This window comes from Oncorhynchus gorbuscha, linkage group LG19 (genome assembly GCF_021184085.1).
Source record: "Oncorhynchus gorbuscha isolate QuinsamMale2020 ecotype Even-year linkage group LG19, OgorEven_v1.0, whole genome shotgun sequence".
NCBI lineage: Eukaryota > Metazoa > Chordata > Actinopteri > Salmoniformes > Salmonidae > Oncorhynchus > Oncorhynchus gorbuscha.
Genome location: NC_060191.1, coordinates 30183878 through 30253990, shown reverse-complemented (window position 1 = coordinate 30253990; position 70113 = coordinate 30183878). Strand labels below are relative to the sequence as shown.

Here is a 70113-nt window from a genome sequence, read left to right as displayed (position 1 = left end):
AGCCGGTTCTAAGCACAACCTACACCGGTATATGTGAACTGTGCACCCAACTGTGAAGCTAGTTGTAGCGGAGCTTCGAGAAACTAGCGGGCCTGCTTGTGATAGTGGTGGAGCCAGCATCTCCGTACCCACTCAGTCACGTAGGCCTACTCCGCGACCCACAGCAACGCAGTCTTATATGAACCAGTTTATGCCAAACGTCTATGTCTGTAGCAAAACAAGGCCAAAGTGATATTGCATTGGCTAAAATGATTGTCACCGATTTCGAGCCATTTTCGTGAGTGGAGGACAGATGTTTTAGAAATTATAGCAATAGTCTAAATCCAATGTACACAATTCCAAGCAGGAAATCCTTTCAAAATCACTTATTCCACAACTGTACAAGAGCACACAGACTTCAGTGCGGGAAAGAGTCCAAAAAGTTACTGCAGTTTGCCTTACCACTGAATGCTGTACATCAAGGGTAACCACATCTTATACATGTATATACATGTATATACATCATTGAAGATTTTTCGATGTCTATCTGTCTTTTGGACTGCTTTGAGTTCAGCGACAGACACACCTCAGAGAACTTGGCAGAGGAACTGTTGAGAATGGCAAGTAGATGGAAAAGTGATCTGTTGTGTTAGCGACAATGCAGCTAACATAACCAAAGCCATGAAAGCAGCTGTGGAATACTACCACAGGTGCACAGGTAGGTGCTGAAAAACTTAAGTCTACACAACGCCAAATGGGGATGCCTGGGCTGAGGCCTAAACAAGACTGCACTACAAGGTGGAATTATCATGTTTATTGAGTCAAAGGATGCCATCATCTCTACCCTGGCCATTGTCAATGCACCTGTTGATGCTCTGACCCAAGAGGAATGGGAGGTGTGCAGAGTCCTGGAACCCTTTTGAGCAGGTCACTGTTGAGATCAGTGGAGAGGTACAGAAAGCAGCTATTACTACATTATTGAATCCATTATTATATATGGTATATGACCAGTAGATGAGAATGTAGTAACAGCAGACCAAACATGAACCTGAACTAATAAGTTACAGTTCTCTCTTTTCAGCTATGTGACAGCTTCAAAAATGATACTCCTGTGTAAGGGTCTGCAGCGAGGAGCCCCTCCAAAGATCTGCAGATCCTCTGAGCTGGTGGAAGAACAAGGGCTCGGTCTACCCATGGCTTACTAAAGTCATGACATGGAGACTCTGCATAGTGGCCACATCCTTTCCCTCTGAGAGGGTCTTCTCAAAAACGGGATAAAAAAATGACATCAGGCCCTTGAAAGTGAGGCAGCTCACATTTCTGAATGCAAATCTCTCATAAAAGCAAAATATGGTCAGCATTGCTGTGTGCTGCTGGTTATAATATGGCAATAAAGGAGAGAAAAGAGGGTCCATCTGTGACAGAACTGCACATTCAAGAGTGGCCTTTTACAGTACCCAGCACAAGGTGCACCTGTGTAATGCTCATGCTGTTTAATCAGCTTCTAGATATGCAACACCTGTCAGGTGGATGAATTATCTTGGCCAAGGAGAAATGCTCACTAACAAAGATGAGAGAAACTTATTTCAACTCATGAACCATGGGACTAACACTTCATATGTTGCATTTTTTATTTTGTTCAGTATGGATGAATTTGTAGTGTTCATATAGCAAAATGTTCCTCTTTGCCATTAGAATTAAACACAATTAATAATGGCATGTTATCAATTGCACTTAATCCAAATTACTGCAGGTTTAATGATAACAACCCCCCCCCCCAAAAATAAAGAAAATACTCAGAACAAGGGATCATTTCAGTTTTATTCAACAATTTACATTAATATGTTTATCCTGTTAAGCTTTTTAAAATGACACATCTTTCCAAGATTCTACTGACTACAAAGCCTCCGAGCTTTGCATGATAGAAGGCAAAAACCTAGCATTCAAAATGTCCTGTTTGCCGACTTGCCCTTAAAAATAACATATTTACAAAGATAGGTGGGGGGGAGTGGAGAGTTCACCTACACCATTGCCTCTATAATGAGACAAGACTGTTAAACTCATAGAATTTAAAAGTGCACAAATCAGGGAGCCCTGCGCTCCTCAACGCCTACGCCTGGCGGGAGACGTGGACCTGAAACAGACGCAAAGGGGAACATTAATGGTGATGCACCATTCACACACACACGCAAAATGACACACAGGCTAAATAGTCACACCCTCACTGGGGCCCTGTTAACATCAGCTCATCACGAGGACAATAGATTGCATTGATTTCTGAATGAACTTGGTCACTCTCCTTTGGGAAGAACAGTTACTACATTCACACAAGGCACTAAAATAGATTGATATGCTGCACATGCCCAACAGGGGGCACTATGGAGACAGAGGAACAGAAACTTGGCTAAAATTGGTTCCTTTTTTCTCTCCTTACACATCATGAAAAGATTAATGATTTATCTTTGTAAGGTAGCCTTGAGCCCTGACAGAGAACAAGGAAAGTTGTACAAAATAAATATTACTGGGCAGTCCACCTCCAATATGACAACAGAAACATGATACAACAGAAAAATAAATGGTAAAAAATGGAATACTACCTTGATCGTGACTTAGACTTGTTTTTGCGGCTTGCCTTCTTACCAGACTTGTGAGATTTTTCCGTTGATCTTGAGCGACTACGTTTGGATTTCTTAGACTTCTTTTCCTTGCTAAGCTCGGGGGTTTGGGACCTGCTCGACTCCGAGTCGGAGTACCTCTTGCTAGATTTGGCGGAGACCTTCTTGCTAGCCTTGCTACCCTGATGGGAGTGCTTGTCACCTTGAGGGTCTGTGTGATCGCTGCTTTCTTTCCTTTTCTTGGATTTTCCATTGCTTTCCTCCGCCACCACAGAGCTCACCTCCCTATCCCTCTCTTTCTCCTTCCCCCTCTCCTTTTCCTTCCCCCTCTCCTTTTCCTTCACTTTCTCCCTTTCCCGCTCTTTCTCTTTGACTTTCTGCCTCTCCTTCTTCCTATCTGACTCTTTCTCCTTCTCCTTCTTCTCTTTCTCCTTCTTGTCATGGCTGCCGCTACGGTCTTTCTTCCGGTCCCTATCCTTGCTGGAGGCTTTCTGCTTGTGCTTGCTGCTGTGACTGTCCCTGCGGTCCCTGCTCCTCTTCCTGTCTCTCTCTCTCTCCTTGTCCCTGCTCTTGCTGCGGCTGTGACTGTCCCTGCGCTCCCTACTCCTCTTCCTGTCTCTGTCCCTCTCCTTGTCCCTGCTCTTGCTGCGGCTGGCCCTGTCCTTGGACCTGCTCTTGCCTCCCCTGCTGACCCTTCGCTCTCGAGAGTGGCTGCGGTTCCGGTGGCGGGCAGAGCGCTCTGCGCTGTGGTTCCGACTGCCCTTCCTCCTCTCCCGGGCCTTGTCGCCGCTGCGCTCCCCGTGACGTCTGTGGGAGCCGCGACTGTGGCTGCGCCGGCCACTGCGGGCCCTGTGCGAGGAGGAGCGGCTGCGCCTCCTCTTCCTCCGGGGTGAGGAGGAGGGCGAAGAGGAGCGTGAGGAGGCTGAGGATGATGAGGAGAAGGAAGACGATTGGCTGCTGGCACTGCTGGAGCTGGAGTGGGAGCTGCTGCTGCGTCCGTTGCTGGGGGAACCGCTGGTGCCCCGCACTATGCCACGCTCCTTACCCCGACCCACCTGCCTGACCTCGTTGCTAACCTCAGGCTCACTGCGGGACCTGCGTCTCTCTGCTGTGGGTTCCGCCTCCCTCTCTCTCACTTCCTGTTTGTGGAGGCTCTCTAACTGGCCCTCATCATAATCCCCCCTCTCTCTGCTCACTCTGTCCAGTGCCATCTCTTCTGGAAGACAGAAAACAAAACATACATGTTAAAACTCAAAGACAACGTCACCGCTGCTTATTGATATTGCCTTTAGTTCCCTCACCACGTGCGTGCTGCGCCTCCTGCGCTTGTCTCTCCTGCAGCTCCCTCTCCTTACGTCGGAAGGCGTCTATCTTCTCCCGGATACGGTGGTGCAGCTCCTCCTCGTCCGTGTCGGAGGACTCTGACACCTGGGCGCTGTGCTCCTCCTCGTCCTCACTCAAGTCCGAGCCATAGTCGCCAAGTCCACCTGCCACAACAGAGCCCCCAGCTTTTTGAGCAAGACCGCTGCAACTAGCCATACACCCAACCAAGCTTCCCATCAAAGACGAGCCTACTGTCTGTTTATTTTCAACTAAACTTCATACTAGAAACCCACTGACACCCCACTTACTGTGAGATGGCATGCTCTTTAGTGTTCTGATAAGAAAAAAAATGTTGTAAATCTAAGGCTAAGACACTCAAACTGTGCTGTGAAGGATTGCAACATTTCAGAAACATTCCCCAAATTCCCAGTTTTATCAGAAATCCCGGGAGAAGAATTCCAGGTTGGAGGATTCCATGACAGCTAATTCCCTTCCAACCAGAATAAAAAAAATAACAAATACTTCTGGTAATGTTTGGGGAATTTTGCAACCCCAGCTGTGAGGTGGACCCTTCCCTTCGGCTGCCTCAGTCACTCTTCTGAGCTACTAAAGCAGTGAGGGGATAGGGGTTTGAGCTCTGATTATTACCCAGCAACACCCCCCCCCCCAAACCCCCCCGCCTGGAGGAAAAGAAGGGGAACTCACCAATGCCGATCAGAGAAGTCAGTGCACTTGACTGTGCCAGCTGTTTGGCAGGCGCTTTGATTCACATCAACAACAGGAACAACATGTTAAAACACATAGAGCCACCATAGAGACAGCCACCATAGAGAAGTCTCTAGAGAAGGGGGGCACAGATAATGCACTATTCACAAGAGCGGTCTTTGGCAACAACAACAAAAAATTAAAAATAATGAGAAAACGGAGAGAAGAGAAGGGGTTAACAAACAACATCTGTCACACACATTCAAAGTCAAGACAGTTTGGAATAGGGGAGAATAACCACTCTGTACTAATGCACTAGTGTCAGATAAACGGGGACAAGTCACTTGAATCTGATCTATAGGTGAGTGTATGTTATAAAGTCAATGGGTTCAGAAACAGTCATTCAGGAGGACCTTCAGGAGCAGCAACCAGGGAAAACAGCTTAGGTTACTGTTGTTTTGTTTTAAATACACCAGCTGCTTGGCTGTCTTTACCAGGGCCATTTTATTTTTCTTCCGTTGCATTAGCAGAGAATGGTTGAAGATGCATATGATCACATTTGGAAAATACTCCCAAGTTTGCCACTCAATTACCCTGACTTACGGAGATGAATTGAGTGACGTTTTCAGACTATATAAAACAGGCTTAAACATTATGTCTTTGTGACAGGCACAGATGATGCGTGGGCTCGAGGAGACGGGGGTAAGCAGACCTTTGGTGGCTTTGCGGTGAGTCTCTTTGGCCACAGTTTGGATCTCTTCGTTGGTGACCTCCAGCAGGATTTCCGTCAGCAGAGTTTTAGTCACAATCATCTTTGGAGAGAAATGTGAGAAAAGGCTCTGACATGAGTTAATGATAATAATTTGTTTGTTAAGAGGGCAATTTTCTTGCAATCTTGGATAGGATGTTTTTGTTATATTTTGACATTTGTGAAAACAGGGACCACTAATTTCAGAGCTGCAATTAGAGCACCAGGGCTCTATAACATAACACAAACACATGTATAACAAAAGACATCCTAATAGGGCTGGACGACGTGGCCGAAAAATTACATATAGATTTGTTTCAAACTTATAGGCGATTCACGATATATACATTGTTGTTTGTTGTTCATGGGTTCTCCAAATAAGCGTTGTTGTACAATTAAAAAGGTCCAATACATTGATCTAATCAATTCAGGGCTTGTGAAATTATACAGAAGCTAAATGTAAGCCTTCCACAACCCACTAATAATTTAAATATTTTATCAAGAGTTTATTAACCTGCTTTTTTGCAATAATAACTGATCTGGACTTCAAGTCTGTCTATTAAAACTTCCTTTTTGTTACAAATTTAACCACAACCATGGACAATGCACTTCTTGTAGCAGGCATAGAAAACTAACGCAGGTCAAACAATCTCTCAAGCACAAGCCCACGTGCTAGTGAATAGCTAGCTCATCTTTATATTTCAAGTTTACTTGGATCTATTTGCTAGCTAACAAGACAGAACAGTTGAATTGCTATGAACACACTTCTGTCCGTCTCCAACTGTTTGAACAGCGTGCTAGCCTGTCCATTTTGTTCAGAATGGCATACCTTATTTCTCAGAATGAGAACAAATTGCCAACTCCTTTATAACAGGTGCTTTATGCTTATTGCAAATGTATAAAACAAACTAGACAGCTAGTATAACGGTCTTTGGCTGAAATGCTGCTAGTGGTACCGCAATGCCACGCCTACAAACTGAGCATAAATTTTCCTGTTTTTTATTACAGTAAAAAGTATATAAATGTGTTTCGGTGTCCATATGACCGATTCTGTTAGACCAAACCTCAAATCCAAATAGTAAGTTGAAACTGCTTGTCAGATAGGAAGTGATCTCTCATCTTTGTTGTTGTGATTGGCTTGGTGTGTGTGTGTAAACACAGAAGAAGATGCGAAGTGAGAAGTTTCGCTCTCGCCAAAATCTATCCAAATTTAGCCCAGTGCATTTCTATGGTCATAAGTTTGTCGCCTGTCTTCTCGCCTTTGGGACGATTCCCATTGTTAGGGAGGAGACATGAGCATCTCATCATTATATACAGATCCCTGGTATAAATGGGAAGGTACACACAGAACAGAAGGAGCAAGAGACTAAACAAAAAGAGACGGGACAAAAAAAAAAGACAAGTAGCCTACAAGCCAACAAACGCTCATTTAAAAAAAAAAGTTGACTCTTGTGATACAGGCATTTAGAATATCGTGCAAGAATTCGATATATCGCCCAACCCTACACCCACCCCAACGTGTCAGAATGGTAGCTGTAAGCAAAAACTGACCAGCTGGAACTCTCTCTCCTCCTCAGTCATCTCTGGTTCGCTCTGGTCCTCAGGGGGGAGGTGACGGGCTCCTGCTGGCCAGCTCCTGCTTCCTGGTCAGGACCCGGTCCTCATCTTCCCTCTCCTCTTCATCATCCTCTTCATCATCACTGTCCTGTTACAGGGGAGGGAAAGGGGTGGTAGGTCAGATATACAAAGATACGACAACAGGACCTCCCGAAAGCTCACTAGTGTCACAGTTTTACAGGAATATAATGAAATTATTTGGGGGATATTTCAACCCACTGTTCATAAGGTTAATGGGATTCATGACGCCATGGAAACAAAAAGTGATTGATGCTTACAAATTTACTCTTGCGGGGTAAACGAGGCCCATCGCCTCCCTCGTCTACCGCATCGCTCTCTTTGTCTTCATCTTTAGCCATTTCGGCACGCTGTTTCTCCATGCGCTCCTTCTCCAGCTTCTTCTGTTTCTCCCTGTCCATCTTCTCCAGGCCCTCTCGGATCCAGGCCGGCAGGGTACGCCTCTTCAAAGCATCTGAGAGGAGAGCCAGGTCATTGGATGCTGTGTGTGCGTGTCTGTTTTCCTGCGTGCCTGGGAAAGCTAATTGAGAAAAGTAGAGATCAACAGACACAAAACATGGTGAGATACAACATTTAGGATGTTGTGGGTATTTCAAGGCAAGAGAGTTGAAGCAAGTATCTGCGTCTCTGACAGCAGAAAGTGTCCAGGGATGAAATCCTGATCAGCGGCCATTTAATGAGGACGTTTTTGTACCAAGGTGTTGGTGAAGATGCTCACCGAGGGCGGCAGCAGGAGCATCTTGTTTGGGGATCTGGATGGGGGACCTCTGGCGATCCCTAAAGCCAGGGGGCCTGTCCCGTCTGTTCTGTGGGGGACCCTGTTGCCAGTATGGAGGGTGGAACCCTGTGGATGTGGGGCCGTAGGTGGCAACCGCCCCATGCTACAGAGAGAGAAAATGAGAAATGAGGACCATCCAAACTAGTTGAATGACGGAGAGACCCTATACAACAGCAGCCATGAAACTCTAATGTAACTGTTTGGTGTGTACCTGATAATCAAACTGGTTTATGGCCATTGGGTTCATGGTGTAGTTGTCCGGCTGACCCCCGAAGCCGTGGCTGTTCTGGGGGTAGACCCTGTGGTGGCCTTCAGAGAACTCCAGACTGTCCTGGCTGTTGCTGTCCTCAGAGGGAGCCACCACATCCATAGGTCCAGTCCCCATAGGTCCTGTTCCTGGGGGGATCCACACCTGGTCTATGGGAGGAGGAGGAGGGGGCTGACCGTGCATCCCCCATTCTGTAAACAACAAATGTACATTGTTATTGTTTATTAGGATCTCTTTAAGCCCACCAAAAGGCTTGTCTTACAAGAGACCATTCAAAAATAAAAAACATACACTTGCAGTCATGATATTCTAACATTAAACTACTGGACTGCAGGGGAACTAAGTTGATTGGGGCACAGCTCTGTTAAGGTGGTGGATGTGAAATTCTCCCATAACATGTTCGCTGGAGTACATCGGTGACATCACATCATCCCTGAGATATAATGACAAATTATGTACAGACTGAGTATAGCAAGCATGATTGTCTTGCAACGTGAGAAAACAGATCACCGATATAAGCCTTCTATATTCTCCATCCCCAGAAAATGATGCTTAGAGTTTACCAGGTTGCCACAATCTGCCAAAATTGGCGTCGCCCTGGAAGGAGCCATGGTTATTGGGCATCACAGGATCCATGCCAGGGATGTCCTGTCCATTAGGATGAATGTTCTGTTGGTCTACTGTAGGGCCTGTAGACTCTTTCTGAGCAATCCAGGCCTGGGCCAGTGCTGCCCAGTCCACTTGGCCTGCACCACACAGAGAGAGAGACAAGAGAAGCGTTGTTTGGGGTGTCATTTTGTAAAATTGTAAATAATGCAATGATTGAGCTGTCATTCTGCATGGTCAAAGCAATGTTACACCAATCCAATCTTGGATAATTTCCATTTGTACAGTGCTCCATGCATACAGGTCACCCACTTGGATCTTGCTGGTGCTGGAAGGACTGCATCCACTGCTGCTGGTTCATAGGCCATTGCGGCCAAGGCTGTCCACCCTGGTCCCACATTTCTCACCCTGTAGTTCCTACGCCTGTAGTCTGCCTATGTGAGACAGAAGCATGATATGACATTACTGTAATTGAATAGTGATATTCTCAATGTGAACCGTCCATGCGAACTGGACATATGATGACTGGCCGGGGTAGGACGTCATTGCGAAATAAGATTATTTTCTTGAGTGACTTGCCTAATTAAATAAAAGGTTCAATAAATACAAATAAATGTGTTAGCAAGCTAGTTATGTAGCCTCAGTTATGTAAAGTTAGCTACATGAGGCGGTTCACCCAAATGGCTTGGATCAAACAAGTAGCGTTAGCATCGATGCAGATGATTTTTTGACAGTGCTGAAGCCAACGAATTAAATAAAGGCAAAGCTAAATTGCTAACCTTGATAGCTAATTGAGATCTGCGTAATTGTGGCTAGCTAGTTACCTAGCTAACATTCACGCCCCTAAGTTAACTGAGGCGGACATGGATGTTTGCTGGGTGGCGCCAGCTAGCGAACGTTTGCACTTCACGCTACAAGTGGATTTAATTTACATTGCATGCACTTAATTTGTGATATCTAGGTAGGTAAACACTCGTGTTATATAAACTACTGTGCATTACTCGTCTGCTCCTTCAGCCAATTTTTTTTCAGAATTCCCCAGGCTCGGTGCGAAATGCAGCTGGCTAACAGTTAGCCAGATAACAGTTAGCTATCGTCAGCTTGCTCGTTTTGCAAGATTCGGGTTGGAAGGTTAGAAATTAGCTAGCCGTGGTTTGGAATAACGCTTCAAAGATCAGTCGCTAACATCACCCACTAACATCTGCATGATGAGAATGCACACAAACGAAACATCATAACTAACGTGAGCGTCTCCCACCTCACCGACTTGGTTCTTCGCCGTCGAGCACTCAAAATGGCTACGACCTGGAAGTAGTCTGGCCGGCAGCCACAGGAGGCGACCTCGACACAACCCATTGGGGCTCTATGGGGCCAAAAGTAGGCCTGCTGATTGTAAATTATGGCCAAAAGATCATGAAAAAGTGACAAAACAATCAACTTAACAATTCTGCAGAAATGATGTACTGTCATTCTTCTGGTACATATTACAAGCTATTTCCAAATGACAATTTGGCCCAAATTGTATTTAGTAGAGCACCTCTTTTCCACCTCTTTCACCTCTACTCCACTTCTCTTTGTTTGCCTTCTTATTTGTCTCTGTATTCTCTGCATTCCTCTTTGCCTCAGAGTGGTTTCACGCGTGTTCTCTCCCCAACAGCCGAAGAGTAGTGAGCATTCCACGATGATGCTCCTCGGAGCATCTGCCAGGGTGCTCAACAACCTAAACTCCACTGGTATAGCCTACCCTTGTCATCTCAAGACCACAGTGGCTGTTTTATATTCTCTAGTCCTGGACTAAAAAACGTGCATAACTAAGAATCTCTGGGTGCGTCCAAAATGACACATTATTCCCTAAATAGTGGGAATATGTCTACACACCTCACAAGCTACAGACAACACTCAGTCACTCACTCACTCACTCACTCACAGATGCACTGCCACACTGACAAGTGCGATTATCATCTGAGTTCACTCAGGCCAGGAGAACATGGGCGTGTATTTTTTTGCTCAGATGTTCAGCAGTATCTGACCCCAAACAGGTGACGATTTGAGACTGAATTTCTCCGTGAAATATATGTTCAAGGCCCCTGCTATAGTGTCCTGTACAGGGATTGAACTTGTATATCGAGCTGCCATAGTCTACAGAAGATAGGCTCTGACAAGGCTAATGCATGAATCCTGTGATGGCCCTCTATCTACAAATCTAGCTGTGAGTGTAAAATGTGTTGCATATATCACAATAGTTACAATCCATAAACAGCTGCCCTACTACATGGAATTCTATGGCTAAGCTTCTAACACTCTAATGTCAATGGCACAATATGGGCCAATTTTAAACGATGGTTGTAGCTGGGGCTCTCAAGGTTGGTTAAATTATACATAATTTAAAAGGTAATTTCATGACCTTTCAGAACCACTTGAAACTCATTTTGAAATGAACCAGGAATTATTTTTTAGAGGTAATTCTGATATGTACTCAAGGTCAAAGTTCTGTTGACCTGAAAATTCTGAAAATGTGTCTGATAGATAGCTGGGAATCTAAGCTTTCCAATGATATCTGATGAAAGGGTATATGTGTGCAATATAATGTATATACCACCATTGTTTGTCATGGGGTAAAATCTTACATTTTTGCTCCTTATAGGACACAGCACTGCACTCTATACTCCTCTGTAAACTGGTCTTCTATGTATACCCCATCGCAAGAACCTCTGGTTGATGCTTATTTATAAAACCCTCTTAGACCTCACTCCCCCCTATCTGAGATACCTAGTGCAGCCCTCATCCTCCACATACAACACCCTTTCTACAAGTCACATTCTATTAAAGGTCCCCAAAGCACACACATCCCAGGGTCTCTTGCCTTTTCAGTTCGCTGCTGCTAGAGTCTGGAACAAGCTGCAAAAAACACTCAAACTGGACAGTTTTATCTCCATCTCTTCATTCAAAGACTCAATCAAGGACACTTTTGCTGACAGTTGAGGCTGCTTCGCGTGATATATTGTTGTCTTGGCTTTGTGCTGTTGTCTGTGCCCAATAATGTTTGTACCATGTTTTGTGCTGCGACCATGTTTTTCTGCTGCAATGTTGTGTTGCTACCATGTTGTTTTCACGTGGTGTTGCTACCATGTTGTTTTCACGTGGTGTCGCTACCATGTTGTTTTCACGACCATGTTTTTCATGTTGCTGCAATGTTGTGTTGCTACCATGTTGTTTTCACGTGGTGTCGCTACCATGTTGTTTTCACGTGGTGTCGCTACCATGTTGTTTTCACGTGGTGTCGCTACCATGTTGTTTTCACGTGGTGTTGCTACCATGTTGTTTTCACGTGGTGTCGCTACCATGTTGTTTTCACGTGGTGTCGCTACCATGTTGTTTTCACGTGGTGTCGCTACCATGCTTTGTTGTTGTTGTATAGGTCTCTCTTTATGTAGTGTTGGTGTGTGTCTCTCTTGTCGTGCTGTGTGTTAATATATGCCATTTAGCAGACGCTTTTATCCAAAGCGACTTACAGTCATGTGTGCATACATTCTACGTATGGGTGGTCCCGGGGATCGAACCCGCTACCCTGGCGTTACAAGCGCCATGCTCTGCCATGCTCTACCAACTGAGCTACAGAAGGACCACCTATTATTCTTATCCCCCGTCCCCGCAGGTCTTTTTTTTAGGCCATCATTGTAAATAAGAATATGTTCTTAACTGACTTGCCTAGTTAAATGAAGGTCAAATAAAATAAAATTGTCTCATCATTTTTAAAGAATGACATGAAAATATTATTTTTCACATTTCTTTCATTAGACTTGTACACGGTGAATTGTCTTCAAGTGGAGAGATGAAAGAAAAGATGGAGATGAAAGGGTGATAACACACAGAAAGCTCCCGTTATTGCTGCACTGCTGTCACACCTTTCCAGCTCTAGGGACAATAACCTTCACGAAAATCACTATGAGACATTGTCACCCCGAGTGAGCCTTCTAGTAAAAACAACAATTTTTACTAGAAATGTCTAAAAAATTACATTAGAAGATTTTATATATTGTTATACGATGTAATGTAATCTATTTTCAGGGGGTATGGTTTTGTTAAAATATTTTATCAGTTGTTTGTAAGATAAACATTATGCATTGCTTGGCAAGAACATTAAAGGAATAAAAAGGAATATCAATAATTATTGCATTCATATTTTTTGGGACCTGAACTTATTTAGCAAGATTTAGCAAGCAGCTGAGGACAAGGGGGTATAGAAATACAAATACAAAGAAATACTCATCGTAATTATAGATGGACATACATTTAGAATTGAACCTCCCCATTCAGTTCCCTGTTTAATTAGTGCACCCAAATTGAGACCATGACCAGAGGGGAAAGAGAGAGTGGGAAAGAGCCAAGTGAGCACCGACGGACTCATTGAGGCTATTGGCATGATCTTTATCAATGAGAGAGTCAATGCCATTGGAAAGTATTTTTTAGTTTTTTCCTCCAGGTTAGATGGAAGTCATATTATACAATCTGTGTCTACCCTCTTTCCCTACTGGACGAGGCTCTGTTCAGTTCCAATGGCAAACAGCTGTCTGTATCCAGTGCATGCAGCCATCTGGTGGACTGTCTGGGACAGAGCACATCGGCTCTATCCGAAAATCCCCTATCTTCAGTTGATTAAATTCCGTCCTGTACTGTGATTCTGTCTAAAACCTCTGAAATAAACATTTGAAACACAAGACGGCAACAAGTCAAGACAATAATGCTATAGACTAAAATAAACACCCATGTACTGTATGCTGCCAAACACAGATGCTGACAGAGAACATGGCAGTGAGAAACAAACTCATGGTACCACGGGACCAGTGCCCTGAAAGCAATACGCTTCCAAGCTTGTAGGGGACACAATTCGATTTCTGCCTTTCATGGCAGTGACTAAATGTTACGCTGAGCCTGAGCACTGTCCCTTTGTACTGTACTGTTGTAAGAGATGAACACTGCAGCGGTCCCTTGTCACTGGTTTCCATGACCACCATGACAGAGGAAAGAGGACCAGGCCCTTTCATTAACTGAGATTTAAATCATATCTGATCCTTCAAGAGAACGTCCCCAAGCAAGAGCCCCTGTTTTTTAAAATAAACCAAATACATGCAAAAAGAAAAGAAACCGTGCTGTGTTGTTGGTGGGTGGCTTGACACTCTGCTTTAATGTTTTAACAGCGTGATTGGGATGTCAGTGTGTACGGGACCAGGAGGGTGGAAGATGGGATACTTTTAGACGTTGCCCTTTTCTTGATTCCACACCCACCTCCTCTTCACCAGCTCGCGACATGTTTCTCAAACAGCACTGCTTTGCACCCGTCACGGCACATCGCCGCCACCGACAGAGTGAATATGGCAACTATGGGATTCACTGTGACAGCCCCTGACTAATGGCCAGCACCGTCTTCACACAGTAAAGAGGGATGAGACCGATTCCAGTGTAAAAACAACAGCCGTACTCATCCACTATCAAGTACTTTCCGTGGCGGACAAAAAAAAGAGAGGATTCAAACATCCACCCAAAATAAGAACATGCAAGCTTTGTTGGTTTCTCATTTCATAAATTAGATCTATTCTCTTCGATATATATGATTTCACATGAGCCAACGGTGTCCTGAGTTCCTTACTGAAATTAATTATTTGTTCTTAACATGCCGAAGCATAATAATCCAAGAGTGTAGGCACTGAGTATTTATTTGTTTGGGGGAGGGGGGGGACAAAAAAATGTATTTTTACTTACAGAAATCCCTCACTTGACCAGAATAATTTGGCAATTAAACAAATGGTGAGACACATTTGAATCCCAAGATTGATCAACACACGTTAGTTTAACTACAGCAGAACATAATGGGGAAAAAAAGACTAAATGAAATGAAAACAATCGTTTATTGTCCGGCGAGCTGGCATTCATATATGTAGCAATGTCCCTTTGTTAAACGTCACAATGCGTTTGTATCTGTGTGGTTAGAGATTGTTTGTGCACCAGTGTGCATATTTAATAGAACTAGGATTTGAAAAAGTCGCTCTGGATAAGAGCGTCTGCTAAATGACTTAAATGTAAATGTAAATGTAAAAAAAACAGTGCCGACCAACACAGTAATGTATTGGTCTGAAACACACTCGGAAGGCCTGCCACATGATGGACCTCTCCTTTCAGGAATAGTTTGAGATCACATTCTTTTGGTACTTTTGTATATGTTTCCCATAATTTTATATAATTTCTCTTACCAAAAACTATTTTGGCAATCACCATTTAATGATAGTCACACATTCGCATGTTCTACAAAAAATACAATTCGTATTCACCACAGCAGGCTGTAAAATATAAATAACACAGCATTTTTTTGGTACATTTAATCAAACATACTATTCTGCCACTCTCTCGCTCACTCTCTCTCTCACATACAGAAGTATGAGCAATGGTATGGGGACGTTCAGTAAGTGGACCAGCGTGGTGACCCTTCAATGCTGAGCAGTCCAGTAAACATCACAGTGACTTTATGTCCCTGATGAACTACCAATCCCATCATGTAGTACGTGCCATGTTTCATGCTCTTGGGAGTCAAAGTTTAGAGAGAGGTATACCCAAAGCAGGTCTCTCTCTCTCTTTTTCCCCTCTTCCTCTGTCTCCTGAGACACCAATGATTGTTGGGCAGCTCCGTGCTCTGGCAGTCACAGCATCTCCTCGTAGAACAGCAGGTAGGCTTGAGAGTTGAGGACCCTGGACTCTGGTACCGCATGGACATTGGTGTCACTTACATAAACCCACTGACCCTGTGTGGCACTGCTTGCTTCCCTTGGACCTGAAACACAGTAAAGACATGTTCATAGCAACACTGGTATGTAGGTAAGACAAAATAGACCAAGCATGTTTCATAATCATAACAAATCAAATGTTATTAGTCACATGCGCCGAATACAACAGAATACAGGGAAATGCTTACTTACAAGCCCCTAAACTCTTACTGTTTGCACTAAGTCTATTTTAAACTTAAACTGGGCAGACATGACATGTTTTTAACCTGATCTACAGGATCCTGGCGCATTTTTCAAAATCGTAGGAAATCGGAGCAAACCGTAGGTAAAACATAACACCACAGCCCGTAAAGTGTAAGCGCATACCCAATTTGCGGTTGAAGGCTCTCAAGGGCACTTACGGTGTCCCGATAATTTGAAAATAAATAGAATATATTCGGCCGTAAATCAGCCAAGTGTGAGTTCTCCCATTGTACCGCCGTGGAGGCCGCCAGGTGTACACTACGATTTGACAGAATTGTTAAATGCGAGAGGTTCTCTGATGGTTAGAGCCCGTAGACCAGGAAAAAGCCGTGTGGTGTATTTCAGCCTTTACCTGACGGAAGGTTACAGCAGGGTGAGGAAAACATGTATTGAAGCGAAAGAGAAAAGCAGTGAGAAGAAAATAAAGAGGGGATAAAAAGATGAGCATTGTAAGAAGGGATGTGTTGACACGAGGAGATGGATGGTGGACGACAGCGGCGTTGCCATTTGATGGAGACAGATGAACCGTGGTTACCGAGGTCCCTTTGACCTCTCTACGGTGGCTCACCAATGCTGCCAAGACAATGTCACCTCAAGTTCTATACTAGTTAATTACCAGCGAGGACAACTGCTCACACAGACCTCTGTCACAAAGAAATTTTGATTACAGCTGAGCGTCGCTGAATGGCAGGCGCTTTCCTTGAGTATGGAAAGGAGAAAATACATCTATATAACACTGGACATCTATACACACTACAGCGCTTTTTCTCTCATAAATTCCGCCTTCAAGGTTACGCAGAGTGAGGCCTTCACACAAATACAGTGCGTTTGTATATGTAAGCGACACATACTTTTTTACAATCATACAATTCCATGCTTTAGTCGATATATATATATATATATATACATATTTGAAATGTAAACGCATTGACAGACTCTTAAGACAAAATTGGTAAAGGAATAAAGTGTATTTTATGGACAGAAAGAGAGCGTTTTTACCTGCCATGTTTCTGCGGTGTGGCTGCTCGGTTCTCCTCTGGGGCCAACGGACCTTTACGTATGCTGTGTAGTGGCCCCCGCGCATCGACCCGCTGTGTTCCACGATGCCATACAGGCTGTAGAGCACACGCTCCCCTGCCACCAGGTTCTGCCCAAATAGAAACACACACATCAATGCACTCAGGATGAGGAACAAGCACAAATACTTATCATTTGAGCTACAGTGTCCAAGGACCCATATTAATTTCAGTGTGAGTTTTTTTTATAGTAAAGATAATGTCCCTGTTTTCACGTGAAGAAGAGTGAGTACCTTGCAGGATGCCGAGCAGAACGGCGCCAGGTCCAGGATGAGAGGGAAGTTGACATGACGGTTGACTTTTCGTAGGTTCATCCCTGCCTACACACACACACACACACACACACACACACACACACACACACACACACACACACACACACACACACACACACACACACACACACACACACACACACACACACACACACACACACACACACACACACACACACACACACACACACACACACACACACAATCAACCCCAAAGATATCAACACACAATAAGACACAGTAATAGCCTACACCATGATCACAACAATTTAGATAAACAGGAGAACACAACGTAATTCACATGAACATGATATATCATGTACTATAACGTAAAGATGTGTACAATAATGCATAATATGCTAACTTGATGGAAGCGTTTCAGGTGCAGAGTGACCACCGGGGGCAGCGAAGAGATCAGCATCTGTTTGCGAGCGCTGGTGTACACCTTGTCAGACTTCTTCTCTGTAAGCAGTGTTGCAAAATGTACACAATTGGCATACTTGGGTAAAACTACCTTAATAAGAAATGACTCAAGCAAAAGTCATACAGTAAAATACTACTTGAGCAAAAGTCTAAAAGTATTTGGTTTTAAATATACTTAGGCATCAAAAGTAAATGTAATTGCTAAAATAAAAAAAAGTATAAATCATTTCACATTCTTTAAAGTAACCATTTTCCAGTCCTGCTAAGCATTTGAAATGTAAAGAGTACTTGTGGGTGTCAGGGAAAATGAATGAAGTAAAAAGTACATTATTTGCCTTTGGCATTTAATGGAGTAAAAGTTTTCTAAAATCTAAATAGTTAAGTAAAGTTCAGATTCCCTAAAAATAACTACTTAACTAGTGCTTTAAAGTACTTGTACTTAAGTACTTTACACCACTGTCTGTAAGCACATATAGACACCACAATGTCACTTTGTGAATGGGAATTGTTCAAATACATGATTGCTCTGCCTGATACAAGTCAGTGTAGCCTAAATGTCTGCATTTGAATATCTGTGTAAATGACATGGATAGGTGCCGAATAGCCACGTAATTCCAAAACACCTACTGCTGTCACTATCAGGTCAGAATCTCAACAAATTTTCTTTAACAACTGTTAAAGGGCTCCCGAGTGGCGCAGCGGTCTAAGGCACTGCATCTCAATGCAAGAGGCTGGTTCGAATCCAGGCTGTATCACATCCGGTCGTGATTGGGAGTCCCATAGGGCGGCACACAATTGGCCCAGAGTCCTCCGGGTTTGGCCGGGGTAAGCCGTCATTGTAAATAAGAGTTTTTTATTAACTGACTTGCCTAGTTAAATTTAAAAAATACATTATATCTTTCAAACCAGCACAAGTTCTCTATCAAACGGTGTATGTGTTTTACTAACCTACTGAGGTGCTCTTCCGCAGTTGTTTCTGCCGGCGGTCCGTGCAGCTCTCGCACAACAGCTTGTTGTTGCCCATCAGAAGCTCCACCGAGGTGAACTGGTGAAGGCAGGACTGAATGGAGCACTCCTTGGAGCAGGGCGTGTAGCTGTGGGACAGTGCCTTGAATGCCCCCTGGTGGTTGGAGTGAGGAGACTGTTGAGGATGTTGAGGTTGGGGCTCCCTCTGGTCCTCAGGACAGTGTGTGGAGAGTGAGTCCCCTGAATCAGGGCCCAGGTTCATCTTATGCACTGCACTGACCAGCTGCTCCACAACACCACCCTGCTGGGTCCTGGGGGAGAGGGCAGGCGGGGTGGGAGACTGGGTAGGAGTGGACCCTCTGCCACCATGGCTGTGGCCCGAGGGATGCCGGGGGGTCCACTCGCTCTCCGAGGCCTCGCTGTCGGCGTCGTTGCTACTGTCCTGAGGGCCTGAGTCTTTATCGCTGCCATCTGATAGGCTGCTGGTGGCGGCCATTTTGGAACCTCCTGCGGCACGGGCCATTACGGAGGGGGACTCCTCCTCGGTGTGGTCTGAGGGGCTGTCTGCCCCCTTCTCCTCCACAGAGCCAGGGGACTTCTGGCCCTGCTGCTGCTTCTGAGGGAGGTTAACACACACAGTCAGCAAAACACACCCACCCACTGACTCAAACTACACTTACACACAGACACAAAAAACACACACACCAGTCCGCTAAGTTTCCTTCTGTTCTTATTGAGCACTGCGGAAAGCATCTTGCCACCGTGGGAGATGTGAGCTTCTTGCTCCCGACAGCTCTTCCCAGTCCTGCCCGGGTTGGACGGCTTGCACATCTGAACAGCACCAGGACATGACACAAAGATAGAGATGAAACCAACACTTATCACGTATGACCAACATGGCAGAAGCAGACTGGACACTATTGCAAAACTAATGCAAAGATATGCTCACCCGCTCCTCAATGACGGGCAGGGAGATGTCAATGAAGGCTTCCTTCACTGTGGAGATCTGTGGGAGACAGAGGACAGGCACCCATAACACTCACAATCAAAGTACGTCCTGGCTTTCAGCTGGGAGCAACTACAGTCTTACTGAAAAATGAACGCTGCTCATTGAGAAGTGGTTTAAAATGGTTTAATTGTGTATGACACACACAAAACATATGGCTCAGCTGGTATAGCACGGCACCTTGCAACACCAGGATTGTGGGTTTGATTCCAAGGGTCAGCCGTACATAAAATGTATTTAGCATGCTTGTAAGTCGCTTTGGATAAAGGCATCTGCTAAGTGCCATATATTATAACTATAGTTCTATGATTAATCACCATTAAGTATTAAGGAATACAGCCACACTATTCCGTGGTTGACCATACACACACACACACCTCAATGCACCTAGATTCCAGTAACCATAAACAGAAAGGACAGACAATGAATCACTTACATGCTCACACTCCTCACACATGATGGTGTTGGTCAACTCCCCCACAAAGATGCGATCCACAAAGTTCATCGTCACACCCTCCTTCCCGTATGCTGAGATAAGAGGAAATAAAGGTGAAGCAAATAAAAACAGCAAAGTTCAGCTACAATCATGCAGAATAAATGGACTTCAATCAATGCCTATGTTTTATCATGAAACATGCTTTGTGGTTCCTTTGGCTGAGGAATTTTTCCATAGTAATTAAGCCATTGAACAGTACATCAAGCTGCCACGAGATGGCGCTATCGATTTAGGTCAAAACTAATGAGGGTTCGAATGGAACAGGAACCTTTGACTTGGCGTTTGGTCTCATCATCTGCAGTCTTCTCTGTGGGGTTGTTGAAGGATTTCAGAATGCCCGCCTTGATCCGCTGGGAATGTCAAACACTACATTGATCTCATAGAAATGCAACTTAAGTAGATAGAAAATTGGAGGACTACAAAATGGAGGTTTTACACAACAAAGGTCGATTTATATAAGAGCTACCATGGGAATTGAAACCACTACAAAAATTATAGTGGGTTTGTAAATACACATTAGTAAACAAATACACACTTCTTCCAGAGCTCTCTGTGTGTGTGTGTGTACTGTCTGTGGGTGTGTACACAGCGGCCGTGTGTATATTTCATATGTGTGTGTGTACTTCTCCTGTGTGTGTTTGTGTGAGTAAACTGCACATGTGTTTGTGTGGAGCGTGTCAGCCAGCCGTCTCTGACACTCTCGGTGGCGGGGCCGTGGGCAGTGATTGAAGGTGACATGGTCAGCGAGTGTGTCGGCTAGTAGAAGAAGAGGCACCAAACACAGTAAAGCACCAATCAATAGATAATTGGCCGTGGTCTGTGTCTGTGGACCCGACTAGTCGCCCCTATTGTCCCTGGACCCACACACTGGACTGGCTATTTAGGTCAAAAAACCTGGTTAATCCCAGCTCTGCAGCCCCCCCTGCACCCCCCCCCTGTACTCCTCTCCCTAGTCAGTCAGACCCTGCTGAGCCCCACACTAATTAATCACCGGCAGGACACCCCCATCTGCCCCCCTACCCAAAGTAGAAACCCCTACCCAAAGTAACAGTGTGTAGGCTCAGGTTAAGGGAAGGGGCGTGAGGAAAGAAAAGGTTGGAGTGGTGTAAACTAAATTAAGATGGGCCAAGAAGGACAGGCCATGCCATGAGAGGGAGCATTACCTAACGTCTCAGCTAATTGGTGATGATTGACTGTGTGCAATTAGCATATTTAGACTTCTGAAACTAAATGGCCAATCAACACAAATACTTGGGCCTCCTAGGTTGGTGTTGACAGGCTATGGGAGAAATGGCCGGTTACTCAGAGAGAGAGAGAGTGTGTGTGTGTGTGTGTGTGTGTGTGTGTGTGTGTGTGTGTGTGTGTGTGTGTGTGTGTGTGTGTGTGTGTGTGTGTGTGTGTGTGTGTGTGTGTGTGTGTGTGTGTGTGTGTGTGTGTGTGTGTGTGTGTGTGTGTGTGTGTGTTTTATTGCACGTTTGTTTGGGCTGATCCGTGCAGTTGAGGACATTTGAGTTGGTGCAAGCTAAACACGATGAGTGTACCTACAATTCCGTTTTGAGTAAATAAAACGTGTAAGTGTCAAGATGATGTGTATACAATATTTGTTGGGTTGTATATGGTGTGCAGGTCAATTTATGGCAGATGAGTGGCAAACTGCTGCAAACTGCTGCACATTGGCTGTTCTTTACAAATGCTTATTTGAATTAAAAGAAAATGGTACCTACACATTGTAAAGCTGAAACGTCTGTGTACGCTATTCCTGATGCAGTGAAATGTCTGTGTATGCTATCCCTGATGCAGTGACACGTCTGTGTATGCTATCCCTGATGCAGTGAAAATTATGTAAGAAATCGAATGAAGCAAGCTTCACGCGACATCTTTTTGAGTGTGAACCCATGACACCTTTTTGCAGGTAAATGGATTGTAAATTCATCAGACAGTAGATGTAAAATGCATATAAGCGTATGTTTGAAATGTTCGTTTTTTTATTATTTCACCTTTATTTTTTTTTCACTTTTATTTATTCACCAGGTTGGCCAGCTGAGAACAAGTTCTCATTTACAACTGTGACCTGGCCAAGATAAAGCAAAGCAGTGCGACAAAAACAACAACACAGAGTTACACATGGTATAAACAAACGTATAATGAACAAACCTATAATGTATAATGAATGTATGAATAGGGCCAGCTCCCCACCCTTCACCCCTCCCTCCCGGACTCCCTGATTCGAGCGGGGGAGGGGGGGTGACCCTCCAGCACAATGGGGCAACCCACAGCTGCGTGTTTCCCAGATCACACAATGACGCCCGTTGTGCCACTTGCAAGTCCAGTAAGTGGCACAACTGTCAGTGTTCACAAGTTTAAAAAGAACCAGGGGGGTGTCCCAGCCTGTACCCTTGTCCCCCTGTCACTGGCCCCGGGCTGACCACTCCACACCCGCTACTCTCCTCTCTTTTTGGGGCTGGCTGAGCCGCTGGTGGGGTCGAGGGGCCAACTGACTCAGCACCGGGCCGGGCCCACAGTGATGGTGGGCTCCCCCTAATTGCTGAACGGTGGGGGGGGGGGGGGGGGGGACTGTCTGCACTTGCCAGAAAATATGGTACCATAAGGTTAAAAGACAATGGCTGGTCGAGGAGCAAAAGCAAAGACCAGACCCTGCACACGGTCATCCACAAGCACACAGGTGAATGTCTCCCACGGCTTTCAGTCTGCTCTCCGTTGGCGATTGAAGTGTGCTTCTCAATTGCAATCAAAACATTGGCTGTTCTTTTGCGTACTCCTACTAGCTTGGACACCACCCTACATGTAGCTTGGCTGCGGGTATCATAGACACCGTTCACATAGAGAGTAAGGGCTTTATGTCACCATGCTCATACTTCACAAGTCACAGGGTGTGTTGGAGAGCATACATTCTGCTCATTCACTTGACTGATCTATAAGAAGAAGAAAAAAAGGCATCCTAAATAACTACTCATTACGAACAATTCGTAGATGGGTCAGTCTGCTCAGTCAGTGTGGATCTCAAACACGGCCACTGGCACAGAGCGGGAGCCATGGTACTAGGCCGAGTGGAAGAAGGATGTGGTGTTTGTAACGTGGGTCTATAGTCTCACCTTAGTCTCCTCTACTCTCATGGAGTCCAGTAGGTAATGGAGCAGCTCCTGGCTGTCCTGCTGCTGGTAGCCCTTAAAGCGTGGAGCCCTGGTGAGAGGGAGAGAACACAGTCAGAACATATACACTCACACAGAAACCATGTCAAATGCGTACACATACGCACACTCTTGTGTAAACATAATTCTTCAGTATTATTTTTTATTTTTTTCTCTTTCTTTTTTTTTTACAGAGATTGACAGATCTTGAGAGAGGGAGACAGTTGAGAGGGATGAAAGTTAGAGGTGGACGGCGGACCGAAACCTGTCTCCAGGGCCAGTACATGTGGTCTGAAGCGGGCAGCTCTACTGCTAAGCTAGACCAGTCCCATGTATGTTGTTGATAATGGATAATAGTTTATAAAAAATGAGTAAATCTAGCACAAATCAATTGGTACACCAACACCCACCCACCCACACAAAGCAATCAACCACATGCATAAAGCAATCGGCTGTATCACTAGTGCATACAGAGACATCAATGAGAGTGGAGAAAGGCCATTACTTTTTCTCAAGGACTTTTCGTTGGTTCATCCATTCAAATTTCCTCTCCTCTCTGCAGCTTTCTGGTGCTTAAAGGCAGCCATTGTTTCATTCCCACAGCTTTCATTAAACCAGTTACGGTCACACACACATACAGTGCCTTGCGAAAGTATTCGGCCCCCTTGAACTTTGCGACCTTTTGCCACATTTCAGGCTTCAAACATAAAGATATAAAACTGTATTTTTTTGTGAAGAATCAACAACAAGTGGGACACAATCATGAAGTGGAACGACATTTATTGGATATTTCAAACTTTTTTTAACAAAACAAAAACTGAAAAATTGGGCGTGCAAAATTATTCTACTGTGCAAGCCAATTCAGAATTTCTTCAACAGAAAGCACTTTACTGTCTAGGGTACACATATCTCCCATCATCATTGTCATTCCCCAGCAGCACATGTATTTAAGGGTGAAAACGCAAAGCGATGGTGCCAGTGGACATCCTGCGTGTTCACGCCTCAGCACTCGTAGAGGGAGCTCTCCTTGAACCTGTCCCTGGCCACAGCAGGACAGATGTAGGGACAGATGCTACGGCCAGATGGGCATCCAGGGCCAGAACCACCACCACAACCTGTTGGGCAGCACCAGCCACACAGCCATAGAACAGGTTGGCCTGACAGGCTGGCAGGAAAACATGCAGCTGACCCGAGAGAACCACTGACCACTCCTGACCCAACGCTATAGGAGCGCACCGGGTGATAGAGGGTGGCAAGTGCATTCGTTGCCTCTTTGATACCAGTCTAGCGTCTGACCATCTACAGTGGCCTGCGAAAGTATTCACCCCCTCCCCCCCTGGCATTTTTTCTATTTTTTTTTTTGCCTTACAACCTGGAAATAAATGTATTTTTTGGGGGGGGGGGGTTGTATCATTTGATTTATACAACATGCCTACCACTTTGAAGATGCAAAATGTTTTTTTTTTTATTGTGAAACAAACAAGAAAACTTGAGCGTGCATAACTATTCACCCCCCCCAAGTCAATACTTTGTAGAGCCACCTTTTGCAGCAATTACAGCTGCGAGTCTCTTGGGGTATGTCTCTATACGCTTGGCACATCTAGCCACTGGGATTTTTGCCCATCATTCAAGTCAAAACTGTTCCAGCTCCTTCAAGTTGGATGGGTTCCGCTGGTGTACAGCAATGTTTAAGTCATACCACAGATTCTCAAATTGGATTGAGGTCTGGGCTTTGACTAGGCCATTCCAAGATATTGAAACAGATTTCCCCAAGAAGTTCCTTGTATTTAGAACCTGTCGTGGAAATTTCCTGTATTTACCAAATCATGAGAGCAAACCACACACAAGTCAGAGTCCATCTTTAATTATAGGAACTCCATAACAACCCTGTGACTCTCAGATCAATTCAGTGTCTATAAATGAATTCTCTGAGAGTCCCTTACACATTGCAACTGAGATCCTTTATAGCAAAGACACACATAGCCAGACAGCATAGGCATAATTTATCGTTCAGCTTTGTCTCCTAAACTATGTTATTTTCTCAAACTCAAAACCTAAACCAATCCTCCATATCAACAGGCATATATCAAATCCATCCTATCTTGACAAGATCACAGAGACACATTGACTGGCACACAGACATTGTGGAGCGAAGAGATACACGCTTGACCTCTCCCCTCTCTGCGGCCCAAATAACTTAGTCTTGACAGAGAACAGATAACTGCAACCCCGCCACAGTATTATACAAAAATAACACATTCTGATGAGAAGTGACTTACAAACATATGATGAATATAAAACATCTTACCAACTAATTCTGATTATTCCCCAACAAACCATCCATCATTCTTTCCATTCTGACCATTTTCCCAGTCCCTGCCAATGAAAAACATCCCCACAGCATGATGCTGCCACCACCATCCATGGATGAGGTTCTCGGGGTAATGAGAGTAGTTGGGTTTGCGCCAGACATAGCATTTTCCTTGATGGCCAAAAAGCTCAATTTTAGTCTCATCTGACCAGAGTACCTTCCTCCATATGTTTGGGGAGTCTCCCACATGCCTTTTGGTGAACACCAAACATGTTTGCTTATTTATCTCTACAAGCAATGGTTTTTCTTCTGGCCACTCTTCCGTAAAGCTCAGCTCTGTGGAGTGTACGGCTTAAAGTGGTCATATGGACAGATACTTCAATCTCTGCTGTGGAGCTTTGCAGCTCCTTCAGGGTTATCTTTGGTCGCTTTGTTGCCTCTCTGATTAATGCCCTCCTTGCCTGGTCTGTGAGTTTTGGTGGGCAGCCCTCTCTTGGCAGGTTTGTTGTGGTGCCATATTATTTTCATTTTTTAATAATGGATTTAATGGTGCTCCGTGGGATGTTCAACGCTTTTTAGGGGCTTCATTGTCCCAGGTTTGGCATCCTGATCCGATGTCATATCCTCTCTACATACAGGCCAATGACCCATCCAGATTGGCCTGCAATGCAAATGAAACCAAACGATTTACCCCTTTGAACCGGTGAACCATTCTTCCTGGCATGCTCCCAAACCCAATCAGAACAGAGGTATTCATCCTCTAACTGGCAGCAGAGTGGATGGGCCTACAGTCTGGGTCATCTCTGCCATGTGCTGATGGATGTTGACGTCTAGCCCCAGAATGGATGGGAGCTGGGGGAGAGATGAATGGCCACCTGCCCCCAACACAGGTGATGAGTAGGAGGTCTAGAGGACCAACTCAGCCCCCCTTCTCTACCTCTGTCCCTTTGCCCTCTCTCTGCCACACGCAAGAGGGGCGGAGGGGGGGATCACATATATCCCTCATTTCATTCCCTTTAAAGACGCCAAAACATAATGGAATATCTTCCTTTAAATGTGTGTTGGGTTTTAAAGCATGTTTTCTTATCATATGACCAACTTGTCTGAATACCTGAGCTGTTAGCTTGCCACCTCTTTTGTATCCTGTGTAAAGGAAGTGTAAGAAAGTAATTGAATGCAAATGGGAATTACAATGGGGAATTTGCCTTTCTATCAAGCAAATCGTGTCTTGCATGCATGCCAAACACACTCATCCCCAACTCGGCTTATCTAACAGCTCAAAGACAAAGCGGGTCGGACTGGTGCAGGATCTGGTCGGCACACAGTGATAATCAGGATTAAAAGACAGACAGAGGCACGCAGCAGTCTTGGGGTATTTTGTTACGTGAAAGGAGCACGGAGCAACGACGGGTGAGAGGCAGACGAGCAGCTCCAATGGGAACGGGGCAGTCTAGAAGCTCATCCCAGTGGAAGAGAGGCAGAAGGGCCCTGTAGCGCTGCTCCCAATCTGGCCCTGACCAATGCAGACAGCTGTGGTGCTAATACAATTAACAGCGGATGAGTTAGTACCAGACGCAAGGCAACCCCGGCACGTTGCACCACCTCGACAGGCAGAGGGGCGCCTACACACTGCCACACACACATTCAAACACCTTCAATACAACAAACTCAGCAGAAAAAGAAATGTCCCTTTTTCAGGACCCTGTCTTTCAAAGATAATTCTTAAAAATCCAAATAACTTGACAGATCATTGTAAATGGATTAAAACCAGTCCTCCTTTGGCGTGTCCATAGTAAACTGAAAAAGAATCTGTCCAAAATTGCTAATATATGCATATAATAATTATTATTGGATAGAAAACACTCTAAAGCTTCTAAAACCGTTTGAATTATGTCTGTAAGTATAGCAGAACTCACAGGGCAGGCAATCTCCCAAATTATTTTTGGGAGCCTCAAACTTGGGGCAACTTTGACGTTATCGCCCCCACCCTTCCCAACCAGCTATGGATCTGGAGACACTTTCTATGTCTTCCACTAGATGTCCTCATTCAGTACAGCGTTTAATTGTGCAAATCCCGCGTGTTTTGAGCCTTTCGTAGGCAAAAGACTGAGTGTCGTGAGAAAATTCAAGGTTACGAGAGCGTGCTTTTTGGAGACACATTCTATTGTTCCAGATGGCCTGCCATGAAGCACGTTCACGTTCGTCCGAGAGATTAGATAATCGTTTTGTACGTTTAGAACATCCTAAAGCTTGATTCTGCACTTAGTTTGACCAGTTTAGTCGACATATAATATGTAATTTTGGAGTTTTGATGCACAACTGTTCGTGACCAGAAGTAATTTTTGGTAGTATTTCAGCTGGAACTTGCAGCATTTGCTAATACAAAGACACACGAATTGAAACCAAACAATGTTTTGGGTAAGTATGACTTCTTCCACTACATTATGATTGAAGACCATCAAAGGTAAGGGAATATTTATGTTGTAATTTTGTGTTTCTGTTCACTCCAACATAGCGGAGAAATATTGCTTATGTCTGAGCGCCGTCTCAGATTATTGAAAAATGAACGATTTCTGTAACGTTAAAAAATAAATGTGACAAAGCGATTGCATTAAGAAGCAGTGTATCTTTCTAACTATATGTAGAACATGTATATTTAGTCAAAGTTTATGATGTGTATTGCTGTTATCTGGCATTATCTGGCAGAGTTATATATCATTTCTCCGGACATATTTTTAGCATGTTCTGAACATGACGTCAATGTAAACGGTGATTTATGGATATAAATTGCATTTTATTGAAAAAAACATAAATGTACTGTGTAACATGTCCTATTACTGTCATCTGATTATTTTTCTTTTAATCCTGCGTTTGTGATTGCATCTTTTGTTCGACAAAATGGCTATATATTGGCTGTGTCTTTGGTGGTGGTTTGACATAAATATGTGCTATGTTTTCGCCGTAAAACATCTTAGAAATCTGACTCGATGGGTAGATGAACAAGGTGTTTATCTTTCATTTGAGCTATTGGACTTGTTAATGTGTGGAGGTTAAATATTTCTAAGAATATTTTTGCATTCTGTGCGCCATCTTTTGAGTTGAGCGTGGGGGGGGATGCCCTTGGGGAACCTGGTAGCGTGAACAAGTTAAACACAGTTTCCCACGCTTGTTCAATGAACCATAAACAATTAATGAACATGCACCTGTGAAACGGTCGTTAAGACACTAACAGCTTACAGACGGTAGACAATTAAGGTCACAAGTAATTTAAAACTTAGGACACAAAAGAGGCGTTTCTACTGACTCTGAAAAACACCAAAATAAAGATGCCCAGGGTCCCTGCTCATCTGCGTGAACGTGCCTTAGGCATGCTGCAAGGAGGCATGAGGACAGCAGATGTGGCCAGGGCAATGAATTGCAATGTCCGTAGTGTGAGACGCCTAAGACAGAGCTACATGGAGACTGGACGGACAGCTGATCTTCCTCGCAGTGGCAGACCATGTGTAACAAGACCTGCATAGGATCGGTACATCCGAACATCACACCTGTGGGATGAACATATCAACAACAACTGCCCGAGTTACACCAGGAATGCACAATCCCTCCATCAGTGCTCAGACTGCATAAGGCAGGTCCTCACTATACATCACCGGCAACAATGTCACCTATGGGCACAAACCCACCGTCACTAGACCGGCAAAAAGTGCTCTTCACTGACGAGTCAAGGTTTTGTCTCACCAGGGGCGATGGTCGGATTCGCATTTATCGTCGAAGGAATGAACGTTACACCGAGGCCTATACTATGGAGCGGGATCGATTTGGAGGTGGAGGGGCGGTGTGTCTAGGGCAGTGTGTCAGAACATTATCAGACTGAGCTTGTTGTCATTGCAGGCAATCTCAAAGCTATGCTTTACAGGGAAGACATCCTCCTCCCTCATGTGGTACCCTTTCTGCAGGCTCCTCCTGACATGACCCTCCAACATGACGATGCCACCAGGGGCCTCCCACTCCACCGGGGCCTTCCACTCCTCTTTCCATTCTGGTTAGTGCCAGTTTGCGCTGTTCTGTGAAGGGAGTTGTACACAGCGTTTTACAAGATCTTCAGTTTCTTGGCAATTTCTCGCATGGAATAGCCTTCATTTCTTAGAACAAGAATAGGTTGACGAGTTTCAGAAGAAAGGTCTTTGTTTCTGGCCAGTTTGAGCCTGTAATCGAATCCACAAATGCTGATGCTCCAGATACTTAACTAGTCTAAAGAATGCCGGTTTTATTGCTTCTTTAATCAGACAACAGTTTTCAGCTGTGCTGCAAAAAGGTTTTCTAATGATCAATTAACCTTTTAAAGTGATAAACTTGGATTAGCTGCTGATAATGGGCCTCTATACGCCTATGTAGATATTCCATTAAAAATCCGCCATTTACAACATTAACAATGTCTACACTGTATTTCTGATCAATTTGATGTTATTTTAAAATGGACAAAAGATGTGCTTTTCTTTCAAAAACAAGGACATTTCTAAGTGACCCCCAAACTTTTGAACAGTAGTGTACATTGAGTTGCTTTCCCATTGACACATACGTTCGCATAATAAAAGCCACTTATCTATCCAGCACAAGCATGTAAAAAGAAAACACTCATCTATTATCCATGTAAAAAAAAACACATCTTTAACATAAAAAAATCAACACTTATCTGACTTATAGAACACCCTGGCTCATATGTAATTACATTCACAGTGTCACAGCGCCACAAGCAATCATTTCAAAAAAAAAAAAAGACATTCCTTTTAATAAGTGTAGGTCTATTTCTCAGCGACGTCTCGCTCTTCTGCCATATTCACATCACTGAATGCAGCTTTTTATCCACCTCCCTACACGTATGAGTGCATTGAATCCTTTTCATTCATTCACGTATAGACTACTCCTCACAAGGACAGACAAAAGCGTGATATGGAACATCAGAAATGGAATGAATGCCCTGTATAGGCAGCTGCAGCTCTGTGGACATTATTTATCAGGCATTGTGAGACCAGCTGAATGTGACCTTCCTCTGCGAGAATGCCTGGTCTTCAATGCTTCACCGGCAGGAGATCGTCCATGCATGTACAGACCTGTGTGGCCATGTGCCTTTGTGTGGCTGCCTGCTAGAGATGTGGCCCATTGTTGTACCCTGCTATTTTCCTAATGCGTTGGACTTACACACAGGTTGGTAGAAACAGACTACAAGTAATGAAAGAAGGTCAGTCAGTGTGTATGTGTGTGTGTGTGTGTTTGCGGAGTGCATTTGTGCAAGTGTGTGTGTTCGTATTGTGTATGTACAATTTTATAACTGAATGCTAGTGTAAGGAAAATGGGGGGTAAAAGTGTTCCCGTGTAAGCATACGCAAGCTTTGCTGACAGCCCAAAGTCATATGAAAATTTACATCAGAATAAATTGTAGCGCTTTTTGCTCTCATGCACCATACACACATCCCCCACCAAAGCAGCATAGGCCCAGTTGGCGGGTCTGGGTACAAGCTGAGTCTCTCACTGGCACCAGATACAGTGTGTGGTGTTGACCTTCCAAACCGCTGGGCCTGGCGCTGGTCCGAGCCTGACCCGTCCAGCTGGCGCAGAAGGCCTGGCTTTGGGTATAGCGGGGCAGCCAGAAGGGCAGGCCAGGCAGGGAGTGACTCAGCTGGTCAAGGGTGAACACAACACAACACACACTAGGCTCAATCTTCCTTAAATACCAAGGACAAACACACACCGTGGGGTCCTATCCAAGTAGCCAGTTTAACAAAAGTGTGTTGTTAAGCAACTAGGGTGCACATTCCCAGGTCAGGGCCGTCAACACGCCGCTGAGCTACGAGACCTCGGGTAATAAAGACGAGGATTGGACATGCACACAACCTAGTGTGTACATGGCTTTATCCATCCCAAAGGTCAAAACGCTGCGGGAGAAATATCATAAAACAGCATCAGGAGAATGTCCCTGTATAGAGGAGCGACTCTTGACCCTGCCCCACTGACATGCAGTGACAGACAGAATGAGGAGGGGGGTGTAGAGTTGGTCTGTTAAGGACAGGAGAGCGATGGCAAGTCATTGGTGTGCGTGGAGACATGGAATGAGGTGTGTAGCATGTGCATTTGATTGTGCCGAGTCAATTTGTGCATGGAAGAAGGGTTTGAATAAAGGCATGCGTCCGTGTCATGTGCATGTGAGCGTGAGGAATGAAGTGAGGTCCACTGGGTGAACGTGTGTTGGTGCACGTGCATGCGTGTTGTGCCTATGTGCACGCCCGGCTGAGTGCATGTGCGCTGCAGGGTGAGGTGGTACCAGGTGAGGGGTGGCGTTGCTCTCACACACACCTGGGCAGATGAAAAGGCCAGGTGCTTGGACACACCAGAGGCACCCAGCCGGCCGACAGTCTCCGCGCTCCAGCCACCCGAACGTTCCCCATCACACCCAGACACAGCCAACTGTACAGAGCCCGGTCCTACCTAACCCAACAGGCTCCACACACCACAGCCAGCCTGGGCCAAACCAGCCGTTCAACATGTTCCAACAACAAGAGCCAACCAACCATTCACCACACGTTTAAAGAGAGACCTAACCAACCGTTCAGCATGTTCAGAGGGGACCGTGTTCATAAGCTTTCGCCATGAGGGTTGCCTGGGCCAGCCACTCAGCCGGTTTACCATGCTCAGGTTCAAACACCTACACAGGTGGTGCGGTGTGTTAAAGAGAACAAGGACATGCCATGCTGTTTTGATTGCAGCTGGAAGCAGAGTGCACCAGAGCCATTTTGTGCAGTGAGGTCTGTTGTTCGTTCCGTGTGGAGTTCGTTGGTGTTAATGGGTTTAGTGTTGAGCAGCGTTGGGAAGCAGGGTGGACTGAAGACTGGATGGACCAGGTGCTGGTAGGGTCCAGCAGGTTGAGACATCCTCTTCTCTGAAGTGGTCGCCATGGTAGCTTGACAACAGGGCAGGTAAAAGCTGTGGCCCCTGCCTGTATTGTGTGGTTGACTGTTGCCACTGCAATGGAGAAGTGCCAGACCAGTTGGGGCACGCTGACCTCGATACTTGGGAGCAGGGCAGCTTGTCTGCATATTGTTGGCTATGCAACATTGATGCATAGCCAACGCTGCAACCACAGTGCAATGTTTCTGCGCAGCGGTGATTCCATCACTCAAGTAAGGAAGAATTGATGGCAACGAAAGCTATTGATATCTCTTGGTGATCAAGTTTGTCATTAGTACACAATGGAAGAGAACATAATTATGAAATCTTTAGCCAACCTTTTACAGGTCTGTAGTGCCTCCTCTGGCACCCTACAGGGCAGCCCTCATATGTTCTTTTCATAACATATATTTTAGCATGGACCAGCACAGGAAGCAGGTTAAGTCCACACCCATGGCTATCCAATAGCCTATACTGGGTTCCGGCACCATCAACACCTATGCTGCGAGATGGCCAAAACATAAAATAAAGACAAATGTGTAGACTCTTACTTCTGGCAAAGCTGGTTGAAAAGGATCTTGGGGTTGACAGGGCCCTTCCCAGACTCCTTCACGCTGTGTAGGAAGAGGAACATGGCCGAGGTCAGGGGCTCTGGACTGGGCAGAGTCACCGTCAACGCCCCCTGAAGGACGACCCCAGGAAAGGAGAGAGCGAGCGAGAGAACATATGAGTGTTAGACAAGGCATGTATTTCATACATTGTTGCACTACCATGGAAAGGCTGAAGGGGCTCGACTGCATTTTACAGATGACTGGAGACGTGGGGGGTGGGCTACAACATGACTTAAGGGTTATTTACGATAGCCTGTATGCTAATAATAAAAAGAACCACCCATATAGACAGTAATAAGTGGCTTCCTGTGCCATGTACAGTAAAAGACTACGGTGGTGGACTGGACCACACCAAGCGGATGAGGGTGGAACGTACCACGTTTGACTCGGCAGGGGGGCAGATCTTCAGCTTGTGTCCCTTCTCCTTCACATCCTGTATCAGGTCGTTCAGCATGTGAGTCTGGGACAGATTCTGATGGACAGAAATCAGCTGTTACTAACGATTTACCATTAATTTAGTCATCATCGTTTTCCCCTGCATGGACAGGACAGAATCATTTCTGATCAGTTAGAAGAATCATGAATTAACATCTTCCTTCCTTTTTATTTCATCATCCCTTCACAAAAAAAAAGATAAAACCTGAAAATTATTACAAATGCAAAAAAAACTGGAAAGTCTACAATTGAAAAAATCTCTTAATTCTGAGAAACTGGCAGGTGTTAGCCTAAATACCATTATGCTAAAGAAGCCCTTTCCAAAGAAACGATGAGCTGTGACTGAAACACAGAAAGGATTGCCCAGAGCCACCATTGTCCCATCATATTACTGCAGCATCTCTTTCTTCCCTTTCAAGCGACAGTTGTTTTGTCACATCCTGGCAATGAAGACAGTTGCTATGGAAAAGACACAATGACTTCAGCAGTGTGAGCTTTCTCTCTGACAATTATGTTGTTTCACCAGCAAAATTGCAATTTTGAAGGAGACAATGAGAATAGAAAGAGACAGAAAAAGAAAACGTGTAAAGAAAGAATGTTCGGTCTGGTTTCAATCACAAGAGAGCTCCAGAAGGTGATTAACAAAATGGCAGAAAACGGAAAGGGAATGTAAAGTTTCAAATCCCCAAGACCAGACAGCCAATACGCACTGCAACATAGAGAATGTGTTCCATACCAGTCCTATTCTCCTCTGGATAGATGAGTCACACATATGCATTTAAAATACCCTTGTACTATATATGCATAACTTGACCTTGCCTATACAGCTGTATTGTAAAGACATAAAAAAATATGACCGATGGCATTATGGCAGAACCTGTTTATATGTGTTGCCGATGCCTGGTATGTTATGGTATTTTACTGTAGGGAGGAGCAGCACTTGACATGGCAGTTGGTAGTTTGACCAGCCGCCATGTTTACAGTACACCCTTCCCTAGACCAGGGCTTCCCACGCCACATCTATTTCTATGGGCACAAGCCCTGTTTATGAGACCTCTCTTGTTGGGGGAGAGAAAATGTTGCAAGTTTAAAGCTCATTTCCAGCAATTCCACACATTTTGTGCAGACAACATTGGGTGCAGACAACATCTTGCCGTTGTTAATTGTGTAGTCTAGAGCGACTTTCTAGGTTAGCTAGCCAGCTATTGTCGTTCTTTTAACAAAACGTAACGTAAACAACACTGCTAGCTAGCCTGCTAGCCCCCGAATAGCAGCACTGTAGAAACTATTACACTCAACGGAACGACTTGATTAGTGTAGTGTCAACAACGCAGCCACTGCCAGCTAGCCTACAAAGTCAACAACGCAGCCACTGCCAGCTAGCCTACTTCAGCAATACTGTATCATTTTAATAATTTTAGTCAATAAGATTCTTGCTACGTAAGCTTAACTTTCTGAACATTCGAGACGTGTAGTCCACTTGTCATTCCAATCTCCTTTGCATTAGCGTAGCCTCTTCTGTAGCCTGTCAACTATGTGTCTGTCTATCCCTGTTCTCTCCTCTCTACACAGACCATACAAACGCTCCACACCGCGTGGCCGCAGCCACCCTAATCTGGTGGTCCCAGCGCGCACGACCCACGTGGAGTTCCAGGTCTCCGGTTGCCTCTGGAACTGCCGATCTGCGGCCAACAAGGCACAGTTCATCTCAGCCTATGCCTCCCTCCAGTCCCTCGACTTCTTGGCACTGACGGAAACATGGATCACCACAGACAACACTGCTACTCCTACTGCTCTCTCTTCGTCCGCCCACGTGTTCTCGCACACCCCGAGAGCTTCTGGTCAGCGGTGGGGTGGCACCGGGATCCTCATCTCTCCCAAGTGGTCATTCTCTCTTTCTCCCCTTACCCATCTGTCTATCGCCTCCTTTGAATTCCATGCTGTCACAGTTACCAGCCCTTTCAAGCTTAACATCCTTATCATTTATCGCCCTCCAAGTTCCCTCTGAGAGTTCATCAATGAGCTTGACGCCTTGATAAGCTCCTTTCCTGAGGACGGCTCACCTCTCACAGTTCTGGGCGACTTTAACCTCCCCACGTCTACCTTTGACTCATTCCTCTCTGCCTCCTTCTTTCCACTCCTCTCCTCTTTTGACCTCACCCTCTCACCTTCCCCCCCTACTCACAAGGCAGGCAATACGCTCGACCTCATCTTTACTAGATGCTGTTTTTCCACTAACCTCATTGCAACTCCCCTCCAAGTCTCCGGCCACTACCTTGTATCCTTTTCCCTCTCGCTCTCATCCAACACTTCCCACACTGCCCCTACTCGGATGGTATCGCGCCGTCCCAACCTTCGCTCTCTCTCCCCCGCTACTCTCTCCTCTTCCATCCTATCATCTCTTCCCTCTGCTCAAACCTTCTCCAACCTATCTCCTGATTCTGCCTCCTCAACCCTCCTCTCCTCCCTTTCTGCATCCTTTGACTCTCTATGTCCCCTATCCTCCAGGCCGGCTCGGTCCTCCCCTCCCGCTCCGTGGCTCGACGACTCATTGCGAGCTCACAGAACAGGGCTCCGGGCAGCCGAGCGGAAATGGAGGAAAACTCGCCTCCCTGCGGACCTGGCATCCTTTCACTCCCTCCTCTCTACATTTTCCTCCTCTGTCTCTGCTGCTAAAGCCACTTTCTACCACTCTAAATTCCAAGCATCTGCCTCTAACCCTAGGAAGCTCTTTGCCACCTTCTCCTCCCTCCTGAATCCTCCCCCTCCTCCCTCTCTGCAGATGACTTCGTCAACCATTTTGAAAAGAAGGTCGACGACATCCGATCCTCGTTTGCTAAGTCAAACGACACCGCTAGTTCTGCTCACACTGCCCTACCCTGTGCTCTGACCTCTTTCTCCCCTCTCTCTCCAGATGAAATCTCGCGTCTTGTGACGGCCGGCCGCCCAACAACCTGCCCGCTTGACCCTATCCCCTCCTCTCTTCTCCAGACCATTTCCGGAAACCTTCTCCCTTACCTCACCTCGCTCATCAACTCATCCCTGACCGCTGGCTACGTCCCTTCCGTCTTCAAGAGAGCGAGAGTTGCACCCCTTCTGAAAAAACATACACTCGATCCCTCCGATGTCAACAACTACAGACCAGTATCCCTTCTTTCTTTTCTCTCCAAAACTCTTGAACGTGCCGTCCTTGGCCAGCTCTCCCGCTATCTCTCTCAGAATGACCTTCTTGATCCAAATCAGTCAGGTTTCAAGACTAGTCATTCAACTGAGACTGCTCTTCTCTGTATCACGGAGGCGCTCCGCACTGCTAAAGCTAACTCTATCTCCTTTGCTCTCATCCTTCTAGACCTATCGGCTGCCTTCGATACTGTGAACCATCAGATCCTCCTCTCCACCCTCTCCGAGTTGGGCATCTCCAGCGCGGCCCACGCTTGGATTGCGTCCTACCTGACAGGTCGCTCCTACCAGGTGGCGTGGCGAGAATATGTCTCCTCACCACGCGCTCTCACCACTGGTGTCCCCCAGGGCTCTGTTCTAGGCCCTCTCCTATTCTCGCTATACACCAAGTCACTTGGCTCTGTCATAACCTCACATGGTCTCGCCTATCATTGCTATGCAGACGACACACAATTAATCTTCTCCTTTCCCCCTTCTGATGACCAGGTGGCGAATCGCATCTCTGCATGTCTGACAGACATATCAGTGTGGATGACGGATCACCACCTCAAGCTGAACCTCGGCAAGACGGAGCTGCTCTTCCTCCTGGGGAAGGACTGCCCGTTCCATGATCTCGCCATCACGGTTGACAACTCCATTGTGTCCTCCTCCCAGAGCGCTAAGAACCTTGGCGTGATCCTGGACAACACCCTGTCGTTCTCAACTAACATCAAGGCGGTGGCCCGTTCCTGTAGGTTCATGCTCTACAACATCCGCAGAGTACGACCCTGCCTCACACAGGAAGCGGCGCAGGTCCTAATCCAGGCACTTGTCATCTCCCGTCTGGATTACTGCAACTCGCTGTTGGCTGGGCTCCCTGCCTGTGCCATTAAACCCCTACAACTCATCCAGAACGCCGCAGCCCGTCTGGTGTTCAACCTTCCCAAGTTCTCTCACGTCACCCCGCTCCTCCGCTCTCTCCACTGGCTTCCAGTTGAAGCTCGCATCCGCTACAAGACCATGGTGCTTGCCTACGGAGCTGTGAGGGGAACGGCACCTCAGTACCTCCAGGCTCTGATCAGGCCCTACACCCAAACAAGGGCACTGCGTTCATCCACCTCTGGCCTGCTCGCCTCCCTACCACTGAGGAAGTACAGTTCCCGCTCAGCCCAGTCAAAACTGTTCGCTGCTCTGGCCCCCCCACAAACTCCCTCACGACGCCAGGACAGCGGAGTCAATCACCACCTTCCGGAGACACCTGAAACCCCACCTCTTTAAGGAATACCTAGGATAGGATAAAGTAATCCTTCTCACCCCCCCCCCTTAAAAGATTTAGATGCACTATTGTAAAGTGGCTGTTCCACTGGATGTCATAAGGTGAATGCACCAATTTGTAAGTCGCTCTGGATAAGAGCGTCTGCTAAATGACTTAAATGTAAATGTAATGTTTTAAAGCTAATCTTCTTGCAATTCTATACATTTTGCCATGCTTAATGTTTATTCATGTGATATTTGAGCGACTCAAACATCAGAAAAAAAAATCTACGGGCTAACAAACCTAGCAAGAAAGTGTTATAGCGGACATGGGCTAGTTGATCTGGACATTTCTGACAAGTTATAAATAGCTCTGTAAGGTATGCAATGACTCTCATTACACCATGACCTCGACATGACCTTATCCCTATGGTTGTATTCCATAAGCAGCCGCACCTGTGACGTAATGTTTACGGTATACAAACCAATCTCATAATGACAGCACCTGCATAACTGCGTTAAAGAAGCAGGTGTTTCCGAGGTTGTTGATGCCTTTGACCAGGACCAGTGTGCTGTTGTTGACCGGACTCTTCCCTCTGGACTGGTCTGCATAGTCGCTGGGATCCTCTCTAAGCTTGATCATTTTCGATGTGGTTCCTGCAAGGCACAAAGAGGAAGGGTTGTTTAACACCAATACACAAGGTTTTTGTCATTTTTAAACTCTAGACTAGAATCGAGTACTCGTGCCTAACTCAAGGTTTTGTATTCGATTACTAATGAGTGCCTGACATCTTCAAATGCAACTATTAAGCAGGTGAAATGTACAGTGCATTCAGAAAGTATTCAGACCCCTTGAATTTTTCCACATTGTTACATTAGTCTTATTCAAAAATGGATGAAACAGTCCCCCCCCTATCAATCTACACACAAACCCCATAATGACAAAGCAAAAAGGCTTTAATTTTTTTGGGAGCAATATCACATTTACATAAGTATTCAGATCCTTTACTCAGTACATTGTCGAAGCACCTTTGGCAGCGATTACAGCCTCGAATCCTCTAGGGTATGACGCTACAAGCTTGGGACACATGTAGTTGGGGAGTTTCTCCCATTCTCTTCTGCAGATATTCTTAAGCTCTGTCAGGCTATTTTCAGAGATGGTCAAATCAGGTTAAAGTCCTGGCTCTGGCTGGGCCGCTCGAGGACATTCAGAGACTTGGCACGAAGCCACTACTGCGTTGCCTTCGCTGTGTGTTTAGTGTCGTCGTCCTATTGGAAAGTGAACATTCACCACAGTCTGAGGTCCTGAGCGCTCTGGAGCAGATTTTCATCAAGGATCTCTATATACTTTGCTCCCTTCATCTTTCCCTCAATCCTGACTAGTCTCCCAGTACCTGCCGCTGAAAAACATCCCGACAGCATGATGCTACCACCACCATGCTTCACCGTAGGGATGGTGCCAGGTTTCCTCCAGACGTGACATTTGGCATTCAGGCCAACGAGTTCAATCTTGGTTTCATCAGACCAGAAAATCTTGTTTCTCATGGTCCTTTAGGTGCCTTTTGACAAACCCCAAGCGTGCTATATTTGTATTTATTATGGATCCCCATTAGCTTCTGCAAAGGCCATATCTACAATGCAAAATCCATGCGTACGTGTGTGTATAGTGCGTATGTTGTCATGTGTTTGTATGCATGTGTCTGTGCCTGTGCCTGTGTTACTTCATGATTCATGATTCTACTGCTTGCATCAGTTTCCTAATGTGCAATAGAGTTCCATGTAGTCATGGCTCTATGTAGTACTGTGCGCCTCCCATAGTCTGTTCTGGACTTGGGGACTGTGAATAGACCTCTGGTGGCATGTCTTGTGGGGTATGCATGAGTGTCTGAGCTGTGTGCTTGTATTTTAAACAGACAACCATTTTGAGCCATGAGAGATTGACATGCATGTCATAAATGTTAGCTCTCTGTGTACTTTTAAGGGCCAGCAGTGCTGCCCTGTTCTGAGCCAACTGCAATTTTCCCAAGTCCCTCTTTGTGGCACCTGACCATACGACTGAACAGTATTCCAGATGTGACAAAATCAGGGCCTGTAGGACCTGCCTTGTTGATAGTGTTGTTAAGAAGGCATAGAAATGCTTTATTATGGACAGACTTCTCCCCATCCTAGTTACTGTTGTATCAATATGTTTTGAACATGAAAGTTTACAATCAAGGGTAACTCCCAGCAGTTTAGTCACCTCAACTCGCTCAACTTCCACATTATTCATTACGAGATGTAGTTGAGGTTTATTGAATGATTTGTCCCAAACACAATGCTTTTAGTTTTGGAAATATTTTTTACTAACTTATTTATTGCTACCCATTCAGAAACTAACTGCAGTGCTTTGTTAAGTGTTTCAGTCATTTCAGTTGCTCTAGTAGCTATCATGTATAGTGTTGAGTCATCCGCATACATAGACACACTGGCCTTACTGCTTACTTCCAGCAGCAGACTATGATCGATAATGTCAAAAGCTGCACTGGAGTCTAAAAAGACAGCCCCCACAATCATTTTATCATCAATTTCTCTCAGCCAATCATCAGTCATTTGCGTAAGTGCCGTGCTTGTTGTGTGTCCTTCCCTACATGCGTGCTGAAAGTTTACTAAAGGGTTGGTAACATACTGAGAGGTAGGCTATTTGAGCCAGTAAAGGGGGCTTCTTTATAATAATATAATATATAATATATGCCATTTAGCAGACGCTTTTATCCAAAGCGACTTACAGTCATGTGTGCATACATTCTACGTATGGGTGGTCCCGGGAATCGAACCCACTACCCTGGCGTTACAAGCGCCATGCTCTACCAACTGAGCTACAGAAGGACCACCTTTACTATTCTTGGGTGATGGAATGACTTTTGCTTCCCTCCAGGCCTGAGGGCACACACTTTCTAGTAGGCTTAAATTGAAGTGGCAATATCATCCGCTATTATCCTCAGTAATTTTCCATCCAGATTGTCAGACCCCATGTGGCTTGTTATTGTTGATAGACAACAATACTTGTTTCACCTCTTCCACACTGACTTTACGGAATTCAAAAGTTTAATTGTCTTTCATAATTTGGTTAGATATACTTGGATGTGTAGTGTCAGCGTTTGTTGCTGACATGTCATCCCTAAGTTTGTTTATCTGGCCAATGAAAAAGTGATGAAAAGTAGTTGGTAATATCAGTGTGTTTTGTGATAAATTAGCCATCTGATTCAATGAATGATGGAGCCGTGTTGGCTTTTTTGTGGCCAAGTTGGGCTGCCACACTTATTTGCCATACCTTTTGCCTCATCCCTCTCAACCATACCATTTTTAAATTCCTCATCAATCCAAGGGGTTTTAACAGTTTACAGTCATTTTCTTAATGAGTGGGTGCTTATTAGTATGTGTCAAGTGCAGCATCTGATTGCTCCTCATTACACACCACAGACAAGCAAATATTCTTTACATCATCAACATATGAATCACTACACAACTTATTGTATGACCTCTTATACACTATATTAGGCCCAGCCTTTGGAACTTTGGTATTCCTAGATATGACTATTATATTGGGATAACTATATCCTATGGATTTAGATACTGCTTTCAAGCAAATTTCTGCAGCATTAGTAAAGATGTGATCAATACATGTTGATGATTTAATTCCTGTGCTGTTTGTAACTACCCTGGTAGGTTGACTGACAACCTGATCCAGGTTGCAGGCACTGGTTACAGTTCGAAGTTTTTTCCTGAGTGGGCAGATTGATGAGAGCCAGTCAATTTTTCAAAATCACCCAGAAAATATACTTCTCGGTTGATATCACATACATTATCAAGCATTTCACACATATTATCCAGAAACTAACTGTTAGCACTTGGTGGTTGTCAGGAGAATTCTATAGTCCTGTTCATTTACCAATTCAATTAGATTACACTTAGTCTGTTATATCAGGATATGTAAGATACTAATAGAAAAGAAAACAGACTGAGGCCCAGTCTACCAAAGTTAAATGTTTATTCATGGAAAGTTCTGACGTATTCAGTACAGGACCTTCAATTTATAGTGACACACATACTTCCACAACAACCATCAAATCCGCACGCCAATTGAGCCTAGGAGAGTACGTGAGAATAGCGTCTTCCTACCCTCCCCTAAGATAGGGAGAGACCTGGGACTGGGAAGTTCTCAGTGTCCCAGCCAAGGTCGCCCCGGATCTGGGCTCAGACAGATAGTCTGTTCTCAAAACACTATACACATTGTTCCCAAAACATTGATTCTGACTAAAACCACATACAGTATTATAATATAATCATCAAATGAGTCTAACCCTTACACACATGTATTATAATCATCTAATGATTCAAATTAATTTCATACAATCACATGGTTGACCTATGGTTTCAGGACTGTAATATTCTAATAATTTATTAAAACACATTTCCTTATCAGTGGTCTATAGTAGCTTCCAATTAGAATGGGTTTTAGGTGAGGCAGATGAACCTGTAGCCATATTACTTCAACAGTATCGAACATTAGATCTTCTCTAAGCTTTAACAGGAATGTGGTTATTTATATAGACAGCAAACACCGCCCTCGTTGGAATTTCTGTATTTTCGGTAAATGTAATAACCATGTATTGCTACCAATGTAGTACCAATGTCAACTCAAAGATATGTATTTTTTTTTAAATTGAATCTTTATTTAACTAGGCAAGTCAGTTAAGAACAAATTCTTATTTACAATGACAGCCTACCAAAAGGCCTCCTGCAGGGACGGGTGCCTGGGATTAAAATAAATAAATACAATATAACTATAGGACGAAACACACATCACAACAAGAGAGACAACACAGAGATAGTCAGAATATGAATGTCATCTGTTTACAAGCAAGTTATTGACTTCATGGACCGGCATCTGTCATAGAACAGTCGGAAGCAGCCTTGTGATGTCCTGTACTCGTACTCCTGGGTAGCACAGGGTTTTTGCCTTGGGAACAGAGATGTTTCTCACCATAGAGTTGCCTATGATGACAGCTGGCGATGTTAAATGGGTTGGTCTCTAAGGCAGCCTCATGGTCTGATGAGGGTGGGAGCTCCGAGGATCTGAACCCGAGGTAGAAGCCACAGGAGAGGGAGACAGAACACAGGACAAAGACGCAGGTACCTCCGGATCCGATCTTGAATGGGAAGCCCTCAAGGAAGAAAGGCGCTGGAACATCTGGATCCAGGGCGGCAAAGCTGTTCCTGGTCTGTGTCAGGTCCGGGCTCAACATTTCCAAGGAGACCCCTGTTGCCAGAGGACACAGTCTTCGACTTCCACGGCGAGTTGGGCCGAGAAGAGCTCCGTTCTAGGGGGAAGGGGGAAACCCTTTCGGTGATGGAACCCTGCTGAGCACCGGCCAGTCGACTGTGGAGAGCCGACACGGCGGCGACACTTCCACCAGACCAGAGCGGCGTCCGGCTACTGGGGTGGAAGAAAACGAAAAGGTAGGCGGGCGTGGATTCCCCATTTGCTTGTGTAAGGTTTGCTACTTGCTTGCTAAGAGTAGCCGCTTCGCACCTGTAGTCCTCCGCAAGCAAGCAGTTGCTACTTTGAAAGTCAGCGCGGTCCACATTGTCACGGAACAAAGCAAAGTAAACACAGCTCCTGCAGTGCTGGCCATGTTCAATAGCAATCTCCAATTGAGCCCGCCGAGCCAGCTAGGCTAGCTGGGCTTCCGTGTATCTCCCCCTCTGTGGAATCTGGAGGGATTCCGGGTCAGGCAGCAGTGCTCACAGCAACTAAGCCCAACAGAGCCACAGGATCCAAAATGAAATAAAAGTATATAGAAACACTGTCAGCTTGACAAAAACAATAAACTGGAGTCTAACGTTCAGCTTTCGGCATTTAACAACAAACATACTTCGCGCACAGATGACATTAGGGATAATCCACCCCCAGAAATATTAACACATCTAAGGTATTAAGGTAGAATACTGTAAAAGGCTGTCATGTGCCTTTTACTGAGGAGTGGCTTCCGTCTGCCCACTCTCTCAGAGTGACCTTCTTGGTCACCTCCCTGATCAAGGCCCTTCCCCCCAATTGCTCAGTTTGAGGGGTGTGGGGCCAACTCTAGGAAGAGTCTTGGTGGTTCCAAACTTCTTCCATTTAAGAATGATGGAGGCCACTGTGTTCTTGGAGACCTTCAATGCTGAAGACATTTTTTGGTACCCTTCCCCAGATCTGTGCCTTGACACAATCCTGTCTTGGGGCTCTACGGACAATTCCTTCTACCGCATGACTTAGTTTTTTTATGAGGGATTTTATTTATTTTAATTTTAGAATAAGGCTGTAACATAACAAAATATGGAAAAAGTCAACGGGTCTGAATACTTTCGAATACACTGTATATGCACTGACAAATGTTTTCGCTAAGATGCGCTTACTGTTAATTTAGTATGTCAAGTGCAGTGAAAATGTGTTACGTTTTTTTTTGCATGTTCTCACCTTGCAAGAGTTTGTCCGTATCAATGTAGCTTGGTGCAGCAAAGGCATTTTGAAACTTTAAACTGCATGAGCTACATACGAGTCACGTACGAGCCAAGTTCTCTGAGGTCGCCAAAGAAAAATCAACACATAAAGTGTATCTCAATCTCCTGTGAGACCAGAGCCTAACAGTTTGTTCAGGGAGCCAGGTGTTGCATTCAACCCATTATGTGCTGGGGTGGCTTCTTAGTGGGGGCCAGTCCCGGTCCCAACAGCACACAGACACACACACAAGAGCAAACTGCGAGCATGGTCTCCTGCGGTGGAAGTGGGTTAACGTGCGGCAGGCCAGGGCGGCAGCTGGAAAAAGAGCTGGGTCATATGGGAGAGAGCAGATGACAGCTGGAGAAGTTTCCGCTGTTTAGGGAGAGATGGCTCTCTGGGCCAGCTGTTACTCCTCCATGACCGTCCCAACTCGGCAAGAGGGAGGTAGTCGTCAGTGCAGAGCAGGCCAGCAGGGACAAGCACAGAGGGATTATAGTTGGGGAGTACTCAGGAGACTGACAGCTCTGTGCACTAGTCTAACATTCAAACCATGGGGTGTGGCTGGCTGAGACAAACTAAGTACATCTCTCTATGCTTAGAAATAGTTGAAACACAGGGCAAATTGGGGCCTAAGAGGCGAACAAGTGATAAGATACTTCTTCTTGACACATCTTACATCATTAAATACACATGGTTGTCTTGATGAAATCAAACACAAAACACACACACAGAAGATACACTACACTACAGGTATGTGGATACCTGCTCGTGGAGCATCTCATTCCAAAATCATGGGAATCAATATGGAGTTGGTCCACCCTTTGCTGATATAACAGCCTCCACACTTCTGGAAAGGCTTTCCACTAGATGTTGGAACATTTCTGTGGGGACTTGATTCCATTCAGCCAAAAGAGCATTAGTAAGTTTGGAAACTGATGTTGGGGGCTTAGGCCTGGCTTGAAGACGGCATTCCAATTCAAAGGTGTTCAATGGAGTTGAGGTCAGGGCTCTGTGCAAGCCAGTCAAGTTCTTCCACACCGATCTCGACAAACCATTTCTGTATGGACCTTGCTTTGTGCATGGGGCCATTGTCATGCTGAAACAGGAAAGGGCCTTCCCCAAACTGTTGCCTCAAAGTTGTATGCACAGTATCATCTATAATGTTATTTTATGCTGTAGTGTTAAGATTTCCCTTCAATGGAACTAAGGGGCCTAGCCCGAACCATGAAAATCAGCCACAGAATATGATCCCTTCCACCAAACTTTACAGTTGGCACTATGCATTCGGGCAGGTAGCGTTCTCCTGGCATCCAATGGTGGCAAGCTTTACACAACTCCAGGCAACGCTTCACATTGTGCATGGTGATCTTAGGATTGTGTGCGGCTGCTCGACCATGGAAACTCATTTCATGAAGCTCCCAATTAACAGTTATTGTACTGACATTGCTTTCAGAGATAGTTAGGAACTCAGTAGTGAGTTTTCTAACCGAGGACAGACGATTTTTACGCACTATGCTCTTCTAAACTCGGCGATCCCATTCTGTCAGCTTTTGTGGCCTACCACTTCGAGGCTGAGCTGTTGTTTCTCCTAGAAGTTTCCACTTCACAATAACAGCACTTACAGTTGACCAGGGCAGAAATTTGACAAACTGACTTGTTGGAAAGGTGGCATCCTATGACAGTGCCACATTGACAGTCACTGAGCTCTTCAGTAAGGCCTCCCAAGTGGTGCAGCAGTCTAAGGCACTGCATCTCAGTACAAGAGGCATCACTGTAGTCCCTGGGTCGAATCCAGGTTGCATCACATCCGGCCGTGATTGGGAGTCCCATAAGGCGGTGCACAATTTTCCTAGCATTGTCCAGGTTTGGCCGGGGTAGGCCGTCATTGTAAATAAGAATTAGTTCTTAATTCTTAGGGATAGCCCCCTTTGGTTTTCAATTTTTTGCCTAAATATCATAACCAAATATAACTGCCTAGTTAAATAAAAGGTTCGATTTTTAAAAATTATAAACAATAAACAAAACAAGATAGACCATTCTACTGACAATGTGTGTCTATGGAGATTGCATGGCTGTGTGCTTGATTTTATACACCTGACAGCAACGGGTGTGGCTGAAATAGCCAAATCCACTAATTTGAAGTGGTATCCACATACTTTAAAATAAACTCAGCATAAAAAAGAAATGCCCTCTCACTGTCAACTGTGTTTATTTTCAAACTTAACGTGTAAATATTTGTATGAACATAACAAGATTCAACAACAGACATAACTGAACAAGCGCCACAGACATGCGACTAACATATATGGAATAATGTGTCCCTGAACAAAGCAGGAGTCAAAATCAAAAGTAACAGTCAGTATCTGGTGTGGCCACCAGCTGTATTAAGTACTGCAGTGCATCTCCTCCTCATAGACTGCACCAGATTTGCCAATTCTTGCAGTGAGATGTTACCCCACCCTTCCACCAAGGCACCTGCAAGTTCCCAGACATTTCTGGGGGGAATGGCCCTAACCCTCACCCTCCGATCCAACAGGTCCCAGACGTGCTCAATGGGATTGAGATCCGGGCTCTTCACTGGCCATGGCAGAACACTGACATTCCTGTCTTTCAGGAAATCACGCACAGAACGAGCAGTATGGCTGGTGGCATTTTCATGCTGGAGGGTCATGTCAGGGTGAGCCTGCAGGAAGGGTACCACATGAGGGAGGAGGATGTCTTCCCTGTAACGCACAGAGCTGAGATTGCCTGCAATGACAACAAGCTCAGTTTGATGATGCTGTGACACACCGCCACAGACCATGACGGACCTGATACCTCCAAATCGAACCTGCTCCAGAGTACAGGCCTCGGTGTAACACTCATTCCTTCGATGATAAAAACGAATGCGACCATCACCCCTGGTGAGACAAAACCTCAACTCGTCAGTGAAGAGCACTTTTTGGCCTACAAGCCCTAAGTCCAGCCTCTCTCAGCCTATTGTTGTCTGAGCACTGATGGAGGGATTGTGCATTCCTGGTGTAACTCGGTAGTTGCTGTTGCCATCCTGTACCTGTCCCGCAAGTGTGATGTTCGGATGTACCGATCCTTTGTAGGTGTTGTTACACGTGATCTGCCACTGCGAGGACGATCAGCTGTCCGTCCTGTCTCCCTGTAGCTCTGTCTTAGGTGTCTCACAGTACGGACATTGCAATTTATTGCCCTGGCCACATCTGCAGTTCTCATGCCTCCTTGCAGCATGCCTAAGGCACGTTCACACAGATGAGCAGGGACCCTGGGCATCTTTCTTTTGGTGTTTTTCAGAGTCAGCAGAAAGGCCCCTTTAGTGTCCTAAGTTTTCATAACTGACCGACCTTAATTGCCTACCGTCTGTAAGATGTTAGTGTCTTGTTCCACAGGTGCATGTTCATTAATTGCTTATGTTTTTTAAATCTTTATTTAACTAGGCAAGTCAGTTTAGAAAAAAATCCTTATTTTCAATGACGGCCTAGGAACAGTGGGTTAACTGCCTTGTTCAGGTGCAGAACTAAATCTTTTTTTTACCTTGTCAGCTCGGGGATTCGATCTTGCAACCTTTCAGTTACTAGTCCAATGCTCTAACCACTAGGCTACCTGCCGCCCCGGTTCATTGAACAAGCATGGGAAGCCGTGTTTAAACCCTTTACAATGAACATATGTGAAGTTATTTCGATTTTTACAAATAATCTTTGAAAGACAGGGTCCTGAAAAAGGGAACTTTCTTTTTTTGCTGAGTTTACATGCTAGGACCTAGTACAAACATTACAAGCAATAAACAATTAACAATTCTTCCAGCAGCCCAACATTTCCTATTCCGTTGTCATCAGTGTCATTTGTGAAGGGAGAGACAAGTGGTGTTCCGTCACATTAGGCATTAATGAACAAAACAAGTGAGAGGACCCAAGGCTGACGAGATGAAAGAAAGCACCCTCTGTGCCTGTTTTCCTTCCTGCCCCTCCCCCCTACCCTAAACCATAACTCACACCATTTACACAATTTATCCCTTTTTTTCATGCTCCGGGAGAGAGCAAACTGCTTAACCGTGAACTAACACACACTTCTCACGAGTACCTCAATCGGTGTTACAAGACTATCAGAGATGGGAAAAGGTGGGTGCCGTGCTAGCTACCTGATTGCCATTTTGCTTTACTGCCTGTCCGTCTCTCTCTGTTCATTTGTGATTTTCTAAATGGGAAGACATGAGAAATGTGATCATCTTAGGTGCTCAATGTCAGTATGTGACATCTTTATGACTATAATTATGTGACATTGTTAATATTTGGGTGACAGTATATGGGGCTACCTGCAGTACCGATTTCATCATATAAATGGTATCAAACGGAGATTGCCATAGCTGCATGTACCATAAGTAAACCAAACCAGCATAAGCTTGGTTAGAGGTTAAGCTACCTTGAGGACTTCACCCCGACCAGACAGACAGACGGCTCAGTTAGCAGTGGACCACTTGCTGCTGCCCTACTCCCCAAGCCAATGAGGCAGTCCGCTTCTGGCTCTGACCCAGCATTACAAGGGCAAGGTGAGAGAGACATGGACGAAATGACCCTTAACCCAAGGTTATCGTTGTGAAAACAATAGACCCTCCTGCCCACCCTTTCCCTGCTAAAAACAAACACATAGGCCTTGCACATGCTCCCTGAAGAAATCACTCCTTTGTAAAAAGGTATTTTAAGCTCAGCACAAGATAAAAAGCTGTGTTCAACGTGCAGCCAGTCAGTCCCACCACTGGGTTCTGCCCAACTGAGGGAAGAAGGACCTTGACGTCTGATGTTCAGACACATAGCAGAGTGGAACCTGAACACTTTTAACGCACACTCAGCGTAAGTACTGAAAACATGTTGGGTCACTTTAAAAAGATGGAGAACAAGCTATAGGATGAAACATTTAGGCGCAGGTACAGACGACTAGCGCTAGCTACCGCTACCAAGTATAAATGTATTTTACAAATGGATACTTAGAGTCAAATATCAATACTCACTACCATAGAGTATGACCCAGTTTGTAAACCCACAACAGAGATCAGGACAAGTGTGTAATTATGGCAGGCTGAGGATGTAGACTGTCTCCCCCCAACATACCCTGCTAGATCTACTCTATTGCGACAGAATCAGTTAGTGATCCTGCTAAAACATTGACTGAGAATGTCAAACATCAAATATTGATGATAATTACTCTGATTTATGGCAGATGGATGTTCTTTGCCTGGCACTATGATGTCTCTGTGACCAAGCGGGGCGGGGTTCCGCCTTGGGACCATTCAATGGAGTGTTGGTCCACCCCAGCCAGCCAAAAGCATCTGTCCCTCCAGTCGCCACACACTGGAAACATCTGGAGGCCTGTCTGTCTGGAACTAAACAGCCATCAGGGAGGGGCCCATATGTCCACAATACACAACACATTGCAAACAAGTGTGTACAGGGTAGTTCCTGGTAGAAAGAGAACGAGTCAGAGAAATATGATACGTTTTTTCTGGAATCTGTATGCGATGGGGAAAATGTGACGAGATGGGTTTGTAGCTTTGTGATAATGTACCTGTTTATACAAGTGTGTGTGTGTGCGCGCGTGCGTGAGCATTCCGACCGGCTCCTTGGCTAAGGAGAGGCGGGAAAACTGGGCGGAATGGGAATGCCTATGGACACACTTCATCTAGGACCGCCACTCAAGGTAAACAATGTTCAGGGAGCCATCTGCCCGGGAAGGGTGTGCGGACGGGGGGGGGGGGGGGGGGGGGGGGTGCAACGAGCAGAAGCATATGGAAAAGCAGATTTTTCCTCCCCCTGCAGCAGTCGGGAAGGCAAATGTCAGCATGCGCTGCGTCCACGCTTGACTGTGCCGCGCTCGGCACCACCACCTGGCCCTCCTTGCTCAGCCACCGAATATGGGCAGCAGTGACCCTGTGGAGCTTGTCCCCAGGGCAGACTAAACGATCCCAATGCCTGCCTTCCCCCCCTCCTGCTGACTCCCTCCTCGACTCGAAGCTCTTTTTCACACAAGCGAGAAAGAAAAACGGCTATTGTTTGCTTTCTTTATGAAAAAAAAAAACGTATCTCCAAGAACTTGAAAGGAATTGGACCAGAAAGCAGGCAAGCCTGAATGTTGCATTCATATTGAGACTGAGGTTTCATTTATATCTGAATTTGTGGAGTACTAATCGCAATATTTCAACAGCGCAAATCTAAGTCCATAATTTAATGCAGGCATACATGAAACAACAGTTGGGCACACTGTGCGATGTGTGCTGTCACTAGATGCCGAAAAGGCTTCTGACAGGCTCAAATGGCAGTATTGTGGGCGGTCTTAAGGAAATTTGGTTTGGAAAAGCATTTTATCGATACGGTTATGCTAAACTTTCTGCCATGGTGTCTACAAATGACATACAATCAATATTTCTTTGTGGATGTAGACAAGGGGATGGTTTATCCTCGACATTCATTCTCTCTCTAGAGCCGCATTTGTGGCAGAAGGTAATTGCTTCTCCTATAGCGATTCAATTATCCTCTCATATCTCTAAACACGTATGACATCCTCTTAGATATGATAATATTGAGAATTCAGTCTCATCTTTATTATCCACATTTGAAGATTGGTGTCAGGATATAAGTCAGCATTAAATGTCACTCAATGAAGCAGCCAATAAAGTTCACTTCACTCAATAAACCCTGTTAAAACTCAGTCCACTTATTTGGGCATTAAAGCTGCAATGCATAACTTTTTGTGCGACCCGACCAAATTCACATAGAAATGTGTGTTATAGATATGTTCTATGTGCGCTATTTCTATACTTGCCATTCTTAAGTTTTGTTTTTGCATCTTTTACTTTTAGTTTTGTACACCACCTTCAAACAGGTGAAAATGCAACTTTTTGGTTAGTGGAAAATATATTTCAGTGGTTTAGATGATACAATGATCCTCTACACTATACTTGCTTGTTTGTCACAAACTGAAACTAGGTGAACTATTAGAATTTTAGCAACCAAGAAATGCCCATTTCTGCATAGTGCATCTTTAATATACAAAATATCTCTGCATGGTTTGGTGAAGTTTAATTATGAGAACATTTACAAAGAGGTTGAACGAGATCTAAACATTTGGGAGAAGTTGCCTGCTTCCTTACCAACAAGGGTTGCTTCCATAAAGATGAGTGTTGCCACGTATTAATTTCCGTAACAATGACGATTCCACTCTTTCCAACACTAGGTTATTGGTTAAGGATTGATAAACTTGTACGTAAATACCTTTGGAATGGAAAACATCCAAAGATCCAGTACCTAAAACCGTATCTTTGGAGACTTGCATTACCAAAATGTTTATATTTACCACCAGTCCTTCCAGATACGCCTACTCATGGTTAGATCAGTCTACATCTGTCTCTTGGAGAGCTTTTGAGGAGGAACTCATTTTTCCTATTAGATTACAATACGTGTTATTTTCTGGTAGAACTATTAAGAAATGCATGTTATTCTATGGTTCCATTATCTCTAATACTAAATCAAATTTGGGGTGGGTTGAGAAGTGAATAGGTGTAACTGGAAGAGGCATCTCCATACCCCTCTGTGGCATAACCAGGCTGTTACTTCAGGTAATAAAGCATTTGAGTCAAAAGTCTGGGCTGCAAAATGGGTTAATAATCTAGAGGAAATACATGTATTTAACTCAGAGGGTCTCTGCCAGGGTCATCGTTCTTTCTTCATCTTAGACTAAGCTCAGCACCTATGGGATCCCATGGGGTACGCGTTTGGGAAGGAACCCTGTGATTGGATGGGAATGGTTAAAAAAAAAGCACTGAGGTTGTGTCAGTTATTTACTCTCATCTTCAATTACTAAAGCGGAAAGATCTTTCAACTGTTAAAGTGTGGACAAAGGATATGACTATTTAATTAAATTTTCATTTTTTTACATTTAATATTGATGATGAGGTTATTGATTGGGAGAATGTCTGGGAGAATAAAGGGAACACTAAAATAACACATCCTAGATCTGAATTAATTAAATATTCTTATTAAATACTTTTTTATTTACATAGTTGAATGTGCTGACAACAAAATCACACAAAAATGATCAATGGAAATCAAATGTATCAACCCATGGAGATCTGGATTTGGAGTCACGCTCAAAATTAAAGTGGAAAACCACACTACAGGCTGATCCAACTTTGATGTAATGCTCTTAAAACAGGTCAAAATGAGGCTCAGTTGTGTGTGGCCTCCACGTGCCTGTATGACCTCCCTACAACGCCTGGGCATGCTCCTGATGAGGTGGCGGATGGTCTCCTGAGGGATCTCCTCCCAGACCTGGACTAAAGCATCGGCCAACTCCTGGACAGTCTGTGGTGCAACGTGGCATTGGTGGATGGAGCAAGGCATGATGTCCCAGATGTGCTCAATTGGATTCAGGTCTGGGGAACAGGCGGGCCAGTACATAGCATCAATGCCTTCCTCTTGCAGGAACTGCTGACACACTCCAGCCACATGAGGTCTAGCATTGTCTTGCATTAGGAGGAACCCAGGGCCAACCGCACCAGCATATGGTCTCACAAGGGGTCCGAGGATCTCATCTCAGTACCTAATGGCAGTCAGGCTACCTCTGGCGAGCACATGGAGGGCTGTGCGGCCCCCAAAGAAATGCCACCCCACACCATGACTGACCCACCGCCAAACCGGTCGTGCTGGAGGATGTTGCAGGCAGCAGAACGTTCTCCACAGCGTCTCCAGACTCTGTCACATGTGCTCAGTGTGAACCTGCTTTCATCTGTGAAGTGCACAGGGCGCCAGTGGCGGATTTGCCAATCTTGGTGTTCTCTGGCAAATGCCAAACGTCCTGCACAGTGTTGGGCTGTAAGCACAACCCCCACCTGTGGACGTCGGGCCCTCATACCACCCTCATGGAGTCTGTTTCTGACCGTTTGAGCAGACACATGCACATTTGTGTCCTAAAGGAGGTCATTTTGCAGGGCTCTGGCAGTGCTCCTCCTGCTCCTCCTTGCACAAAGGTGGAGGTAGCTGTTCTGCTGCTGGGTTGTTGCCCTCCTACGGCCTCCTCCACGTCTCCTGATGTACTGGCCTGTCTCCTGGTAGCGCCTCCATGCTCTGGACACTACGCTGACAGACACAGCAAACCTTCTTGCCACAGCTCGCATTGATGTGCCATCCTAGATGAACTGCACTACCTGAGCCACTTGTGTGGGTTGTAGACTACGTCTCATGCTACCACTAGAGTGAAAGCACCGCCAGCATTCAAGTGACCAAAACATCAGCCAGGAAGCATAGGAACTGAGAAGTGGTCTGTGGTCACCACTGCTTTATTGGGGGTGTCTTGCTAATTGCCTATAATTTCCACCTGTTGTCTATTCCATTTGCACAACAGCATGTGAAATTTATTATCAATCAGTGTTGCTTCCTAAGTGGACAGTTTGATTTCACAGAAGTGCGATTGACTTGGAGTTTCATTTTGTTGTTTAAGTGTTCCCTTTATTTTTGAGCAGTGTATTTCACTCAAAAGAACCCACACCATCAGTTAATTCATTTGAAGCTCATAGGTCATACTTGACACCACTTGTAAGATTTCATGCGAAACAGTCTCCAAGTCCAAACTGTGACCTATGTTCCCTCAATGAACTTGACACATAAACATATGATATGGGATTGTTCTGATGAGTTCTGGAGGACAGTATTCTCTCTGACACAATTGATAAAACCGTGCCCCTTGAGTCAATCTTTCTGTTAATGACAGATCAGGTATGCAGCTGAATGACAAACAGCGCAAGGCTTGGCTGACTGGTGTCAAAAAACGTGTTCAGCGCCGGTTGCCACCACATGACCTTCATATAAGGAAATGGTTGGCTTATTTTCAGGACATTTTTATGTTGGGAGTTAAGCATTTGTTCTAGTATGCATTGTTAGGGATTTTTTATTTTTATTGTATTGCCTTTGTGATCTACTAAAAACAATTGTACACAAAAAAACATTTGAAAATCTGACAAGACGATAGAGGTTATTAATTTGATCAAATGTACCGCCATTCCACCACAAACTACTTTTTTATAATAAATTGAATTCACAAGAAATCACTAGATTGATGCGGTGAATGAAACATATTTGGGATGTTGACATATAAATATATCACTACAGTCGCTATTGTTCTTGAGCAGACTAATGTAACAACTATGGTTGAAAACTTGAATACACCAGCCACAGTATGGGGCTAGGCTAAAGCTAAAATGGATATCCAAAACGTATCAAAAGACAAGCTAAACGCTACTTGACCTCTCGTTTGACATACTTCCTCAAAAGCCTATGAAGCGTTGTCATCACATTAAAACATTGAAGCAGATACTTGAATAGAGCATTTATCAAGAGGCTTGTTTGATTAATTTCACCATTTAGAATGGGACCGTAGTGGAGAGCCAAGGACAGCTCTCGTCATGCAGCAGAGAACAGGCAGTCAAGGGGAAGGCTGGGCAACACCAAATGTCTTATTAATTTGCTGCGACTGCAGGGCATGAAAAGCCTGCTTTCTTGCCATCTGAGGCCAAAAGAGCTCGCAAATATACACACTTTCCAAGTAGTTGATGGCCACATTGCTTGCCTACATTAGTGTGCAGTGGTGGGAAAAAAACTACAGAAGCACCCTTGATTATCTAAATAAAAAGGGACCACCAGGGTAGAAGTTTATCTCTTATGGATATTACCCACTGACTGACTGTAGACCAACACTATATCACATGTAGAACAGGAACCCTGGATTTAAACAAGTGTCTTATGTGCTGACCAGGGCCCCCAAGAATAGAACATCTAGCCAGCTGTAACTCTAAAGGGTTTAGAGGGTTATCCAACATGTCACATGGTAAGAGTTGAGTTGTATCCTTTGAGAGATGCCATTTAAATGGACACAACAAATACATTGTTTTCTCACTGTTGAAGGTCCTAGATGAAAAAAAAGGCTGAACACATAAAACCAAAATGTCAAAAAGAGAAAGAGTGTCTAGCTCCATTGTATAAATGGAATGCATTGCACAAGATGGTCTCTTTTAGGAGGGAAATATTTCTATAGCACAAATGTGTTTATTTGTCGAGAGAGAGAGAAAACAAAAATGTTTACTTTCACCAGGTACAGCATTCTGTTCCACTGTGGCTAGCATCTTTCGAAATACAAAAAAATGCATAACACCAGCAACTAGAAAGGTAAAGTTCTCGCTGAAACAACAGTAGAATAAGGTGATTAAGGTGGGAGCAGCCATATTAAAGCCCCTATGCAGTCATTTTCATTTTCAGTGGGTGTTTATTTCATTAAAATAACTCAATTTATATATATATATATATTTCCCCTGAGCCTCCTTTTGCCATTGAAATGCTCAATCTGATCTGATGTGGTTGTGTTGATACAAATTTCAATATTTCTAGTCTAGAGCCTACCCCGCTTACCCCTTCGAAGTAGGAGAATACACTATGCAAATAAATCGTGACTGGTTATTGGTCAGAATAAAACAAATCAGATTGTGATGTCATGCGGTGACCCAAAAACTCCATCCCACCTAAACATGCTTAAATTCAAATACAAAAAGCTCTTACACTAGTAAAATGGCATTATCATAATTTTTACAATTTCAGAGTTATTTCAACCTTATAGTGGAGAAATATCAAGAAAACATTCAAATCATGTTGTCTGAACTGCCCCTTTAACAAAGTTGACATGGGTTCTCTCATTTAGTTTTGAAGAAACATTTCTGTGTCATCAGCCTTGGATATCAAGCTATGGTTCTTATACTTTTAATTCTATTGAGCATTAAATACTGAAATATTGTGGTCATAGAGACGTTATGAGATTGTGTGCTGGTCTTACAAAATGTAATAACAAAAATACCAGCTCAAAAAGCGCAAGCAATCTATTAAACATATAGCCATTGGTTTTGGTATATGAGTAAGAGAGGTGGAAGAAAAATGTAATAGTTTAATAGTAGATTAGTAGTAGATTCCGTACAATTCTGTGCGTGTCCTTGCTGCTGCAAGTACACTAATATCAAAGAGGGGGGAAAATGACTCACTTGGATGGATGAAAATCAATACCAGAAAATAATGGGCAAAACGCAGCGAGCGCCAAGCTCTGATGCCTTTTCAAAAGAAACATTTTAATTTCCTCCACAAAGACACCCCAGCTGTGTTACAAGCCGAAGACTAGCTCCCTGAGGTCAAGTCTCCTTTTAGTGGGACTCTGGTACTTGAGCTGAAGGCCTTGTTGGTGAGAGAGTACGGTTAATAGATTTTCTTTCTTCCCTGAGCTGTTGTTGTACAAAACTATTATGGATTCAGAAAAATTCTTGCTGGGGCTCTTTTGTGCCTGGGGTCTATGGTAAAAAGAGAATACAACAACAGACTTTGCCTAAAAACCTGGCCTTCAAGCAGAAATGCAATTCACCAGCTCCCCATCTCACAGCAGCAGTTCATTTTCGCCGCAACAATGGCCGCCCGTTTTCTGTCCCTGTTTCGCCAGCCGGTGTGAAACAATCAGGTTGGAAGCACGGTGACAGGTAACGTAGAGTTAAAGGGGAAGGGATGTTGGCTGTTGGTGCCCAGCAATGTTCACACTCTGTGACCCCTCAACACTGGACCCCTGCCACCCCCACAGACTCAAAGGGACTAATAAAAAAACAAAAGGATCATTGACATCGATATGTAACTGTGCCTCGTGCAAGTTGTCTATTCCACTGGTTGACAGGAAGTTATCTAGAGAGCACACCATGTTTCATGAATAGGAATGGCAAACTCTTCCATCACAATCACAACCTCGTCATTTACGAGGGAACAAGATGGAATTTCAGTTCTGTGTAGTCCTGTATGCTTTGTCAAGGCTGGAGTGAGAGGAGGAATGGAGAATCTAATTGGATAGTGGTATGTTCAAACCGCAGTGCCCTTGAAGCTGGGGGAATAATACCGGAGGCTACAGCACCATTCTGTGATTTCTAAGACACAGAAAGAGAAAAAGCCCAACACAAACTCATATACCAACAACAACAACAACATGATGTACCTATTCACACAATCTATACAATTCAAATCAAAATGGATTTGTCACATACACGTGTTTAGCAGATGTTATTGCGGGTATAGTGAAATGCTTGTCAATTGAAGGAATGTGTGTGTGTGTGTGTCCAGTCATTGAGACTGTTCGTCCCTGGGAATGCTCTGCAGCTGTTGATCTCCAACACTTCGGACTTGTTGTTGGACCCTGGCTCCCACAAGCATGCCCCACAGGCCCTTCCCAGAGGTGCTGAGACATGCAGCATGGGACAGAGGGCACAGTGAGCTGAGGGGACTGTGGGGGGGGGCTCAGTGGCCGGACCCCACACAGCTGCTCTCGTTCTTCAGGGAACCCAGCCGGGGAGCGTCGCTCAAGCGCCTAATGCCACTAATGAGTGCGGTCATGCGGCAGAGGCGGGGAACTGGAGCATCACTCCCACATCACTACAGCCTGCCTGACTGACTGTGGTGGACCAGCCTAAGCTTAGGCATGAACACGGGGCAGGCGGGAGGATTGGGGGGGGGGGGGGGTCGAGGAGAATGTGGTGGCCTGGTTGAGGGTGGCTCAGCTGGCTGGGGTAAGGTGGAATTGGCTTGGTCTGTACAGTTTGGGAAACGCATGGCTAGGCTACACAACCACTTTTGTGAAGGGGCAGAATCATGAAACAGTCATGGCAAGTGCAGGAAAGGCAGAATAAAGAAATATTTACTTGAAAATTCCAAGGAAATTTATCCTGTACAAGCCCCTTCACAAAAGCATTTACCAAATTGCTTATTACATCTCACTTCAATAGGAGAAAAAGCTGTACAATGAACCATCTTATCTTTACGAGTTTTCAGTTGTCACCTGTGTGGCCTCCAAACGGCAGCTTTTCATTTCAGTGATGTCAACAGTTAAGCCACAGTGTGGCCATTACCAACATGAATGGGGAGGTCATCACAGCTTCCGTAAACCTAAAACACAACTCAATGCGTCTTTTAATGCAGAAACGTTCTGTAACAAAGCTTTGGACATTCTTGAATCTGAAGCAAACTACGGCAAATGATTAGTTGACATATTTGCGAAGCAATACCGGTTATTACACGCAACATTCTCAGAGGATTATTTTACTGATACGGAAAATGATGGTTAACAATAGGGATGTAACGACTCACCAATAAACATTTGAACCGGGTACTGATGCGTAAGATATGAGTGCAGCACAAACTGATCCAAATTAAGCATGCATCGGTCAGAAAACCGATTCAAATGTTAAGAGTCGCCTTCGCTAATGGATGTTTTTTTACTCATATTGTTGTATTCCAAAAATGATTTCTTTGTTGCGACTGAACTGTTGCGTCCTCTCCTTCAGTTCAGTAGCCTACCAAACTTTTATGCATGTAAGTGCATATGACTGTCAGATAACAACTGTGCACACTGTGCTGTATTAGTTGAGTGACAACCATTGTAGATTGTTGGGTTATTGTTACCAAATGCACTGCAGACAATTGTGTTTTACCGGAGTTGTGTAGCCTATGGGAGTGGAAGCAGCAACTCAGATCCAACTGCTGATTGGTGTTTTTAATCATTCAGATTTGATTTAGATTGTTCAGGTTCCTCATAAGAAATAGTTTTGCTTTAAAGTGTCAGTGTATTTGGTCATTTGTACATGAACTGGGTCATTTCATAAAGGACAGCAATCATTTCGTATTCATTGGTCTGAGCTTAAATTCCAAACGGTCTAAACCAGGGTTCCCCAACTGGCACTCCCAAATAAATTCTGAATATTTCTTTCATTAAAAAAAATGATATACATTTTTTTAAAATCTCAGACCTGAGATGCAAAAACTCCCAAATGCAATGTCCCAAGAAGGAAGTTACCCAATCTAAATAATGCAAAAGTTACATTTTAACCTAATTCATGCGGAGAGAGAATGCAGGAGACAATCAACTAAAAGCAGGCTGCGGGAACATTTTGTTGTGCTGCTGAAACGTAAAGCTACAACCGCAATGATCAATAGGAGGTGAACAGTGCCTGGTGCTGATAATATAGCTAACATGTTATGCAAGTGTTGCACAGCAACATATGGAGAAAAACAAAACAACAACGAGTAATTGATTTCAACAATAATCTTCATTTTAATTTGACTTTACAAAACAACAAGAGTGCTTTAATTGGAGTCTATTTCTTCCCGAGCCTATGCCTATATAAAATAACTTAACTGGCTGAGGTAGGCTTAAACTGTGAGGCTTAACAGAATCTTTCACAATCATTTTTGTTGTTGTTGTTGCTTAAATAAAATTATTTTAAGAAAAAAAGGCAATGTGTGTCTGAATGTCTGTATCGGGATAGCCTGTTCCAGTAACGACAGAATAAACAGAAAATACTGTCAGCTTAAGACCCAAATATCCCTGGATAAGCACTCGTGATAATGTTAGTATTTTCTAAAGACAGTCATATAGGCCACGAAGTTACTTACTCAATCGGAAAAGTTGTATTTCCCTCAGATACGATCTTGTGGATGTCAGGTGAGATGGATGTGATTTTGACCTCAATTGACTTATGTGAAAGCCGGTTCCCGTCGTGAGTCTATATTGCGCGAGGTTATATTGCGTACATAGAAGAAAATGAGGACTAATACAGGTGCAAGTCGATCCAAACATTGTTAGCACATAAAACGCGAGTATCTTTATTGTGCTGTATTCCTCTGAGCATGCCACCCAAAACGCACACAAGGACTCGGTGTTCCTGAGCGCATCCCTGATTTGGCTCGATGTCTGGTATTAATTCAGCTCAGTTTGAATTGCGGCCTCATCCAGAGAGGCTATCGTTTTCTTAGCAAGGGAGGAGTATTGTCCACCTGGGGGGACTGTGAGAGGATCAAGTACAAATGCAATATCTTCAGGCATGCTGTAGTCTTCAAATCTGGTGGAGAAGTTGTCCCTCTGCTTGATGAAAGCTTCCATCACCTCTGTGACTATACTGCTGCCTGGTCCCACTGCCTGTCGTTTCTTCAGTGTGCTGAAGTCTTCCATCACCTCTGTGACTATACTGCGGCCTGGTCCCACTGCCTGTCGTTTCTTCAGTGTGCTGAAGTGCAGTAGCCTTCCGGATGACAAGTCCGGAAGGCTACAAGTTTTTCCCACCATGTCCATGACAGTTTTCCCTCTTCCTTGTAACTACAGATTTAACCTGTTTAAGTGACAAAATATTTCTGCCAAAAATGCAGTGTGTGTAGCTTACAGTTAAGGCTTCAATGTTTCTGTGTCTGGCCTCTGTCTGGGGCGGGAAGGCCACTTTGAAAGTTCCATGCTTAGATTTATAATGACGTCTGAGATTGAATTATTTCATTGCAGAATAAGACACACTGGCTTGGCATTGGGAAAATACGGTAAGATGAATGCATATCTCCTTACATTCTTCCCTGAAATTTCCATTTTCACTATCCACCTTTCCTTTGATACTTTTTGAGAGCGACATATTCTCTTGCGACCAAGCTGTTCTGAACAAATGTTGACGTTAGAAAAAGTAGTGTAGTGTACAATAGGCTCTGTAGACCTGTTTTCCCCCACCAATCAACCCACAGAGAAAGACTAAAATAAATGAAGAGGGTCATGGTGATTTTATGAGCGTAATCAGATCAAAATGATTATGTTATTGTCACTGAATTTATTATGTACTAATCAGATGTGTTAAAAATGTTGTTCAATTCATAGTGTAGGCCAATTAATTGTGCTAATATTATATACAAATTATGTTCTGGCCCGCAGACTTAGCTTAGAAACAAAAATTGTCACAAGGCCTAACCTAGTTGACGAACCCTGTCTAAACCATTCACTTTCAAGACAGGGTAAAATCCAAAGCTGCATAATATTAATTGGCTAAATAACATGCTAATTTCTAAATATAAATATTGACATAGTACTAGCTCAAAACATGTTGAATCTGTAAAAATGACAAGTTAATCAGTGGGTGATGTCATTTCAGATAAAAAGTTGAGGGGGGGGACAAAAAGCATACATTTCCACCACCCCTAATCTGATAGTGGGGTGGTAGATGCTCAGTCTGGGCTCAACTGCCTATACACACACACCTTTGACATGGTCTCTCACACACTGGCCCACTCAGCTTAGAGAAGTAACCGCAGACAGATCCAGATCAGAGAGGCCCAGTCCCTGAGCTCCCTTCAGCAGCAGATATTTAAATAGAAATGTGTTCATGCAATACATTATAGTGCATCGAATCGCATCACATCATTTTGTTCCCCTAATCAAACTGAAACGCACCGAATCGTTTCAAACTAAAACGTATCGTTCCGGGATCATATCGGAGCCCATGCAGCTCGATGCGTATCGAATCTTTCATGAAAGAAGAGATGCACATCCTTAGCTAACAATTTTATGGGCCACAGTTTCAAAGAAAAACGTGTCTGGATTTTGGAATCCAAAAAGCCTTGGCCACCAGGGGGAGTTGGTGTGTTGCACTCAACTCCACACCTTCAGGTGAACATCAATGGAGATACAGGCACCAATGTAAGTTTATAGAGGAGAAGAGTCTCCACAGAGGGTTTCTGCATTCAGTAATAACCTATATCTCTATGTATTAGCACATATTGTAAAAACCAATAGCAATTGCACTCAAAATACATAGAAGTGAAAGGAAGCTGAAATTGCTTCTTGGAAATCTTGGCTCTAGCCTAGAAGATAGAAGAGGTTTTTTTTAATAGTGGTTCTCATTTATTCCAATTCTTCAGCTTTTTAGTCAGTCCAGCCCCTTTGTCAAGGCCAAGAAACGTCAATAATTCAATTTGAAAAAGAAGTGTGAGTTGTAGCAGCACCTTGTGCGGCATCATTGTTTTATCCACCCTTTTTCGTTTCAGGTGGTAGGTAGCCTGCTGTTCTCTTGGTCTACACATAAATATACCTCACATGTATCACCTTTCATTGAGTGGCTGGCCTTGTCAGGTGTTGAACGTGTTACCTGAGGCTGCCTTGACAGAGTGCTTTTGAAGGAAGTCCAGGGTCTGGGCCAAAGCCTTCTTATTGCAGTGAGTGGAGAGCTCTTCGTTACATTCAAAACACCTGTGAACAAATTGGAGAGAGAGCGAGAGAAAAAGAAACAAACACAGCCATCATCTTACTGATATGAAATTGTCATTATTTTAGGTGGTGTGAATAACTACCGCTCACAACATTTACTGGAGATTCTGAGGGAAAATGTAGGCTAAATGTAAATATTCAAATAACTTTTGAGTTCAAGATCCTCTGCCTACAGTGAAGACAAAGGGATAGTGCTACATCAGCCTATTTGGAATGGCAGAATGGCTGTAAAAAAAATGTTGTCGTCCTGCTATAATCTGTACATTCCATGTGTTGCTGTAGGGTCCTCACCAGGCCTTCCAGGTCCCGAGGCTAACGGTGATGCAGTGGGACTCAGGGTGGAGGGTTTGGTGATGCTTGGTGGAGTGCTGGCTCTCTGACTCGCTACAGCCCTGTGAAAGGGGTAAAGATCACTGGATCACCATTTCTTAGATCGGCTACCACCATCCATACTCTTTGCCGGTCAGATTGTTACAAATCATTTCCGAATCGCATGTCAAGTGCAGCAATTCATACATCAACATACTGATAGAACCTTCATCCTCCCACCTTAGATAAAATATTTCAAAGTCCAAGCTCACCTGGAAGCCGCACTTGAGGCATACGAGGATGTCGTGGCCACTGGCTGGCTCACCATCTATCATAGTCCTTTCCCTCAGGCAATCTGAACACATCGACCACATACTCGAGGTCACCGCCTTCTTGACTGAGCTCAGGTCCACCGCCTTGCTGACATGCTGGCAGGTCAGCCCTGAGGAGCAAGAAGTCAACACATTGATGTTGCTCGCTAACCCAGCATCTACAAATCCCTTAATGACCATGATTTACAATAGATGTAGTTCAGATTATGCCTTTATTTGACATGAGTCCCCTGCCATAGAATTAATCAGACATGATTGGACTATCCATTACTAGAGCAGAGACTTTTATCTCCCTCACCAACTTTAAACATCTGCCATCTGAGCAGCTAACCGATCGCTGCAGCTGTACATAGTCCATCGGTAAATAGCCCACCCAATTTACCTACCTCATCCCCATACTGTTTTTATTTATTTACTTTTCTGCTCTTTTGCACACCAGTATCTCTACCTGCACATGACCATCTGATCATTTCTTTTCCCCCTTCTGATGACCAGGTGGCGAATCGCATCTCTGCATGTCTGGCAGACATATCAGTGTGGATGACGGATCACCACCTCAAGCTGAACTTCGGCAAGACGGAGCTGCTCTTCCTCCCGGGGAAGGACTGCCCGTTCCATGATCTCGCCATCACGGTTGACAACTCCATTGTGTCCTCCTCCCAGAGCGCTAAGAACCTTGGCGTGATCCTGGACAACAAACTGTCGTTCTCAACTAATATCAAGGCGGTGGCCCGTTCCTGTAGGTTCATGCTCTACAACATCCGCAGAGTACGACCCTGCCTCACACAGGAAGCGGCGCAGGTCCTAATCCAGGCACTTGTCATCTCCCGTCTGGATTACTGCAACTCGCTGTTGGCTGGGCTCCCTGCCTGTGCCATTAAACCCCTACAACTCATCCAGAACGCCGCAGCCCGTCTAGTGTTCAACCTTCCCAAGTTCTCTCACGTCACCCCGCTCCTCCGCTCTCTCCACTGGCTTCCAGTTGAAGCTCGCATCCGCTACAAGACCATGGTGCTTGCCTACGGAGCTGTGAGGGGAACGGCACCTCAGTACCTCCAGGCTCTGATCAGGCCCTACACCCAAATAAGGGCACTGCGTTCATCCACCTCTGGCCTGCTCGCCTCCCTACCACTGAGGAAGTACAGTTCCCGCTCAGCTCAGTCAAAACTGTTCGCTGCTCTGGCTCCCCAATGGTGGAACAAACTCCCTCACGACGCCAGGACAGCGGAGTCAATCACCACCTTCCGGAGACACCTGAAACCCCACCTCTTTAAGGAATACCTAGGATAGGATAAAGTAATCCTTCTCACCCCCCTTAAAATATTTAGATGCACTATTGTAAAGTGGTTGTTCCACTGGATGTCATAAGGTGAATGCACCAATTTGTAAGTCGCTCTGGATAAGAGCGTCTGCTAAATGACTTAAATGTAAATGTAAATGTAATCATTTATCACTCCAGTGTTAATCTGCTAAATTGTCATTATTTGCCTACCTCCTCATGCCTTTTGCACACAATGTATATAGACTCCCCTTTTTTCTACTGTGTTATTGACTTGTTTATTGTTTACTCCATGTGTAACTCTGTGTTGCTGTCTGATCACACTGCTATGATTTATCTTGGCCAGGTCGCAGTTGTAAATGAGAACGTGTTGTCAACTAGCCTACCTGGTTAAATAAAGGTGAAATAAAAACTTTATTGGGTCAATTAAACTTTTTTAGGCAGCCAATATAGAAACATTTATTTTTTTCATCACAACAGGGAGCATGATCTTACCGCTAACTTCGTCCGACGACTCCTCATCTCGAGGCTTCCTTGGCTTGTTAGTTCGCTTAGTCATGCCGACGACTTTCAACGAGAAGGGATCCTTTAGCCGCATCTGTAGCTGTAGATTGGAGAGACATAGGAATATCAGTACCACTCTGGGGTTTAAGCAGTGCCCAAAACTGACCGGGCCAAGAGAAAACATTGAAGGCAAATCTAAGAGCTTTGCTGCATGATTTAGTATAGGGCTGGGCAACTCTAACCAACTCAGTGGCCTTGTGATTTGAGTGTCCACCTGAGATTGGAAGGTTGGGATATCGATCCCTGACCGAGTCATACTAAAAACAGTAAAAATGGCACCCAGCATTAAGGAGATAGATTGGGAGTAAGGACCTGCAATAGACTAGCATCCCGTGCAGGGGATATACTTGTTCATTAAGCTGCCTCACGCTACAGGAACAGGAAACAGGAGATCTGCTCTTATGAGCCGCTCCAACTCGTGCAAGGTTACTTACTTACTGGGCATCTCTGGCATTGACGGGCTGCTGTATGTGCAGGCTTATGTTTCCACCCAGCCCAATCCAACACCAGATTCAAAGAATCACATAGTCATGGTCTTGAATGGCCGCCACAATTAGAATTAGTTGAATATAGTGTAGTTAAGAGCTGTAGAGAGGCAAGACTGATGATGCCTGGCCTCCAGACTGAACTAACGTTTGGAGGGCACAGTCACACACACAATAATCTAAACGACAATAGCTGAAATCTTTTGTTCTGTAGAGATATCGACAATGGTTCATTCAACTAATTTATAAAGTCACCAACTTCAACAATGATGCAAACGCAAAAGCATCTGACACAGCTCTATTTTGTAGAAGGCCATAGCTACAAAAACAGACAATAATACTTTTAATTGTGTTTTACAAATCTATTTTAACTGGGTTACACTTAATATAACAATATAAAACCAAGTCAAGCCACCGTGACGTTTAGCTAACGCAGTACATGACAAGTTAACTAACGTTACAGGTAGCTAGCTAACAGTTACTAGTACTGTCAAAGGGGTCGCCATATAGACTAACGTTAGCTAGCTAAGTTAACTTGGGAGTTCGTGGTTTTAAACGCGTTTTGCTACTAGCTGGCATACCACATTGCCTTAAAAATATGTTGTTGCTAACGTGAAACAACTCACCTATTTTATTTTTGCCCAGAAACTGGCCAATGAGCTAGCAAGTTAGCTAGCTAGCTAATATGTCAACACACTGCAGTGTCGTAGCTTATTTTAAACGATTGAGAACTGTATTGTATGTCATACAAATCAAGAAACTCGAAAGTGCACAGAATACTTGTAGCTAGTGTTCAAAACGCTAAATACAGTTTCAGTTATAAACTTGACTTTCTAAAACGATTGGGAACATCGAGAACTACCATCTGAACCCACAAAAAGTCAAATTGGTGAACTCAACATGTGACGCAATATGGTGTCTCGTTCAGGTTAAACAAAGCTAGCAGGAAAAGCGAAGTTATGATGGTAGTAAAGTTAATTATGGAGCTATATTCTTATGAAAATGTGTATGCTTGTGTAAACATACGACAGATTTGATTTAAGAAGTGCGTTTTACTGTCTTTGGTGTGATATGTACACTTCGGTGCACGCGCAATGTTGCGCATGCCAGTCAGAAGGAAGGCACCTAATTGTTTTGCAGTTGAACACGTTCTGGGATTGAACGATTTTGCATCTGAAGAGGTACATTTAGCTAAACCTAACCCTTTTCCTAACCTTATCCTCATTATCGTAACCGGCCACGTTAATTATACTAAACGGCTACATTAATTTTCATAAGCTGCTACATTAGTTCTCTTAACCTGCTATGTTAATATTTGGTTATTCCGATATTCATTACAGTTTAAAATGTTCAACAAGTAAACATTCTAAATAATCAACTATTCAATCTATAAGTAATCAATTAAATTAAAGCAAACCAAATGATCATCCAATTAAACAAAAGTAAAGAGAAAAAAAAGCAAAGAAATCAATGAATAAAAAAAAGTAATGAGACAAATCTGCCAGTCAATTCAGTCCACAATGTGTCTTTGGGGAGGGGAAGGTTGAGCTGGCAGTTGCTGGATGAAGGTGGCAATTCTGGTTGGTCAGTGCTGTGTCCAGGGTTGATGCTGGTGTTGGGCCTGGGAAAAGGAAAACATGGGTTTGTGTTGGGGCCAGGTTAGAAATTGTGGTGGTATCAATGTTGGAAAACCAGGGGTTGGTGTTGGGACTGTGGTTCTCTGAGAAAACAGGAACCGAGCACCGGGAACTGGGGCGAGGTCGGGATCTGTAGAGGGGAAGAAAGACAACCTGAAGAGCAAGCAGACACAAGGGAGCCCTAGACCTGGAGGTCAATTGTGGCACTCCCCTGTGGTCTGCTTGCTCCGGGTGAAGGTCTGGTGTTTGTTCCCTCCGACCTTCGTCGGGTGGTCTGGTGCTGGGACCGGCCAATGGTATCTGGATTGGTGCTGGGACTGGTTTTGGATCTGCAGAGGGGAAGAAGAACAACCTGAGAAGCAAACAGGCACAGGAGCCCTAGACCTAGGGGTCAGTGATGGCATTCCCCTGTGGTACGTGTTTGAATTTACACCCATAACAGTACGCTCGCTCCGGGTGACATTAAGCCATGGTGCACCTGGCTATGGCTGGTCTAACCAGTAACGCTCATCACTATTGATCCACCAACTGATGTTTTTTTGCAAAGCCCACTTTCAGGCACACTCCAAGTATGCAATTACCCATACGTTCTCTGCCTGAGTAGGGTATTTTAGTTTTTGAAGGACTGAAGGGTTGGGAAAGTATATATTTTTGTTACTTTTTTTGTCGTTGAAGTGCGTGTGGATCAATGTACATTTTCGTGTGGAGTTGAATTTTCTTTTGTAAACATTTTACCCCCGTCCAGTTGGTGGCGTAATAGACCTTTTGAGTGTTGTTCGACATAAAACCCAAAGAAGAAGAAGAAAACGACAGTGCTGTCGCAGTCAATACAGTAGTGTTGTTTTGAGTTTTCTTTTGAAACCTTTGATTTAGTTTCATGTGTAAATATTGACATGGCTCAGAAAGCTTGTTCGAGGCTTGCTGCAGCTATTCCATGGCTTTTGGCAAACCGAAATGTCATTCCAGCCTCACGAAGAGCGCTGTCAAACACATTCGGTACTCACTCCCGATGTGCATCATGTAAGTCTGCTTGGCATGGGTTGAAAGTTGAAAACGTGAGGCTTAATTGTAAACTTTTGTAGTGAGTCTTTTACACTATTAAACTCATTCAAAATGTGTTTTTTTTCTGCTCACTAGTAAACAACCGTTGTTTTATATCTTTCAGATATCCATGCCACCCACAAAGTGTACGTGTTACGTAGTTTCAGCTCATCCCCATTGCCAGAAACTGATGTCTCTTACGAACAATTAAAGAAACTACTCGCTACCCGAACAAGTGTGGTAATAGATGTCCGGGAGCCGTGGGAACTCCGAGAGTACGGAAACATCCCGGGGTCAATCAACGTACCTCGTGAGTTATTATTTTCATTATGGCCTGTCTCATGACAGAAACCTCTAAAGAACAAATCTGCATATTGTAAAATGTGCTGTAACATGGTACAATAAGACGTAGATGAGTTTGATCTGAAGCCATTCTTGTGATTGTGTTTTTGCTATCCATTGTAAATAATGTTTGTGGGCCTATGTAGCCAAATTACATCTCAAATCAAATGTTATTTGTCACATGTGCCGAATACAACAGGTAGACCTTACAGTGAAATGCTTATTTACAAGCCCATAACCAACAACGCAGTTAAGAAAATACCAACAAAAAAAGGTAACAAGAGCAGCAGTAAATAACACTAGCGGTGCTATATACAGTATATATATACAATTTGTATGCAAATTGGAGTGGGTCTAGGGATTCTGGGATAATCGTGTTGATGTAAGCCATGACCAGCCTTTCAAAGCATTTCATGGATTCAGACGTGAGTGCTACGGAGCGGTAGTCATTTAGACAGGTTACCTTAGTGTTCTTGGGTACAGGGACTATGTGGGTCTGCTTAAAACATGTTGGTATTAGACTCGGACAGGGAAAGATTGAAAATGTCAGTGAAGACACTTGCCAGTTGGTAAGCGCATGCTCGGAGTACACGTCCTGCTAATCTGTCTGGCCCTGCGGCTTTGTGAATGTTGACCTGTTAAAGGTCTTACTCACATCGGCTGCAGATAGCGTGGTATGATCACACAGTCGTCTGGAACAGCTGATGCTCTCATGCTTATTTCGGTGTTACTTGCCTCGAAGCGAGCATAGAATAGGGTTCAATTCTCGGGCCGACTCTTTTCTCTGTATATATCAATGATGTTGCTCTTGCTGCGGGCGATTCCCTGATCCACCTCTACGCAGACGACACCATTGTATACACTTTTGGCCCATCATTGGACACTGTGCTATCTAACCTCCAATCGAGCTTCAATGCCATCCAACACTCCTTCCGTGGCCTCCAACTGCTCTTAAACGCTAGTAAAACCAAATGCATGCTTTTCAACCGATCGCTGCCTGCACCCGCATGCCCGACTAGCATCACCACACTGGATGGCTCCGACCTTGAATATGTGGACACCTATAAGTACCTAGGTGTCTGGCTAGACTGCAAACTCTCCTTCCAGACCCATATCAAACATCTCCAATCGAAAATCAAATCAAGAGTCGGCTTTCTATTCCGCAACAAAGCCTCCTTCACTCACGCTGCCAAGCTTGCCCTAGTAAAACTGACTATCCTACCGATCCTCGACTTCGGCGACGTCATCTACAAAATTGCTTCCAACACTCTACTCAGCAAACTGGATGCAGTTTATCACAGTGCCATCCGTTTTGTCACTAAAGCACCTTATACTACCCACCACTGCGACTTGTATGCTCTAGTTGGCTGGCCCTCGCTACATATTCGTCGCCAGACCCACTGGCTTCAGGTCATCTACAAGGCCATGCTAGGCAAAGCTCCGCCTTATCTCAGCTCACTGGTCACGATGGCAACACCCATCCGTAGCACGCGCTCCAGCAGGTGTATCTCATTGATCATCCCTAAAGCCAACACCTCATTCGGCCGCCTTTCGTTCCAGTACTCTGCTGCCTGTGACTGGAACGAATTGCAAAAATCGCTGAAGTTGGAGACTTATCTCCCTCACCAACTTCAAACATCAGCTAGCTGAGCAGCTAACCGATCGCTGCAGCTGTACATAATCTATTGGTAAA

At 44.6% G+C, this 70113-nt stretch overlaps 3 protein-coding genes across 5 annotated transcripts in view; 1 reads left to right on the top strand and 2 right to left on the bottom strand.

The window, feature by feature from the left end:
- Nucleotides 1–1781: 1781 nt before the first annotated feature.
- pnisr (PNN-interacting serine/arginine-rich protein) lies at nt 1782–9841 on the bottom strand. The gene is given in 13 exon segments (XM_046314338.1): nt 1782–2113; nt 2577–3810; nt 3896–4081; nt 4623–4676; nt 5335–5434; nt 6922–6978; nt 6980–7075; nt 7266–7525; nt 7724–7886; nt 7995–8242; nt 8615–8797; nt 8970–9091; nt 9659–9841. Coding segments are annotated over 12 exon segments (2700 nt in total). The 5' UTR covers nt 9058–9091; nt 9659–9841; the 3' UTR covers nt 1782–2082.
- Nucleotides 9842–13531: 3690 nt separating this feature from the next.
- On the bottom strand, nt 13532–66322 carry LOC124005265 (ubiquitin carboxyl-terminal hydrolase 45-like). 3 transcript variants are annotated; one of them, XM_046314360.1, is made up of 19 exons: nt 65350–66016; nt 64847–64955; nt 63013–63182; nt 62723–62823; nt 62313–62413; nt 38285–38436; nt 33308–33403; nt 32872–33002; nt 23032–23119; nt 22795–22851; nt 20187–20268; nt 19859–19950; nt 19366–19422; nt 19122–19247; nt 18399–19032; nt 17392–17489; nt 16986–17072; nt 16676–16823; nt 13532–15480 (listed from the first exon to the last, which is right to left on the bottom strand). In XM_046314360.1, the coding sequence occupies exons 2-19, from the start codon at nt 64947–64949 to the stop codon at nt 15350–15352; spliced, it is 2454 nt and encodes an 817-aa protein (XP_046170316.1). In that variant the 5' UTR covers nt 64950–64955; nt 65350–66016; the 3' UTR covers nt 13532–15349. The 3 variants fall into 3 exon arrangements, with proteins under 3 accessions (XP_046170316.1, XP_046170315.1, XP_046170317.1); XM_046314359.1 differs by lacking the exon at nt 65350–66016 and adding an exon at nt 66027–66322 and having other exon boundaries at nt 13534–15480; XM_046314361.1 differs by lacking the exons at nt 22795–22851; nt 65350–66016 and adding an exon at nt 66027–66321 and having other exon boundaries at nt 13537–15480.
- Nucleotides 66323–67814: 1492 nt separating this feature from the next.
- tstd3 (thiosulfate sulfurtransferase like domain containing 3) overlaps nt 67815–70113 on the top strand; it is a 5153-nt gene continuing 2854 nt past the window's right edge. Inside the window, exons 1-2 of the mRNA XM_046315279.1 lie at nt 67815–68057; nt 68203–68388. Coding sequence (XP_046171235.1) covers nt 67931–68057; nt 68203–68388 — 313 coding nt within the window. The 5' untranslated portion in view covers nt 67815–67930. The remainder of the gene's footprint in view (nt 68058–68202; nt 68389–70113) is intronic.

What these genes read in the sequence shown, in the direction of transcription:
- LOC124005265 (XM_046314359.1), bottom strand. Translation starts at nt 64,949, where the DNA reads ATGCGGCTAAAGGATCCCTTCTCGTTGAAAGTCGTCGGCATGACTAAG. An exon ending in CTCTGTCAAGGCAGCCTCAG is followed by an intron (nt 38,437 to 62,312) that starts GTAACACGTTCA and finishes TGTGCCTTGCAG; the next exon opens with GAACCACATCGAAAATGATC. An exon ending in ACACCGCAGAAACATGGCAG is followed by an intron (nt 15,481 to 16,675) that starts GTAAAAACGCTC and finishes ACTGTGTTTCAG; the next exon opens with GTCCAAGGGAAGCAAGCAGT.